Below are 72,089 nucleotides of genomic sequence, written 5' to 3' on the forward strand. Positions count from 1 at the left end.
TTTCACGCAATAATACAGCGGAGACATAATTTTATGGATTTTAAATTTATTTCATTCAACGTTGACATTTTATTGCTAGTAAATTAGTTTTTTACGCGTCCAGAGCTGACAGCTGGACCAGGAAAAGGGCGAGTATAGGATAAATTAAAACTGTATTTGTTAGCAGTAAAGTAAACTGAATAAATACAAATTGTTATCATATTAATAAATAAACGTAGCCAAACAATATTTTACGATGGCAAAACGCTGCTTTATTACAAAAATAACTGGTGTGGATTAACTGAGAAATATAACACTAAGTATACGTATATTTACTGAATCCAAAGCACTGAAATATTGTAAAAACACAAGTTCCGTAAATGTACCATTCCGTGGCACCTAACTTTCAAAGCTAAAAAAAGCTCTGTTAGAATTAACCAGCTGCCTCCTGTGAAATTTTGATGAAGTGTTATTATTGTTGTCATTATGGCTATGAAAATTTACTAGAATATATTTACAGTTTTATTTAAGAAATAAAACTTCTTCGTTGGAATTTCCTTCAAGAGACATATTTATCATCATAATTTAGCAAGGCTCATATCATCTTGCCAATTTAGATTGACTTCAAGAAAAAAATAACATTGAATTTTAAGTTTCCCATCATGTGTTTTACAGTTGACAGCCACGAATTCTAATACACACGAATTAATAATGAAAATTAAATTAAAAGAATCCTCAATTTAGATTTCTGAGAAAACAAAACGAAAATGAGAATTTCTTTCTTTATAACCTGACTCAGATTATCATATGCGTAAATCCACCGAAAGAAAGGTGCACATACTCGTATAAGTGCATCCAAGTAAAAATGTAATTCTAAGTCAATGGTTACCACAAACTTTGAGAACAGATGACTTTATGGGAATATTCATAACAAATTATGGAATGTGAAGGTGTTTCCATCAAATGCGGTTAATCAATGTTTACTAACTTTGTGTCACTAATCCCAAAAGTGTTCAAAGAAACGAGCTTTGTATAACTATACAGGAAAGTCCGCGACGAGATATAATCAATGAGTTAATTTGTATACAAGTTATGTTTATTTACCCTGACTTAATATTAGTCATTTATTGTTTGAAAAGACAATACATATTAGAGACATGAATATTAACAGTAGTTAGAATATAATTGCATTAAGAGATAAAATATCTAATTTATATTGTAATAGTAGCAGATTTTATTTATCACAATACATCATAAACCATTTAGTATTATACTTTAAATAAAATCTACGTAAATTTTTATTGAAGGAGTAAATATATGCATTTGAGTTTTTTGACATTTTAGCAAAACTGTGTTAAAATATTAGTAACACTACCACATAGCGCCGTAGCGTCTCACTTTGAATGCTACTAATTATATAACATACAGTGTCTGCTTGTTTTAAGTGATATGATCTGCAAAGCATACATTTATACCAGCACTAATGCTAAAGCATAAATCTAGAGCATTTTAAGTGTAAAGGTGGTATCCACTGACTAAGCCAGCAATCACTACTTGCAAACCTTATCCTCTTTCACCTGTTACTGTTTTACAAGTGCGGTTTTTTTGGCTGTGTTCGAAGTCCTTTATTATCAGTGTAGGATTAGGCTAAGAATGATATTTCCCACAGATATAAATACATTATGATGAGTGAATCCACTAATTTTGATAACAACTGTAAATCCAATTTAATTAGAATATAATTATACTGTACGTAAAAACTTCACGCTTTACCGCCGTGTTTTATTTCTAAAAATGTTCTCAACAATATGTACATTAAAAACTGTATCGTTTGCAACTTTTGTACTTAAAATTTTATATCAGTTCATATTTCTATGGTTGATTCTATGACTATAATAAACGAATATGACCTTATACACACAATATATAAGCCAATGTAGGTCAGATAATTTAATTATAAATTATAACGATTACCTATTATTTTATGCCTTCTCCATTGACGTTATATATGCAACTCTAATGAAAAGTTATAATATCCATCTTATTATAAGTTATATGAGAAAATATTTCCGTTTAATATTTTAGTATTTATTTTAAACTGTTTGCGGTGTTGTGCATTAAATAATGGTTATAAAACTGTCTTGTCTTTCACACCAAAACCTACTCAGTGATTAATGACCTGAACAGTTTTAAACTGGATATTTACAAATGATCAACAACAATTTTTTTAGTATGTTCAAATACATAACTCATTATAGTTTATTATTTACTCAAAATAGATGTAGCGCCACAATATTAGCTCAATTGCAACCAAGAAATTCGGTTTTTGCAAATTACACATTATCTAGATTATTGTTATGAGGTTGTTTAAATTAATGATCTACAGAATATTGTACCACAATATTGGCTCATATGCCACTCAAGATTTTCCGTGTTTACACATTGAACATTATTCAGATTGTTCTTATAAGGTTTTTTAAACCGGCAAACCATAGAAAAATGTCTTTTGGGTTTCTTTGATTGATTACTCTAATTATGATTTATCACTTATTACAAATAATCTCAAATGTTTAGCTCAATATTTTGTAAATTGTGGTATTTTTATGGCTATACAATGTGTTATTTATGTATACAATTATACATTTAAGTTACAATAAACTATACTATTAATCTAAATATGTACGATAAACGATGGTTTGGTCACTCTAATTGTGATAAATTTATTAATTCTTACAAATAATCTCAAATGTTTAGCTCAATATTTTTTAAACTATGGTATTTTTATGGCTGTACAACGTGTTATTTATGTATAAAATTATACATTTAAGTTACAATAACTAGACTATTATCTAAATATGTACGATAAACGATGGGTTGATTACTCTAATTATAATTTATTTATTCTTATAAATAATCTCAAATGTTTAGCTAAATATTTTGTAAATTATGGTATTTTTATGGATATAAAATGTGTTATTTATGTATACAATTATACATTTAAGTTACAATAACTAGACTATTACCTAAATATGTACGATGAATGATGGATTGATTACTCTAATTATGATTTATTTATTCTTACAAATAATCTCAAATGTTTAGCTAAATATTTTGTAAATTATGGTATTTTTATGGATATACAATGTACTATTTATATTAGATATGTAGCCTTAAAAAGTGTTCGATAAAAAATATATACAATAATAAACATTTTTGACACTATTGATATATGTATTTATTTTATACTATGTACATTTCAAATTCTAAGAATTCATCATCAGGTACATTTAGGTACCTTTATTATCGTATATAGTGTTATTTATGTATACAATAATACATTTAAGTTAAAATAAACTAGACTATTATCGTACGATAAGTGAGTAATTATAGTAGTGAAGCTTCAAATAGTTGATAACTATTTATAAAATTCTGGTTTTTATCAAATATATAATTTTAACAAATTGTTACTGAATTTATATATATATATATAGAAATCTTCATGGAACATAATACACTTTGTTGGCTACAACTCAATTTAAATAACCAAAAAAGTTTTTTTCTATGTTTAGTACCATTTGTTATTTAATAATTGTGACCAAGATAACAATTTCTTATTTTTGTATAAAATTATTTTAAATGCAACGCCACATACAAGCAATTGAGTTTGTTACTCACAAACAATATTATTGCACCGTTCTACTTGATAATACAGTTATTTTAGTGGAATAATGATGTATTATGCATTCCGACGCTACCCGGCAGCAACCATCTTGTAGCGTTGTTAAACCAGGCTTGAGTGGTGGGAAATTATGGACTAATTATGCAGGATGGTTAGTATGTGTTATGTATGTTAGCAAGATGCAACACAATCATCATTATATACAGTATATACTTTAGAGACAATCTGAATTACTAAAAAATACTTTTCAAATAACATAACAAAACCAAAATCACATTGTAAAAGTGAACTATGAACAATGACAACAACAGACAGATGTACAGATCAGTTTGTAGAGATGCAACATAAACTTCTAATTGTAGTAAATAAAGTAAAGTTACGATAACTTATGTAACAATCGGAGTTACAACAATACGAAGCCCTATCTAACACTTAAACTGAGGACCAACGACTTTAAATGTGACTTCTGAACCACTACCAACGGCCGGACTGTTTGTAAGGACAGGATCGCTCAGTGGTCCTCCAAGAAGCAGCCACGCTCGACGTTGCTTGATTCCGTTATCTTGCATTAACCGTGGAACTCGCTACACTGCGCCATTGGCAAAATAAAAATTTAGTGAAAGATATACTATAGGCACCGACGTGACTTCCACCATTAATGACAAATTGGTTTACGCAGCGGTGTGTGAGAAAAATTTAGGAAACTGCATAACATATTGTTTCGGCAAATACATGTACGCTAACATAGAACATAAACTAGATACCGATGTTTGCCGTTTTATAGGACTGGAAAATGTATTACTGTCTGTCTGCCTGTCAACTCGATATCTCTTGAAAATATTTTCCTATAGACTTGAAAGTTTGGATAAAACTGCATAAATGATGGTGTATGTGAATCAATTTAAATGGCCGTGCGTTACCTTACAACTTTACATTGGGTAACCATACTGGCCATGAGAAACCGCAATGAAGATAAATTTGTAAATAAACTGCTTACATTTATATGATATTTGAACTTATGGCATTTGTAATCATATAATCTAAATATCCCAAGATACGCAAAATTATTTTTAGTAACCCGGTGTATAGGTCTTTAATTGTAAACACTTCTTTAAACGTTACTTAAAGAAGAAAAATGCTAATGTATCTTGTGGGTAGATATCTATAGAAAGATATCACCTGTAGAATTTAAATCTGGCAAACTTCACAGAAAATACTGGTTGTATGACGTGCTCGCCTATCCATGGCTATCGTTATTGAAGCCTATCACTCGGTCGGCTTATAAATACTTGTTGGGGTATTCAAAAATATATTTTTTTAATGAAGGTTTGCCTGCGTACCTGTTCGTATCATGGTATGCAGGACATCGCATATATGGAATGAAGTATATAATATAGAAAACTGTTACGCAACACACTCTTGCTCTTACTCCTATCATTAGGTATTTTTAAATCATTCATATTATGATATAAATTACACACAATTAATTAATTATAAATAAAATAAGCACTATGGAATATTTTTATAATCAGAAAAATCTTGGTTTTTTTCTAACAAATGACAACGAGTTCTATATTTAAATTAATTGTTATGACTGTAAGTTTAAATCAACGAATTATAATAATGGAACGCGCTCTGGGCCGGAGAAACCGAGCCGAAATCCTGGGCTGCGTTCCGAGTCTGCAGGCGCTGGAAATGGGCAAGAACTAACTCCGCCCATATGGCAGGCATTATAGTAATGATCTAATATCACTTTAAAACGCCTTGTAGACTTAATACAATTGTTAGATACTACAATTTATTTATTATTACAAATGTTAGTAGCTGCTTTTTACCGTGGATTTTTATTTTCTGTTAAAAAAAACTGATTTTTGTGCAATATCAAAATAACTGAGATTTGTGACTTTTATTTTTCTTACAAAGTCGGAAACAAATATTACAGGCATTAAAATATTACCCAGATGAAAAAAAAACAACTTTTTATTGACAGTATTTTATTTCAAAATAAACTACAAAAAATTTACAAACATGACACACTTAATCTACGTGTTAGAAAATAAAATTATTTTGACCAATATTTTTGCCTTATTTCTAAGTTGGTTTCTTTTTTAATGTCAAAAGTTTTTGTTTTTTCGATGTGATGAGATATTATTTAAAAAAAATAGTTTAGTCACAGTTTTAATTCAAAGTAACTCGTGGCTTCCTGTCAATTTAGAAGTGGTCGCATTTGTTTGAGATAACTAGAGTAAATAATAATATTTTACAATTTTCAATACCGTACATCATCACTTGATCTACTTAATTTACCCTTAGATTTAAAATCAATAAAAAGTTAATGTGTTCTAAGATCAGCATCATTGGCATGGAGTACAGAACTTGGTGAGTTCTTGCCCACTTTAAGCGCCTGCAAATCCATGGATACACCAGTAACGCACAGCTGTGTGCGACCGGAAAACACAACATGCTGCTTATGGGCAGTGCGCGTTCCAGTAGTATAGTTCGTTGGTTTAAATTTATTCATTGTCTAAAATAGTATAAAAAACTACACAAAAATGATGAATTTATATTGATGTAAGTGTTTTTGTGTATCGGTTAGTTATTAATGAGATCACTGATTTACCTTAGCCCTCCTCCATTAAACAACATCATGTTTATGAGTGAAGTGACAGTTCGGAGGCAGCAGGAAGCGGAAAATACTTGCTATATTAATTTGAAATATAGAATTTATGTTGAGATTTCAAGAAAGCTATTTACAAATTATAGTGCAGATTGTCTAATATTTAATTTCCAGAACTTTTCCTTCGATATTTAAAACTATTAATCTTCCCTATACTTTTTATAGTTACTAGTGGATTTAATGAAGTAGACCAATCTAGTTTTTCTAAATTATTTAAAGCATTATTTTATGTTACACTAATGTATCATGTTAATAAGATATCTCTCAATATTTTAGAAGCAATTGTGCATGTATATCCAAAAAATACTTTTGGATCATCAGCCAAAAGGTTATTGTACATACATTTAGTAGTTAAAAGGAACTCGAGTTTTGAGTCACATGATTCTTCCTGTAATCCTTAGGTACAGAAAGTCCATGTATGTACTAAAACTGGTTATTTGGGAGCACTACGGTATTTCAATATGTATTTTCTTAAAATCTTTAGCATTTGTCAGATTTTGGACAAGCCTGACTTGGAGCCTAATTTGAGTACATCTTTCTCAAAAAAGCCTTAAATAAGTTGGACATCTCACATCAACTTTCAATTTATAATAATAATCCATAAAGAATTATCAGCACATTTGATAAAATATTAAAATATTAATTGTATAAGCAATTGAATAATTTATAACAATTATTATACATAAGTCGTATATTACTCTAGTCGATGTTCACTAACGAACGCATTAAATTACAAGGTTCTTCAGAGATATTATTTTCAATTATTTATTTCTATGGAAGTTATTATTTGTTATATGCCATGGTTCACGTGGAAAACAAGGTAAGTAAGATTTACTTAAGGTAAAGCATGCTTTAGGACGACATAAAGAAAAAGTTGCTGACAAATACCGTGAATTGACTTGTCCAATTTCTAATATGTGAGGAAGATTTTGTTATGTATATGCATGCTAACATGAAACTGAGGTCAACAAACGTAGTGAACGTTGTGCTCCATTGTTGACGCAGCCAACAGGGCGAGTAGAGTTCGAGTGAACTACAAACTATTGTTGCAGTTGTGTAATTATGTATAACAAACGCTGGCTGAAGACTGAAACCATGACAAAAACGGCAATGGCGTCAACTATGCCGCAAGGTGTAATAGAGGTATAGTTTGAACTGCTGCCGTTTATTTCAGGTGGGTGGTAAACTCTTGTTCATGCTATGAGTAAACTGACGTCACCACTAGCAGTAAAATGTTAAATCTATTCTAAATTAAATACAGTGTAAAAGAGCACTGATATAATTAACCACAATATAGTATTTTTAAGATTCCCTCATATCCGTTACTTCGAAAGGAAGTTCACGGAAGTACATTAAAAATTATACCATTTCTCATAGAGGTATTGTTTTTTCTGCTGCCGTTTATTTCAGGTGGGTGGTAAACTCTTGTTCTTGCTATAAGTAAACTGACGTCACCACTAGCAGTAAAATGTTAAATCTATCCTAAATTAAATACAGTGTAAAAGAGCACTGATATAATTAACCATAATATAGTATTTTTAAAATAAGATTCCCTCATATCCGTTACTTCGAAAGGAAGTTCACGGAAGTACATTAAAAATTATACCATTATTCATGCTACTGTTTTTATCTATTTATGTATTTTATCTATCGTAACCTACACAGATTGGTTATAAATTATTAACATTGCTTTTATAGGTTTGAAGGAATTGTGTGCTATACAATAATTACATTATTATTATTTTATTAATATATTGCTTACACAGACACATCTTCAGTCAAGAAAGAACTAAAGCTTGTTACATAAAATATATTTACTTGCAGTATGACTGTTAGTTTATATGGTAATGTTTTACTATCATATGTTTTGTTGAGTAAAAAATGCCTTAATATAATAATATAAGTAAAATATTTAACATTACGAATAGTTTATAGTAATATAGCTTAGAATTGATATTTATTTAGGTATTTACATTTGTATTAAAAAAATATACATTTGTATGCTAGTTTCAGTATAAATAAAACATACTTTTCATTATTTTATTTATTTTATTACGAATTTTACCTTTGAATTTTATTTGTATTTAGCAGCAAATGCCATTAAATTTTGAAATTGCGTAACGAAGAAACTTATATCTAAGAAGCAAAAGCAGTTTCAGTCAAATACAGCCTGTTCTATTATGTTGGTTACACCAAGTAAAATTGTGCCAACCTACTTTATGAAGTAACAAAATTATTTAAAATCTGATACAGACAACAAATGTTTTTAAAGGTAGGTTGGATAGTAAGTAGTAACATAACATGTTATACAAACTATCAGTAATGTTACAAACGTAACCAAGCACTCTGTACATTTCCATCGCCACCTAGTTGCAGACGGTATTTGCTCATGCAATGTACACTGTACACTAACAGCAATGTTGTCGGGCCACTAATTATTGTGGTGAATGATTGATACAGCATCTGTCATGTCGGTGATTGCAGTCTGTATTTGGCTTTTTCACCTCTCTACGAACGTATTTTACAATATTTGTGTATACGTGTTTACGTAAACATTATGAAGGGATTGTTTGAGCTACAAATAATTTCGTTACGAATTAACATTAAAAGATCATTACGTTGTTACTAAGAAAGCTGGGATTATTATAACGCTGGAATACTTAAAATTCTTTTAAAATAATGCTGTTACTAAAATTTAATCCAAGCAATTATTAAATTTGTATTACAGATCTGACAGAATATTTATTTAAACCATGTCGTTGTACGTTTGTATATAACTCTATACAATAAGGTCGTAGAGACTTGAAATTTGTAACATCGGTCCCTACAGGCCCAAGAAAGAACTCTATGGACTATTAATATGTAAAGTTAAAGTCCGTTTTGCCTTCCGGTCTGATCGATGACTCTTTCGTTCTATTCTCACGTGTTGTTGAATTCGGTAAAGTTATACAGATTCATACTTAAAATTTTTTATGTTGTTTAAAAAAATTATATTAAATCTATAGTATGTAATATAGCATTGCCTCAATAATAATTTGTCTATTTAAACTTTTTCATGGAAGATGATGAATTTGACTATGAATTGTTTGACTTAAGAATCGACATATCCTTTTGGCAGTTCTGTGCCTATATTATTGCACCCTAAATATGAAAGTGAAGTCATAAAATATTTGGGATCTAATTAGTATAATCCACTATTCATGATATTAGATTATTTCCTAAACATCACAAATAACCCATAAGATATGTACTTTATGTAATTAAATTGCGACTAGTATCTCTCACATGTATAACATGTAAATTGGCATCATTACTCCTTAGATTCTGGATCCACAATACTAATTATTAAGAGGTGCCTTATCTCTTAACGCAACAATATATAGATATGTTCTCTGTGTTAGGGTATCGGCTTTCTTAATCCTATTGCATATCGTATAAATTCGCTTATTCGTGGGAACTAACTTTAGGAATTTTTAATGTGGCTTTAATAAATTCATGGCTACGAGTAAATAAAGTTATATTTGATAGTAAATATTTCTGAGAAAATAGTATTCTTTAATTATTATTAGAAGGATATTATAGATTTAAGCTTAATAAGCACTGATATAGAATGGTACTAGATCCAAGGAGGTATATTAACGATGAGGAAACAATTTTCAATATTATGTATACATATATATAAATTAAGTTCTGATACACCTGGACACACACGCACACACACATTTATGATACACAATATGGATGATTGTTTGTTTGACTGTCTCGTCCCGCAAAAGCATTTCAAAAATGAAATGAGCAATAGAATTGAAATGTTACCTCGGCGTTACCTGTTAATATTGACACGTGGTGTGGCGTGCCTCTACCTGTTTGAAAAAAAGAGAACAAACTATTAAACCAATCTCAGATTCCATTATGAAGATTGGCATCAAAGATAAAAACAGGGTTTTCGCAGACCAAGATTAAATAAGCACTATTAACAGTAAAGTAAACATATTTAAGTCTGAATTGAATAAATAGCACCCCCTGTTATAGTGCTACAATATTAACAGCTTACCCTCATTGGGAAAATTGAACTATAATTGCTTAATCTTGTTACCAAATTACATATCAGAGAAACTAATTAAACTTAGAGCAGAGAACGTTTGACTTTACGTTAAAGAACTTTAAGTTATTTTTTTTAATTTAGTTTTTGATTTTTCTGTTCTGAATACTTGAGAGTTATCGCTGGAACCACAAAGACCTCCATTGTCACACAGTTTTAACCGTACATGTTCCTATTACAATCTAAAGAATTTTTTAATTGAATGCCAGAGAATTTTGCGTAAAAATCCTTAACATTTCATATTTTATTATGAAAATTGTTCCCCTATCTGACTGCAGCGTAGGTATTATTGAGAGATACTTATATGACTGGCTAGTCTACTTCAAAATCATTCTAATGGTATTAAAGTCACATTCATGAACATTACTTAAATGTCAGTAAAAGAGCTATTAGGGTTTAAATATCATTTTCTCTCGAATAAAAATGTAGTCAATGAACTGTGGATATGGGTTAAACAGCTTCAGAATCAATCCTAACAAACAAAGGTACCTTGTAGATACTCTTTGAAGTTTTTTTTTGACGATGGAAGGATTGTGAAGGAATCAATACATTTGCCATCGTTCAGTGAAGTCAGTAACACTACGTTTCTAAATCTGCAATCTGAACTCTTCTTCAGGTACAAAACTAACATAAGACATAATTATCAATTATAAAAATCAATGATGCATTGCAGATACTGATGGTGTATGATTAGAATTACACCATATATATATATATATATATATATATATATATATATATATATATATATATATAAATGTTTGTGTGTGTGTCCAGATGTATCAGAACTTAATTTATCCAGTTCTAAAAATGTACCGCCACATTCCCCGAGGCCATTACCGGAATGAATGTGCTAACAGTTTCACAATGGCATTGTTTCCAAACAACACAAAGGGCCTGCGTCTGTAATCTATGCCAAGCACGAGTGCATACTCTGATCGTAGCCAAGCGTGTCTCTATTATAATGGTACTCTGTACTTAAACACTATAATTACACATACCAAGATTTGTTACAAGGTACAAATTGAGAATAAAACATTCGCTAAGACAAGATTTCTAAATATGAATTCCACTAACAAATAAAAAGTTATAATAATTGTATACGTTTCTAAACATTACTATATTATGTTAAATTTCAACTTTATTCAAACAAAACTAAAATGAGAAAGTATAATAGTTAAATTTAAATTATAGTACAAATAGAAAAACGCACAAAATATCTATTCCTAACATTCAGAGCTCTCAATCATCACTAATTCTAAAACTTTCCTATATCCCCGAAAGTACGTAAATTAAACATTCCTCCTGACATAATTATAAAAAAAGCTTTATCAGAAATATAGAAGATCCATACTGTTGAAATGGGCTTGAAACCCCTAGAATAATAATTTTAATTTTTATGTTATTGATTCTCCTAGTAAGATGAAATGAAACACACATGCCTATGACATTTAAAAATGTAAGTATAAAAAATTAATTGATGATATTATGGCTAAGGAATTTCAGAAATTGCGATTCGCTCGACTGTTACTCATGGGAATTATCTGACCACTCTTAGCTCCAATAGCCCTACTATTATCATCATTCCGTGCAGAGAAACTCGCACGAATTCCTCTTAGTATATTAAACAAGATTGCAATAAGCAACCAAGGAGGAAAAACAAACGCATTATTTCTACTGTGATATGAGTGTCACACTTCCAAAAGTGTCTAAAAATGTCAATCAGTTACAATCTATATCGATATTTCTATCCATTCCAAACATTTTAGAAAGGAATGTGTTAAATGGTGAATGTTTTTAGATGTCGAACTGCTGCAAAATATATTAAAATGTATCCCACATGTGTTATTATACTATATGCAGTGTTCCAGCTATATTTTTTATGGTCTGTTGACTATTAAAATTCATTATGGATTTGAAGAAAATTAATTTTTGGTTCAGATAATGACAGTTGAGGGAGCAAGAATGGGGTTTGAATTTTTTATTACTTAAACATAGTGAGGTTCCTCAAGAAAGCTTGTTAGGCCAGTTTCGTTCCTTATTTAAACCTTTGATTACCCAAGATTGTTCAACTTTTGCACTGTCTACTAAGTAAGATAACTTTCAGCTTTATTTACCTCAATATCCAGTATTTAGTTGATCATTTTTCAGATCAATAATGACCTTGGACGTATGTGTAAATTGTACCGCAATTTTAGAGGAAGACCTTCCGTGAGAGTGCTGTAAGTGTCGACCTGGAGCTGTTTCTAGACAGACGTGTTGAAATAGATTTGTAAACATTAGGTCTGAAAATACCAAATTATAGCCCATACGGTTTGTAGTGCATTCAGTAGTTTACTCTCTTTCCTGCATATGGCAACAGCATAAATCATATGGATAATTGTTTAAGGTGTTGTTTTAGTATTTGATTTAGGTTAGTATAATTACGAAATTCCGTTTCTAATGGACTATTATGTGGCATATTAGTAACTTTGTAGTTTTATGAATATATATCTTAATATTGATGGAAATTACGTTGAATAGCAACGTAATTAGCTTTGTAATCTTTATTTTTATTTTTTGTAATGTTTTGGATATTTATAACTTGTTATATCTTTGGATACTTATTATTTATTATCAAATTTTTTTATACCTATTTTGTTACTTTATGTAGATTTTTCATCTGATTGTATTAATTTTATTTTCCGGTGTATTCTTCCATCTATGCTTGTCTTTTTAAATTGGCTGCTGCCGTTGGAAAATAAAATAAAATAAAATAATAGCAAATATAAGTTTGGATCTTGAAATCAAAAGTAAATTTTTACTTTGTTTTGTACGTATTACACGTGTGCTTTTTAAAAAAAACCCTTCTTATAGGAGTAAGTAGTAACAAATGATGATGTAATCCGTACTGCAATCCGTTGTTCGGTTGGCTAACACGTGTACCCATTCAGGTTGTCACGTTCATTAGTCTGTTGGTATTGCCGTATATGCGATGATGTTAGTCGCGATATGTTCAATGTATGAGAGCTGTACAATGGGTACTTTTACACAATACTGATATTATACACACCATCCTATACTAGTTTCATCGTTTTACCTGATGTATTGCTGAATGGTAATGTATCGATCGTTGTTTCATCACAGTTACTCAATGTTTATTTAAAAACTGATGTTTTAGTAAAATTTTTATATTAATATTATTCATATTATAACAGGTAAGAGTTTCCACATCCACTGATTATTTGAAATTGTTACAACATATATACAAATAGATAATGAGATCTCCTAAATATTGGTTTTAACTAATCGTATTAATGCCTATTAAAACTATATTTACAGGTTAACTGGATGTTAAAGGGGTTATAGTAAAAATACAAAGTTTATTGAAATCATCAATAAAACAAACTTTTGTATTTTTATTGTAATCCCTTTAACATACAGTTCACCTGTAAATAATTTTAATTAACAGTGACTTTCTTGGTTAAATCTCCAATGACTTTTTTTAAGAAATATGTAGCTTCAATTCCCTTTGTACCAATACTAGAATTTACTCTATCTAGCTCTTGTAATTTACATTGAATTATAACTTATAATATCTCCATGTTTTCAGTAGGAAAAAAACAAGCAGTTATACGAAACAAAATTGTGTTATAGGTTAGTATTACTATGTATATAAAAACCAAAGCAACATTATAACACCATTATAAGATAAAACCTTAAATAATGTGTGTTAATCATATTAAACGCTCCCCAATATTACTGAAAAAACACTTAAATCAACTATGTATCTATATCACACGTTTTTCAGTGAGAACTAAAACATAATACATTATTTTGAAAAGCAATACGTATCTAGTATTTTAGCTCATATATATATATATATATATATATATATATATATATAATTTCAATAAACATTGAATCGCAAAAAGCACTTGCTCCGCCGGGAGTCGAACCCGGATCTCTCACTTGCCGGGTGAATGTGCTACCATTACACCACAGAGCGCTTACTTATTTTTACAAAATAATTGAATCGGAAAACTAAGCGCTCTGTGGTGTAATGGTAGCACATTCACCCGGCAAGTGAGAGATCCGGGTTCGACTCCCGGCGGAGCAAGTGCTTTTTGCGATTCAATGTTTATTGAAATTAAATAAGGTTATTGCCATTTAACGTATATATATATATATATATATATATATATATATATATATATATATATATATATATATATATATATAATTAAAATACTAGATACCTATTGCTTTTCAAAATTAACTATAAAGCTGTCAAGCAAAAAGTAAGAAAATATACAAGGAAATATTTTTACATTTTTTTTTAAATATACTTTAAACTTTAAATTTTAGGAAAACTTAAGAAAGTAGTCCTTGGTTTGTACATAAAATAAAACGTTACTAATCGTTCATAATTCCTACTGTTCATTTAAAGCATACTCTAAAACCCAACTAAGTAGTCTAGTAACAGAATAAGCATTCTGAATGTACATATATATTTTCCTCAACGAGGAAACAAGGCATAATCAGTGAAAAATAATACTAGGACCGGAGTAAATTAAAATTATTTTTAACAAGTACACTTTTTACGTATACATGTCCTTATTCATGAACGTGGCAATAAGGCAAGGCAAACTCAGAACTAAAGTCGGAAATATAATTTACTCGAACTAGAAATGCTGATACGGGTACAAAGCTTACGCAATTGAGTGTGAAGCCTCAATTAGCTGAAATACAAATTTAGAGGACAATATATTATAGTTTCTAGACCTATGAAAGGGATTATCGAAATATGAATAAACCTGAAGTGTTTTACAAATAAGAATAGAACTATATTATATTTACCATGGTCCCTATGTATGTCCATGTTAAACTTCAGAACAACGGTTCGGTATTTTGTAAGTTATTGAGTGACACACTCATGAATATACATTTTTATAAAATAGTATATATTGAATCTATATTTTAAAAAAATACTTATTTTAACGTATATTTTCTAATGTTTAGATCAAAACCAAACCAAATAAGTTTCAACTATAGTTGCTTCTATTTGTCGCAGAATACGTAAACAATTCAAGTAACAGAAAATACTGTTATTATACACATTATGCAATATTTAATACATTTTGCAATTCTAAAACTTTGTATATTTAAATTCAACGATAAAACCTATTCTAGAACTTCAGTTTATTTCCCAAATACAAATATAATATAAAATTTCAATACAACAAGACATTCCGTAGCTTTACAAATAGAAAAGTTAATCGATACATGATTTATATTTCATAGTAATTTGTATTATTAACCTTCGTTTTATTGCAATATTATTAGAATAGTATTATATAATAATAGAACTTACTGGTAATCGTATAACATACGCTTCATTGCCTATACACACTACATATAGTTTATTCATCATAATCGTTTAGTCTAAGCCACAAAACAGAATTATTCATTTACTGTCTTAGTTTATAATATAATTGGGATAGTCCTGTAGTATAAGGATGCACATATACTTTGAATGAGTAAGGTGGGGATAAGGCTGTTAGTGTGTAAGGGGAAATCGTATGCACATGAACCGCAATTCTTCAGGGTACAGATATAAAGTAAAGTGAAATCGGCAAATATTAAAAACCCCAGTTAGAAAATTGTGGTTTGCCAATTTATTTCAAAGTTGCTAAAGTACTAACTAAATTTTGTTTATTGTATAGGATGCACAGGGCTGAGTTGTAGTGGAAAAAAAGCTCTGCATGCATAGTTGATTGATCTCCACGACTATAATTGCCATGTGAATCTGATAGAGATTTTGTCGTATTCGAGGTAAAAATCCATTTCACTATTATATTAATTATATTCAGTAATCTCTTTCTTAGTTTTCTCTTCAGCTGCTATTAGGTTTATTATTTAAAATAACATAACTTAATAATAATTTAAAACAATTGTATTTTCCAACGTATGCTTTTAATACAATGTTTTTGTGTTTGCTTATTTATAGATAATAACTTTAAATTTTGTGCACATTAAAACCAAGGCTTACATTCTAACCTATATAAACTTATACTTATTGGGTTGTTAAATATTTATCGTCTAAAATAATATTTTAAGGCCATAAGACTTTACAATCAGATATTAAATATATTCATACGATAAAAATCTCTTTTCTATACTTTGAAGGCATCAAAAAATTATTAGAAATTACTTCATTAATTGGAAATCTTAGAATTATTTGAAATAAAATGTCATACAAAACTGTTTAGGACCATTTCTATATTTAAGGGGAGATGTACGCCCGAAAATTAAAAATTTTGATTTATTTTTTTTTATATTTTTTTTTGTATTGTTTAGTTTGTTCTGATTAAAATGATATATAATACATGCATATACAGATCCTAAATAATATAAAAATAATATTTTTTTCTTGCATAAAGCGTCCACGGACGACAACCCACAGCATCAGCTTTGCGACATATCATGGTGTAGGTATAAGCAAGCCATTCGGGATGCTAAAACATATGAACATAAAAAATTCACTGGACCAGCCCATAATTGATCTGATAAAACCTATATTCAGGGACCTGGCAAAAACTGAGTTGTTAGTCTGCACGGCCGCACTCAAAATATTAACGAAAGCTTCAATTCTGTTCTCTGGTCCAGAGTGCCAAAAAATAACTTTGTAGGACTACAAACTCTAAAGTTAGGTACATATGATGCAGTTATTACTTTTAATGAGGGCAGTCAGGGGAGATTAGCAGTCTTAAAAGGGCTTGGGGTCAAAATTGGCAAAAATTGTGCAAAGTGCCTTAGTGAAATTGATCGAGGTCGGATGATAAAATCAGATATAGCATGTGAAGAGAAGACAAAGCTAGCCAGAAAAAGGACCAGGATGATCAGGAAGAAACTCCTTGATGTTGAGAAGGAAAATGATCAGAATTACGAAGCTGGAATGTTTTGAAATGTAAGTAAATATATGTTTATCATGTTTTCGCGATTTCCCGAAAATCTATTTTTTTTACACAAAAGTCCCATTATCTCAGAAAGTAGAAGGCCAATTCATTTCAAATTTTTACAGGTTATTAAGAATGTCTGTTTACACAACCCCTACTAGATTTAAACTTCTAGCTCAACAATAAAAAATTATTTTAAAATAGTAATCCAAAATTATAAGCAAAAAAATTTACAAATATTTAAAAAATAAAAATAATGCCAAAAAGTAATAATGGAATTCAATGAAATTAGTAGGGTGTCTTTAGAATACTATGTTTATTTTAGGGTAAAAATTTCAATCTTATAACTCTGATACTTTCTGAGATAATGGGTTATATATATGCATATGTTTAACATTACGGGCTTATGGGCGTACATCTCCCCAAAGCGTGTGGACGAGATGTGAATAAACGAACAGAAATCAAGGAAAATACGTTAAATCATGCCTAAGTGTATCAGTTTCAGAATTAGTTTATTATAATAGTTATTTTGAATTTAGATCTCTCCTATTTATTTCAAATTACTACATTGCAAACGGAGTAGTGTATCACACTATATTGCAGCTGGATAGAAGTTTTCATTGAATAAAAGATCAGGCACTCTTGTGTTGAGGAAAGCAACTACACCAAGATATATGACCTGCTTATATATCTGAAGCTGTGTGTCTGGTGTTTATATCACGAAAACAAGATGTACCACTATTTATTGTGCAGTGTGAGTAATACGTACATATAAATTCACCTAGTAATTAATTATTATAACTTTCTAATAAGTAATCTTTCAAGCAATTATTGGTATTCGTACGTAAGAAAATTTACGAAAAGGCGGGAAAATATTGCTCTATTATGAAGTGTGCTATAGGAATTCATCAGTCTTTCTGTAAAAAACCCACAACTCCTAACACTCGTTATACGCAACTCTAGCATGTGAAATTCATTAACGTTAACACATGTTATGGAAGTTTTCAGTTTTTGACTTGTCAAGTTTTTTTACGGCTTCACAGAAAAATCAAAGTAAATTCTGTATTTACGAATGTTAGAGTTAAAACAAAAAAATTAAAGATTCGTTTGTAGCATAAACTAAGAGCTGACTCTGCAAAGCAAGGAAATTACTACCCTTGGAACTCTTTCGCTGTCAGAAGGTTGAACTTGTTGCACTCCATCTATGAAGTTTAGAAAATGTGTTGCACACATGGTGATAAATAGTATATATTATCTGAAATTTTAAGCAAACATATAAGATTCGATAACCTTATTTCTATTATTTTTAGTGATTTTTGAAGTGTATCTGTCAAAATGTCTAGTTGCAGAATATTAAATTATACAGTATTATGAGCATATGAAATTCCATTGACCTTTTTTTACTCATAGGTATTGTAAATAGTAATTCCTGATTTGAAATATTTATTATCTTCATGGCTACTGATAAATATAATATTAGAAAACTGATATTATTAAACTTAAAACCTTCATAAAAAGAATAAAACAAATAATTTATGTTGTATTTTGGACTATAAAGTAAATTCCAAACTTGTATTCTATCGTCTTTTCGAAGTTAGATGCATAGTTAGATAACTATTATAGTGCTGAGTATAGTTTATAGCTGTTACTACGTATTGGCCTCAAATGAATATTCATGACTAGTTAGGCCAGGATACATGTACGTACAGCAAGAAACATGACATATATGACAATGACATATTGATGCTGGAACCAACATGGCTGTGACAAACATACCGCTTGGAATCTAATGTTAATCGTTTTAATATTATGAAGGAGATATCAATGACTGTATCTACCAACTAGTGTGTGACAATATTATAATTTAATTAGATTAATTTGAAACCTTTGTAGAACTTATTACGGTAATTATATATTATTATTTTGTTTCCAAAAACATTCCAAATTTACTATTGAAGAAGTTATTTTTATTACGACTAAAATACTTTCTACTTTTATGAAATAATAATTACACTCTAAATTTAAGAGTAAGAAATCATAAAAAATACGTAAAACGGAATAGTATAGGAAATCCATACAGGTCTGACGACTGTTAATACAGTTTTAGACGAAACCAAATTTTCTTTGCCTAAATGTTTCATGTATTTCTGAAAATTATGTTTCTATTTCTAATGTTCGTAGTAATACCTTTTAAGCATTGAGTAGTGAAAATATTCAGATTATTTTAAATCTATTGACTTGGTGTAAATGTAAACCTGGTAATGTCTCGCACTCCATTGCAGCTGGATAAAAGCGTTTGTTGAATAATACATCAGTTTATCCGAGAATATAGAACCAAGCAAGACTTAAGATATATAACCTCTTTGGAGAAATATTCTTTCTCCTAATACCATTGTTACGCAAGGCCCTTGAAGTTACAATTGACTTCCTATTGCAGTTATTATTCAAGAACTAAGTCAGTATAATCCTTGAATAAGTTTTAATCAATAATACCTTGTAATAATGAGCAGAATCGTCATCATTACACAAACCTATAAATAATGTGGAAGCATAAACTATGAGTAAACCAAATATTTTCGTGAGAAGTTTTGAAATACAAGGTATTATGGGGTTTTATTTAATTTGGACCAGAGTTTTTAATAAAAGCTCTGTTGCATAACATATGTACTATAACATACGACAATTGAGAATAACTGTTTGACACATTTATAAGCTGTTGTATTTTGAGTATTTTGCTGTATAGAATGTGTGGCAAATGTGACCCATTTAATCATAATCTCGACATTTTAGCTTACTTCAATCATATATTTAGAACGAGTGTCAAACTTACTACTATTTTATAGTTAGATGAAAAAAGGTTATTACAACTTCTTGCAAAAATAATGATGCTTAAAAACGTGACTGATGGTAATTGGAAACAATAATAATCAAAGATACTTAATTAATATAGTTGTATTTAAAACAATGGACAGGACACTATTGAACTTCTAATTACATTAGTGAGTGCCCACTCTTATAATAACGTACAAGGATGCTTGAAGACCGCTACACACATACATTCATAAGAAAGTGACAATTAAACCATCTTAACGTATGTTCTTCAACTAGTGAAATATGGTGATTTAAAAAAATGCCACTTTTGATGTATTTGGATCGGAGTTAGTCTCCAAAGGTGGACTTTGCTAACACTAGAAATTTTGATCTAAATCAAATATTTCTTTAATTACTCCCAATCCATAAACCATTAGTGTTAGTACGAAGTATTTTACGTTTGTTGTTTATCCGACACACTAATAAATTACTCCGTTCAGTGTATGTGGAAAAATGTATTGAGTGTAACGGTTCCCTTTCATTAATTAAAAACTATTTATTGGAACTATATATACGGGTCACTTATACTAATGTAAAGGTACACATCACCGCGATCGCGTAGCAGGCTTAGTTAAGGATCTATGTAAAATGTATATATATATATATATATATATATATATATATATATATATATATATATATAGAGAGAGAGAGAGAGAGAGAGAGAGAGAGAGCTCATTTAATTCCCTAGATATCCTGCGGACAGAGGGAAATCAGTAAAGAACTGTATACAACCCACGCAAGCAGTTAGACTAAGTAGAAATAGTGTTAGGCCCTCAGTCTAATTCTATGGCTGGACATGCATTATTCTAGTGTACAACTCTTTCTTGTCTATCTAGAAATGAATTGTCATGCAAAATGCACAGATTAAGTTTTACTCTTGATAGCTTCGTACATGATACGTCTAAATTTTTATTATTTGAATAAGTTTAATAACAATGTTCAAATGAAACTAAGGGTTACAACAAATATTATCACCCACAGTTTATTATATGATATTTACTCTATTATGTAACTTGTAAAAATGTATCATGATTTTACACAGTTCATTTAAAACTTTACTACTTTACCTAGTTTTCATCAAAGTTATCCATACAAAAATTTAAAAATATTATCGAAATCAGAGTCCCTTATATATAGATTTAGCTTTAAAACAATGTGAGTTATAAAGTCAGTTAGTTTTAGAGATATTAGAGATAGATAAGCTGTCAGACGTACATATATGCTATTTTCCAGCCCGACGTGTGTTAGGCTTAATAAAGCACTTACTCAAGTAGCTCTTACTACATTCGTTTCAAGTTATTAGTCTCCAAGCTGTAGAAACACAGATGTTCCACTTTTCACCTCTTACTAGAGCACGTACCTCTAGCTAACACCCAATATAATCTCACTTGTTTATGAAGTTTTATCCGTACGTTAAGATGTAATATTTAATATAAAAATATATAATGGGAAAATAATTATATGAAGAGATTTAAACATGAATTTATATACATATAATGATCTAGATGAAGAATGTAGACAAACCGCCTGGATATTTTGATGTGGAAAAATAATTTAACAAAATGTTTTCAGACATATAAATGGCAATGTTTATACTGGAAATGATTCATTGCTATTTTATTAACAACACTCACAGTATAACATAGTAACTAGTATAACATAGTATAATAATTATTATAACATTAATGACGATAGTGATGTGTCATAAATAAAAACGACATCCACAATAATTATAAAATTACGTAAAGGAAATAATGGGAATATGCTTTGTGAGTATAAATATATTTTAATTTACAATTACTAAATTATTTATCTATCACGTGAACAAATAGTTCATGCTATTAAAATATTTTTAATTTAATATTTGTAAAATGTTATGTATCATCAACTATATTTGCAGCCGTGCAAAATAATCAAAACAATATTACTTAACGCCTTTAAGCCAGTGTTTACGAGGCATTAAGCTGAAAGTCAATTATTTAACGTTATTAAATTACCTGAATTGCCTTAGTAATAACCTGTAGGTAGAAATTCCGCCTCACAAAAACTTGACGCGACTGAGGAACGGCTATTTGCATACAAATTACTTTTGATTAGGTTAAATCTGCCAGTGCTTTCCTGATCCAACAAAAATTTTTCCTTCCAACTTACTTAAATTTAGAAATTACATTATTAGTATACTACAATAATTGTTTTAATCTTTTAAAACTTGTGTATAATGATCAAAGAACTTACGATAGAGACTATTTTACGTAATGTTTAAGAAAGAAATGTTCATGGAATGTATACTAAATTATTATGATACATTTAATCCTATAAAAACTAATTATTCTCTTTGTTTACAATGGCATAGTACATTGTAGACTAAGAGAAAAAAATAAAGGACCAAAGACAATCAATTCTATTTTCATTGAGGCTTCATCAAATGTTTGTATTATTTGTTAAGTTTCCTCAAGTGTAAATTTTAAATATTATAATTCTGTATATTTAAAGTATAATGGGCACCAGCTGATTGAAAGCTCTATACCATATTACAGTATGAATTATAGCCTAATAAATATTCATGTACGAACTTACATGCACTTATTCAATACACGTTATGCTCATGCTCATTATTTGATTACTGTTTAAAAAAGGTTAAAACATTTCATCCATTACTGTTTTATGTTGAGCTGTAAATTTCTTCATGATTTCAATTCAATAATAGATTTTATGTATCAATATATTAAAAGTTGTTTCTTCGTATTTTATATAAACACCCAACACAAATCTTAAATGCAATAAAACCACGTTTAAATAATGTATATAAATAATGTATATAAGATAAAAACACTTCTCTTTTTTCGTAAATTATGCGCTATGAACGTGGATCTATTAATGTCTCAGATGCCATTACATCTGGATAAAAGTGATCCTTGAATAAAACATCACACACCTTTAAAGCGAGAATCGAGCAACTGCGTTCAGATATATCACTTGTATAGGGAGTGTGCTGGTGGTGGTACCACTGGATCCAGCATGTATGACATACATGCCCCCAATGGCTCTAGAGATTCTTTTTTCGAAAGCTTGGAACACCTTCTGAGTGGTCTCTCTTTTAAATCAACAAGGTTTGTAATAATTGGCGATTTTAACATTAATGTTTTGGATCACACCGACCCCCTTACCCAGCGGCTTCGCGATCTTCTAAATTCTTTCAATCTAAATTGGTCCGTGAATTTGCCAACACGAGTGACAGCCACGACGCGTACTGCCATCGACAATGTTATCACCAATATTCCTAACACAACAGTCTCTGTATTAAGTTCTGCGATCTCTGATCACTTTGCGCAGGAAGTCGTGATTCATGGATGCAAACTGGAAAATCAAAATCCAAAATTTAAAATTACTAGGGCAATTACTTCCCAAAACATTTGCCACCTGAATAGATGTTTAAAAACCGAGTCTTGGGAGTCCTTAAGTGGGTGTGGAAATGTCGATGACATGTATCAGTCATTTAGTGACACCTTCAGTCACTATCTGGATGTTGCATGCCCGTTCAGGAAAACAAAAAACAGTAAAAAGCTGCAAAATTCATGGATAACTAAAGGAATTCTTATATCTCGAGAAAGGCTCCAATTCTTCTATAAAATCTTCACCAATACTCAAAATTATGATTTCAAAATGTTTTTTAGAAGGTATCGGAGAATCTATAAGAAGGTCATAAGAGCTGCGAAAGCCTATGACATCAATAGAGCCTTGGGTACCTGTGAAAATTTTTCCAAAACGGCTTGGAAAATAATTAATAACTTTTCTCGAGATGGAGGTTCCAAGAAGTGTTCCAAATCTATTGCAATCCAAATTAATAATGAAATTGTTGAAGATAAATTAAAAGTGGCAAACGAGTTCAACAAATACTTTTCAACCGTTGCTTTTACGAATTCGTTATTTAAGAATCCTCAGTCTCACGGAGAAGAGACTGGGGGACCAGTTGCGTCCATGGCTTTGGCTCCTGTGTGTGAAGACGAGGTAGCACGTGTCATACAGAGACTGAAATCAAAAAAGACCGGTGACGCCAATGGGATGTCAGTATGGCTACTCAAACGATGCTTCAAGCATATTTTGAGTCCTCTAACAAAATTGATCAATTTTTCGTGGGAGACTGGAAGTTTTCCATCTCTTTTAAAGACGGCCAAGATCACCCCAATTTTCAAAAAGGACGATCCTTGTCTTACAAGCAATTATCGTCCAATATCAATTCTTCCAGTTTTCAGTAAAGTTTTTGAAAAACTTTTCTACGAAAGGCTTGAAAGCTTTCTGGAAGAATTCGAAATTCTGAATCCAGAACAATTTGGATTTAGAAAAAACAAATCCACAATTGACGCTGTGAACAACCTTTTGGACAATGTTGTCGATGGTTTGGATAGACGAGAGCATGTGCTTAGTATATTTCTCGATTTGTCCAAAGCCTTTGACTGCGTGCACCACGAGACACTGTTGCACCAGTTGGAGAAATGTGGCATTCGGGGTGTCCCGCACTTATGGATCGGTTCTTACCTTAAGGATCGACATCAGTGCGTGGAGATTTCGAGCGTCATTTCAAACAAAATTAAAATAGCCCACGGTGTTCCTCAGGGTTCTATCCTTGGGCCTCTCCTGTTTTTAATTTATGTCGGCGGATTGAATACAGTTATCCAGCATGGAAAACTGGTTCAATATGCCGATGACACGACTCTTTGTTTTAAAAGTAAATCAATAGAAGAACTAGAAATCACCTCATTCATGGAACTGAACACTTGCATTCAGTATTTCACTGAAATGAATCTGAAAACAAATCAGTCAAAAACAATCGTAGTAAATTTCGGCCTTCGTCAGCATGATCGAGTGGTGCGTCCGGCCGTATTTATAGATGACGACCTTCTCGAAGAAAATAACTCCACAAACTTTTTGGGAATGATTCTAGACAAAGGACTGACCTGGAGCGATCATGTTGACAGGGTCTGTGCTAGAGCTACCTCAGGTATATATGCTCTGCGCAATCTAGCAAAATTTTGTTCCCCAAAAGTTTTAAAAATGGCCTACTATGGCCTAATCCATGCTCATTTTGCGTATGGGATAAGACTTTGGGGAAGTTGTGCAAAAAACAAAATGGAGCGCGTCTTTAGACTCCAGAAAAAAGCTGTTAGAATCATTAAAAATTTAAATTATAGAGAGTCGTGTAGGGAATCTTTCGGGGAGTTGAGATTGCTGACTCTGCCTTGCCTCTATATTTTTGAAGTGATCGTGTACTGCAGATCAAGGTGCACTTTGATTCGTGGCGGGGACGTTCATCAATATGAAACTAGAGGCAGGGACAACTTTCGCACGCATCAACACAGATTGACATTAGCGCAAAATCTACCGCAAGAAGTTGGTGTCAGATTAATCAACAGGCTCCCTGAAGAAATCAAAATTTCCAATAATCAAAATCAATTTAAAACGCGTCTCAAGCTCCTTTTGGAGTCCAAGGCTTTCTACTCTGTTGATGAATTCATGTCAAGCCGCTGGGATATTTGAGATTGCTGGATCTGAGGTCAATGCGATTGTGACCTGAATGATTGCAAGAATTGTGAGTGTGAGGTTGTGTGAATGTGTGGATGATCTCGTGTAAATGGACTTATAAAAACTGTTGACGATTGCGATACGATTTAAAAATTGTTAAAAGAATGCAATAAAGAGATTATTATTATTATTATTATTATTATTATTACATAATAAATTATGTATGTAACATAATAATTTTCTTTCGTAAATAAAAAGGCAGCACCAAAACATAGAACTAGCCCAACTATGATGAAGAAGTTCACAAATTGCGCACTGTCATATTACATACAATATTTTAATCAATATTTATGTATATTCATGTTGTAAAAAGTAATACATTACATGATAGGGCTATCCAAACCACTTCTATCCCACCTGGATTAATTTTAAATTTCAATTCTTAAGGATTTCATTATGGAAAGATAAAGTGACAGATATTCCGATGGCAAAAAAAATTACGTTTCTCGGCGAATAAAAGACATTTTTATAGGCTCCCACAAGTTTAAACCAAGTTTAATGGTTGAGTATGCGTCACCGTAGAATCTATTCTAATCTCTGTAGAAATTAAGTTCCCTGTAAAAATTTAAGTTTACATAAAAAAACTTTCTTGAGATGTCTTGCCAGATGATTCGTTAAAAGGGGAGATGTCACTGAAAATGTATTTTTTTTTTTTAATTTTGTATTTTTTATATTTTTCTCTGAGTTTTCCTGAGTAAAAATATATATAATACATGCATAGTAAAATATTATTTATTATTGAAAAATAAATTATAAAGATTGTATGCACACCAAGTTTGCGCGCTCCATGACAGAGAACTGTTCATGTTGGCATGCCTGATCTGCAGAATTAGGTTGAAGTTTATTTCGATCTCAATTTAATATTTAAATTGGCCTAACATAGGCATTTTGTGCGGGTCCACTGACTCTTAGTACAACGTTCACAGTGCGACGGAACATTTTACGAATCCATTACAGACATTAATTAACTGTAAGTAGTATATGTTGGAGATAACGTGACTAACCAACAAGGCGAGCTGATTGTAAGCGGACATTGATAACGGGTGAACAGCATTCGCAAACCAGTGCGCACCGGCACTGATTCACCTGCGCTACCAACTGTGCCGCGACAACTGTCCCACTAATCACCGCCCCGCCCCGCCACGGCACTCGGCTTGCAGACACTCCGTTACGACTGGCACAGCGCAGCGCCTTCAATTTTAACTACACTACTGCAACACAGTGCTGTACTGCCAACTCCGGAAATCGGAGATACGGCGCATCAAAATGACAATATAGCTCTGTTGTATAGCAGAAACCTACTTATTTATTTACTAGTTTTGTTTAAATAAACTGTTGTTATCTTTTGTTGTTATTGTTGTTGTATGGCTCGTAATTGTTGACTCGTTTTTATATTTAGTTATTAGTTTGGTAGTCGTAGTATTTTATCCTTCATTAACTTATTATTATTATTTAGTTATTAGTTTCGTAGTCGTAGTATTTTATCCTTCATTAACTTATTATTGTTACTTATTATTTAATAGTTTGACTAAAATGCCTCCAGTAACGAGATCAAGCGAACTGCTGAATGTTATTGACGGTCTATTTTTTATTGACCAAGATGTTATTGATCTTGCATCTATCTTATATAACGAACTGAAATCTGTTATGGCTACGTTTGGTGAAGGTGCAATTAAACAATTAGTTCCTCATATTAGCTCCCTGATGAGCAAATTAAATGACTTATCAAAGGAGAATAGTGAACTAAAACATGAGGTTGAATCCATAACTAGCAATCTAGCGTCTATGGAACATCGTTGCATGGACTTAAATAATAGTTATAAGGATAAGTCTGTGGCGTGTGGTGAGCTAGAGGAACAACATGACGCTGACATAAACAAACTTAATGTTCAGCTAGTCAAGTGTAGAGAAGACAACGCTCTATTACAAGAGGCAGTGAACCGGCGGGTTAACATAGACAATGACATGCTGCTTGTAGAGAGCCGCGAAAAAATTGCCGTACTGACAGCGGAGCGCCAGTGTCTGGTAACAAGTATTGAGGTACTGGAGGCCGACGTGAGGGCTCTTCGGGCGGAGTTGAGACAGGCGGAGTCACGGGCGAGACAGCGGCGGACCTCAGCAGACGACAGCCTGCTGGCCGAGATGACCTTGGCTGAGGCTAGCTGCCCTCCTCCTCATGCTACATTGACGGCGGCTCATCAGAGCACCACATCAGCCCGCAACAGCATCGACCAACCTACCAGCCTCTCTAGTCTTCCGGTGCCTCATGCTGTCACTCCCACACCCTCAGCAGACCGTCGGGACTGCAGTTTTAAGAATGTTTTGTTGATAGGTGACTCACATTTGAGACACGCTAGTAGTAAGTGCGTTTTCAAAGGGGCCTATCTTGAGTGCTGTCCTGTGGGGAAAATAGTAGATATTAAGAATAGATTGTTAAATTATGTAGGTTTAAGTTTATCTGTAATTTATATTCATGTTGGTGCCAACAACTTGAGGAAAGGGTATCGGGGGGGTCCTGGGTACAACGGAGGGCATGGTAAGCGGGAGGCCCTCCACAGCATGGCGGATCTGCTGTTCACTGTAAAAACCAATTTTCAAAATTCTAAAATTTTCTTGGACAGTGTACTAATTCGACGTGACATTGGCTATAAAGCTCTACATGACTTCAACCTTCAGTTGGAGCTCATGTGCAATAACTTCGACGTTGAATTCGTCGAAGCTAACACTTGTGTTAGCAGGCGGGACCTCACCCGGGATGGTGTGCACTTCTCCAGGAGAGGTGTTACTCGCTTGGGATCTCTATTTGTGAACGCTATTACTGCGGGTTTGCGGTATCTGGATGCAGCACCAGCCGATGACCTGGGTGAGGACATGTCTAGTCTCGATTTGAGTCCCGGGCCTGGGAATACCATCAGCGGGGACCATGACCCCTCTGGGAGCTGCGATGTTTCTCTGGTCCCAGGAAACTAACTGGGATGGGGGGCACGGGGCGTCTCAAAGTCGCGCACCTCAACATTAGATCCCTCAATACAGGGTTTGAGGAAATGTGCTCATTTGTGCGTGACTTTGACTTTGATGCAATTGGGATATCTGAGACATGGCTTCACCCCGGCACCCCATCAGACAATTATCAGATGACTGGGTACACACTTCTGCGATGTGATCGGCGTGCTGACTTACACGGCATTGCAGACGCGGTGACAGGTGGTGGCGTTGCCTTGTATATTAAGGAGGGAATCTCCTTCGAGCAGCACACACTTACTGAGGATGTGGGCCCTGGTATCGAGTCTCTTTGTGTTGTCCTGAGGATAAGGGGAGTAAGGCTTGGTTTATGTGTGGTATACAGGCCACCACATGTAAGGTACACCTCACTGTCAGCTTTGTTTCACTCTATCTTTGTTAACTTGGCTATCGGATCGAACTCCATTATGTTCTTGGGCGACAACAACATTTATTGTCAAATAGTTGTAATGAAGCCAAGTACTTACGCGGACTCTTAAAAGAATACAATGCAATACAATTAGTAAATGAACCAACAAGAGTGACAGCAACCTCTTCCACCTTGTTAGACCACATAATAGTGGACAGGTCGGTCGAGGTCGAGAGGACCGGCGTCATCGATGCAGCAGGCATTAGGGACCATAGAGGGGTGAAGATAACGGACCACAAGTTGATATATTGTTGCGTAAAAGTTAAGAAAGAGAAAAAAGGGCCAAAAATGATAACCTACAGAGATTTTTCAAAATTCAACCCAGAAAGTGCTGTCAAAGCAGTCGCGGAGATTGACTGGGAGAGAGCAATGCACATTGACGGGGTTGACAATATTGAGCACTTCATCACTACCCATGTTAAAAGTGTATTTGATTCACATGCTCCAATTGTATGCAAGAGAGTGACAAAAAAGAAAGCCCCGTGGAGGAACGATGTCATAAACAAGCAGACTAAACTAAAAAACAAACTCCGTAAGATATATTGGAAAACCAGGGACAGTAAAGATTGGGAGATGTATAAAAGAACACGCAATGAATTGAATGGGATGGTGTGGAGAGCAAAGAGAGATTTTTTCACTGAGAAATTATCCACTAACAAGGATCCCAAAGATTTTTGGACTTGTTTGAAACAGTGTAATATAGTTATGAAAAACAGAAATGAAAACATTCCACACCAACTGAAGCTTGATGACATCAATCAGTATTTTGTCAATATGGGGAATGGAAATGAAGCCAGAGTTGAAGAAATCGATGTCTTCAGAACTAGTAAGAGAATTGAATCGATGAATGATTTTAGCTTTTCTGCTGTCACTGAAGATGATGTAAAAAAAGCACTAAATGAAATAAAATCTAGAGCTGTTGGTAGTGATGAAATATCCATCCAAATGATTAAGGCCGTGAGTCCGTATGCTTTGGGTGCAATTACTCATCTTATTAACAAATCATTGATGAGCGGTGTGTTCCCGCAGAGATGGAAAATGAGTGTTGTTCATCCATTGCCAAAAGTAACGTCCCCTAAAAGTGTCCAACAACTGAGACCCATCTCGATTTTACCAGCAATATCGAAGATTATGGAAAAAATAGTAACACGTCAAATAGCACAGTATATGAACGAAGTAAACATATTGCCAAAAACACAATCTGGATTTAGAAAAAAATCATAGCACATGCACTGCCCTGGTAAGTCTGTTCAGTGACTTAATTGATGCGAAAGATAAAGGGATGTGTAGTTCACTAGTGATACTGGACTACTCACAAGCATTTGATTCCCTTAACCATGAACTTTTGTACGCTAAGATGCATTTTTATGGCTTTGGCAAAAATTCAATCGAGTGGGTAAAATCATACCTAGGAGACAGAAGTCAGGTTACAAAGATGGGAAGTGAGACGTCAACTTCACTTGTCAAAAGGCGAGGTGTTCCTCAAGGAAGTTGTCTTGGACCTATATTGTTCAACTTATATACGTCTGACTTCCCAAGTTGTGTTCAAAGCTGTGCAGCTCACCTGTACGCAGATGATTGTCAGTTGCGCTTGTCATACGAGCCTGGCTCCATTGATGAGGCTATTGAGAAAATAAATTCCGACCTAGTGAACATCAACACTTGGTCGGTTAACAATGGCCTTAAACTCAATATAGGTAAGTGCATTGTCCTTCATCTTGCCCCACACAATCTGGTGCAGGCCCTTGGTCAGAGAGGAGTGAGAGTAAGGCTCAGTGGGGAGAGCCTGTCTGTCTCTGAGTCAGTCAAGACTCTCGGAGTTGTGCTTGACAGTAAGCTCACCTTTTCTGATCATGTCACTCATGCTATCCAGCGTGCCCTTGGTAGGCTGAGGGGTCTGTACAGATTTAGAAGTCTGCTGCCAGAATCCGCTAAGCTCCGGCTTATGAGTTCTCTTGTTCTGTCTGTATTTTATTACTGCTATCCTGCATACGGCAACAGTATCTCTAGGGGAGACATAGATCGGATTCAAAGACTGCAAAACTCTGCAGTTCGATTCATTTTCAATTTGAGGCGCTTTGATCATGTGTCACCCTTCCGAGATGCTGTCAGTTTGTCCCCCATGGAAAATGTATGCAGGATCCTGACATGTGGCATGATCCACAAGGTGCTTGCGCTGGGTGAGCCGCGGTACCTGGTCGAGAAGCTCCAATTTCGGGAGGAGGTCTCTCAACGCAGTGTCCGCCATGGTGATTTGCTTCACTTTCCCAGAGTCAAGCATGAGTTTGGGAGGAGGAGCTTTTCTTACTTTGGCCCAAAGTTGTACAATGACCTCCCCCAGAGCCTTAAACAGACTTCTGTTACTGTTTTTAAAAGTAAACTAAGAAAAATGATTGTACAGTAATTTATTTGTCTTGTTTGGGTGTTATATTTAGTCTATAGGTTTTAGTTTTTAATTTTATTTCCCAGTATTGTAAATAGTGTAAGATATGACAAGAGTTGTTCTGTAAAGCAGTTGTTATACTGAGAAACGCTTGCAATAAAGGCATTTTTATTTATTTATTTATTTATTAACTGCTTGCATGCCTCTTATGTATGTTATATAGTACTGTTTTACTAATAAAGCAGTCAGCTGTAGTTGTCGTGACTGTACTGTATTCTTCTAATTGACTGGATTGTACTTTCCCTGCTGTTTTGTTTACATTCTGCTTGTGTTTTGATGATTAATTTCAATTCAAGTGTTTAGTTTTGATTGTTGAGTGTTTCTAAGTGATACATTACAATGCCACGAGCTAAATCATCTTGGAAAAGGAAATTTAGAGGCAATCAATATGTTACAGATACTAATTTTAGTGGCAGACAGTGTAGTGATATAACCTGTGAACAAAATACTGATTCTAATGAAGCTTCACCTAGGCTGACTACTGATTTGCCAACTACTACAATACCTATTTCAAGTTCTAAAAAGAAATTGGCTTATATCCTCCAGAATTTATTGACAATTCTCAAACTGAGAACCTTCAGGTAGGCCAAAATATAATTATAAACCTAGACATTGTTTCTGAGCTTATAAGGGGATTTGTAAAATGTAAATATTGTGGTGCGGAGAATTCTGTTGTTCTGGAAGAAAATAAAATACTTAGAAAATGTTTAGCCACTAACCTTGATCTGAAATGCATACAGTGCATGGAAAACAAGACAGCTATGTCTTCTAAACTTACCAAACATAGACTTAATACCAGGTATGTTTATGGATTACGGGCTATCGGAAAAGGTGAAGCAGCTGGTAGGACTCTTTGCGCTATTATGAATCTGCCACTTCCAAACAATCGCTTCAAAATCCACAATAAGCACATAGCCAATGCTATTACTGTTGTTAGTGAGAATTCAATGCGTGAAGCTGCATTAGATGCAGTAAAAGAAAATGAAGGGCTAACGGATATTGCAGCATGCTTTGACGGCACCTGGCAGAGTAGGGGGCATACTTCGCTAAATGGTGTAGTGACTACAACATCATTTGATAGTGGAAAAGTAATAGATGTTGAGTGTTTGACCAAATATTGCCAAAAGTGTACTTTAAATAAAACTGTGTGTAAAGAAGAGGACTGCATAAAAAATTATAGTGGCTCAAGTGGCGGCATGGAAGGTAAAGGTGTGCTTAAAACTTTTTCACGGTCAGAACAAACTCGAGGTGTTCGATATTTAAAATACTTGGGAGACGGAGACTCGAACAGTTATAATTTAGTTTGTGAAAAAAACCTTATGGAGACTTAGTTACTGTTGACAAATTAGAATGTATCGGACACGTGCAGAAGCGGCTAGGCTCAAGGTTGAGGCGACTTAAAACTAAAATGCAAGGTGTAAAATTAGCAGATGGTAAAGTATTAGGTGGGAAGGGTAAGGGGAGATTAACTGACGCAGAAATTGATAGATTACAAAAGACTGGCAATTAGGAGAAATGCTGGAGATGTTGAAAAAATGCAAAGAGAAGTGTGGGCGATATATTTTCACAAGAACTCAACAAACGACAAACCAGAACATGGCCTTTGCCCAACGGGAAAAGAAAGTTGGTGCAAATACAATAGATTGGCAGCAACAAATGCAAATGAAAGTTATGACCACAAAAATGCTCTTGCACCAGAAGTTTTAAAAACTATAAAACCTATATTTAGAGATTTGTCCCATAAAGATTTACTATCTAAATGTAAGCATGGGAAAACGCAAAATCCAAACGAAAGTTTAAACAACATCATATGGTGTAGGATTCCAAAGTCAATATTTGTTGGTATAAACACATTAAGAATAGAAGTCTTAGATGCAGTAATTACATTTAATGATGGAGCAATGGCTCGTGCAAAAGTTTTTAAAGAAATGGGAATTACTCCAGGTGTCAACGCGATTGACGGATTCGCAAAAGCGGACACTGATCGACTAAAAAAAGCTGGAATTGCTGTTCTTCAAATGACAAAAGAAGCTAGGCAAAAAAGAAGATCCCAGAAGAGAAAATGTGAAGATAAGGAATCAGCAGACACTCAATCTTATGAACCTGGTGCATTTTAAAAGTAAGATTAAAAAATTTTTAGTTTTTCTTGATTTCTCGAAAGTTGTATTTTTTAACTTTAGGAACACTTTTCTCAGAACCTATAATAGATAGATCTCTGAAATTTTTTGTGCTTATATGTTGACTTAGTGCCTAGGCTGGGTAGCAAAATAACAATTTTTCCCTCATAAATTTTGCATTTATAAATTTATATTTAGAAAAAAACGTAGACTAAAAAAATACAACATTTAAAAAAATTTTTTAAACTGATTATTTTTATAATAGAGTAATAATTTTGCTACGGAGCATGCAAAACAACATGATTGTTGTGTGGTAAAAATTTCAAGCTTCTAGGACAATCTGAAGCTGAGAAAAGTGTTCCTTAAGTTTACATGTGTTTCTTATGGAGCGACGTTTCGGTGACATCTCCCCTTTTAATATTTGTTCATTAAATTGGGTTTGTTCATTAAATTGGGTTTAAAGTCACCATAAAATGATGTTGAATGTGGGGTCACCCAATATTAGTTTCCATTTTTTAATATTTTTAATTATTAAACAGCGTTCAGACATATCACTTGTAAAGGGAGTGTGCTGGTGTTAGTACCACTGGATCCAGCAGATCTTTCTCCTAAGGCTTGATATGAATGGAAATTACTCATCCTAGTTTATTAATAAATATTGTATTAACATCATCATTTTCTTTCGTAAATAAAGAGGTGGCAAGCGCAATAACATATAACTAGCGCAAATCTGATAAAAAAGTTCATCAATTGCCCATCGTACCAACTTTTAAATTAAATAAATGTTTATGCATCTTACTGGTGTAACAATTTACTTATTACATGATAAGATACTAAACATATTAGAAATACTAAACAAATATTTAATAACACACAGTAAAATTTACATGTAGTGACATAAACCTTAATCGAACTTATTTTTCCACATGTAGAAACTTGATTTTAAATTTATAGTTAAGTTCGTTTTCCTGGAATTTCGTAAATGGCAGACGGATATACAGATATTAATAAGAATCTGCCAATTAATGATAACTTCCTTTAACGTTACATGTCAATATTAAAAGATTAATTTCAATATACTGTTTATTAAAAAATAGTTCCATCCAAGAATTAGAACGTGTTATCTGTATAGAACATTGAAGCTCTTACTTATTTTCAAATTATGTAAATATGCACTAATGTAAGTATTTCTGGCTATCAGTATCACATTAACTTACTGATCCGAAGTTTAGATATCTTATTATTTTTTGGGGATGTACTTAGCCTTAAATTATTATTAATTAGCTGAAATGCTCAAAGGTTAGTTAATAGCACAGGCTAACTTTAAATTAAATGTCAACACCATGCCTATCAGCTTATCAGCACCTATTAACGTGAACAATATAACCATAAATTTGTAACTTTGTCATTTAATCCCATGAGTAGATCGTTTTTATAATTAGTTCTTGTATTAATGGCATTATATTAAAGGTTTGTGAGCTAAAAGTTTGTAACTAAAATAATGACCTAGTAACGGTTATCACGATCTATGGCTATAATTATATGGACGTATATAAGTGTTATAAACTTCAATGCGGCTTTTAACTAAAACCTTCACTATCAAATATCAGATTCTAGAGATACTAAAGACACGTTCAGATTCATTACAGACGCTACCTAAGGCATCCCTTTGTTACTATAACTTGTATCTTCCATGAGTTGATTTTTTCCCACATAACCTATGTAGGCTAATACGCTCGTCTGCGTAAGTCTTCTTTAACAGTATTTAAATGTGCTATTAATCTTCTTAATATTTTTGAGTGTTTTTTAATATTCGCGAATCTTAATATTGATGGCTACTTGAACAGCGATCTCACACGACTTCTCTGAATTTAGTTTGGATGATGAAAAGAGGGTCCAACATTAAGTCCTTTATTTGCGGATTTCAATTAGAATTTTATGAAAATAAAGGTACGATATTAATAATCATCAATGATTTTTTTCCTAAACTAATTATGACGGCTGTGCTTTATTGAGAGTATTATAATATTAACCCTTCAAGACTAACGTATATAACCAAAGATTATTCTAGCGTTTCAGATAAAAATGCTGTTCAGAGTATCAGTTCCTTGGAAATAGAATGGCTGGAAAAATGTAATTCACATCAGATGAATTGAATAGGTTAAAAAAGTTGGACTAAGAATTAAGTATACGAAGATTTGTCTTGTATAAAAATATCTTGCAGATTTAGTGATAAGTGAGTGAAAATATTTTACCATAGATGATTACCGTAATGTTGATTGTAATCGTGGTTGGCAGTAATTATGAACCTATGACGAGTAATCGTGATGGATTGGAAGTGTTACCCAATTTGAAGTGTTCAAAGAAGCATAAATAGTTCAAATTACTAGCTGGTAAGCTAGATTATGTATATATCTTACATTGCATTTTAATAACATCCATGTTATAAAAAAACATATAACACATTTTTAATAATCTATTAACGTAATTTAATGTAGATAGAATTTTATTAATTAAGGACAAATATAACTTTTGAGAGAATAAAGCTTTTGTTTTTGAATTTTAATCTTTATACGTCTTAGAAGAGTTAAACAAAAATTAATATATATGTAGTAAGCGTTACAAATACATTTAAATCCCAGCGGGTTATCATAACATCATAAAAAGTTTTATTTTTCTACTGACAGCATCAGATACGTGTGCGTTACATTTATTCTGTCTAGGATATCGAGAAGTTGAAAAACGATACATAGGCTAGTTTTTCTATTGGTTGCACACCCATGAACACACCTATAGATATTCGATTTGACCAAAATGCTTTAGCTTTAATATTTATGTCATGAAGATTAGGTGTGCCAAGTTAAAACTTCTAAAATATCAGGAGAATTATTGATGACAGAGCTTGGAGGATTTGCCTTTTACATATTACCATAGGTGATAACCGTAATATTGATTGTAATCATCCAATTTGACATATCCATATATAGCATGAATTGTTAAAACTACTAGTTAGTTCATGACCATTAAAACATTCTATTTATCGGCTCTATTATATTTATATATACCCTACATTGTATTTTAATAAGATTAATCTTATAAAGAAACTTAAAATATATTTTAATAAACTATTAACCTAAATGAATGTACATAGAATAATATTACCTAAGTAAACATATAAATATTAAAACAAAATTAATATAGAAAATATATCTACCATTTTCCCCCAACTACTTTTCAGCTACATCGATGGTTGTAAAGTACTAAATTATCACATGAAATAACATAATTAAAAGATTTTTTTGGTTTATTGTTTACTTATTTACTGATCTTGAACTAAAAAATCACATAAAAAAGCGGATGAAACGGTAATGATTCAAGAATGCACGATATGTTATCTTTAAAGATACAATGTGTTAATTGACTTTTATTACCATAACACCAAAAAGAGGAAGTACTACTTTTCCATAATGTACGTTTCAAGTGATACACTAATGATACGCTAAATCCAAGCATGTTACGTAATACTCAGGAAAATATGCCCTACTATAAAAATTATTCCGTCCTCATAGTAAAAAACCCCACAATGGTAATAACACCGATATTACATAAATTCTTATTTGAACACCATCAAAACTATGATCAGTTTAGCACTTTTGTAAAAATGGATAGTTAACTATTTAACGTAATTAAATATATAATTATACATATTATAGCCTATATATATATATATATATATTGATAATACATCAAGTAAATCAACCGGTGCTTACCAATTTAATAAGGAATGCATATCTTAATGGTTCTAGAGGTAATCTCCATTGTGCTGTATGTAGTGTTTCTGGTACACTATGTCTACTAAAGGATATAACAATTACTGGTTGTGTTTAATTATTTGAGCTTATATTAGAAATGAATTTATGTACTCGGTTACTATCTGTTGTTATAAACGACTAATATAGAAAGTTTGCTAAGACCTGCCAGATTGAGAGTTGCTTGAATTTTTATTTATTCTATGCACTGAATGTAAATATAACTAAGAGTGTAGCTTTAAAATATAACAAAATAATTTATAGTATATCTAGTATTAAATTTAAGTTATTAGGGGCAATATCATAGTTATCAAGATAATGTTATTTACCTGGAAATTTTAATATCCAAATTTCCACTTACACAGTTGAATAATTTCAATCACACTTTATGCAACATTTAACAAAGACATAACCGACACACAGTACGCCAGCATATGTTCAAATACGTGTATGCGAAGAAAAGTTATTAAGTAAGAATGAATAAATTTGATATACATAATTTCTATAAAATAAATAAATAAGAATAGCTGTAAAAATTGTAAGAACCACATTTATATCATATTAATTCACACACGTCTGTATGTAGGCTACACGACATGACTGTTGGTTCTTGCCCAATGCACGGAAGTTAATCGTTTTTGAAAACTTGTTTGAATTGTACGTAATATTTGTCTACCTCTTCCGATAACCCAATATCTTTAATGGTTATTACACAAATGGATAGGAATGGGTAATAACTGATAAGACTAATGAGTTACTTAGTTGACAGAGTCTTTTGACTATTCGCCACGGTCAATACCATCGACCTATTCACCCAATTTATTTACTTTTCTTCAACTTTTCAGTTTATCTAAAAACTTAATCAACAGAATGTTCTAAATATTTAATAGTGTTGTGGGAATGATGTATTGTATTAACTTATAGTAATAATCAGACAATATTTTTAATCACTCCTAATTAATAATTTCACTGTTTTATGTATATTATATACCAATGTTCACCACAATTAAATTAAAAATACTACGTTAAGGACCTGAAATATATGTAAATGTAATTATGTATCTCAACTTTAGTTAAGTATAGTTATATACGTTCCCGCTGACAAGTATTGTACTTAGCGGGGCCTCAGAAATATATAATGTCTTGAATAAATGCAATTCATTAAAAAAATAAAATAAATAAATTCAATTCAATATATATATGACAATAAAAACGTAGCCTAGAAGGTAGTGCGTGAAAATATCACTTACGACATGAGTTTACGTTTAATATTAGAGCTTAGCAGTTAGTAGCAAAGTATTTAGAGAAAATATAACAATCTTTTTTTAAGTGATTACTTCGTTTAAAATGGCTACTTCTTTTGCCGGCCTACGTATGTGTTTTGCACGGCGGATAAAACTTGCGTTTTACCGGCTCCGGGTGGGATTATCGCTCCCATTTTCATATGAGTGATTCTCTACATTCCTTGCAGTGGCTGATTACATGTAACAGGCTCTCTCAATTAATAATTAAAAATTTTAGAGAACAAGATGGGATTTTTCGCTACTTGAGAGACCAGTTGGCGTACCTGTGAGGGATTTTCGAAATACAAACAGGTCTATATTCATACCAGGGACCCTAAGGATGTCCATATAAAATAATATTAAAGTCGGTTGTGTAGTTTATGCGTAAACGAAAAAGCAATGTATCTATCAAAATTATGAAGTTATTAGGATGAGGACCCTAAAACTACAAAAAATCCAGTTCCTTATCCTCATAATGGTTATACGAATATCACATTTTTCCAAAACTATCTGATCACAGTGACTTAAGCAGGACTTTGTTACGTAAAACAACATAAAATGCCCTATTTCTATGTACATTTCATACTTTGTATGATTTACAAAAGATAATATACATAATTCACTACTATGCATATGATTTACTACTATCTACTTGCATAAGAGCGGTGAGCTCTCACAGATCAGTAAAATACACACACGATATATTAATTAACTGTTGATGAAGTTTCGAGACCGCAAGCAACATTATTGATTATGCAACGCTTTGACATTTATTGTTGCACTGTGAATGTAAATCTAGTACAAGATTAACTGAAAGTTAATTATTAATAGTGTCTGTGTGGTTTGTTGTATGATTAACAGATTGCGCTTATTAGTATATGCACTTTGACTGAGTTACTAATAGGTAAACCAATATTATTTTTTCATAAATTTTTTCTTTACTCTGTGTTTGTAAGAAATATTGAAACGTTGAATTACTACCAACGCTTTATATTTATACAATTTTATATATTTTTTTTTCATAAAGTAGATCATTTTAGCTTTAACGTTCTATCCTAAAATTCAGTTCTATAATATATATATTATGTCTGTATGTGTGTGTGTGTCTGCGTGCGGTGAGTGCGTGTATTCGTGCGTGTGGTAAATTTGATCCACTAGGCGATTATATCTATAATCAACAGGAAATAATTACTTACATAAACAAGAGCTGCACGTGGACACGTCTATAACGTGACGTCAGTATAATACATGTTATTAAGGAAATTGCAGTTCACATTTCGTCTTTACTATAAGTATTTTGCAAAATTGAGTTGCGAAAACATATAAAATCAAGGGGCTTCGTTTGTTATGTGTTTCATTGGCTAAGCGATAGCGACGACTGCTGTACCAGAACTACAAAAAATTTAGTTCTCAATGTCTGTCAGTGTATCAGCACGATATATCGAGAAAGAATTTCCCTTTAGACTTAACTATAATGGGGTCCATATTAGTTCTCAACATGTACTTCCCACGTGGTACTAACCGAGCAAGAACTGGTTGCCAGGTTCTGTAGTCTCGCAATCAATTACATACGACTAAAATATTCGATCTTTTAATCTTTCTTTTAAAACTAAAGGCTTTGAGTGACACCTTTCAGAGTAACAATAGCATCAACAGTACAGGAACCAATGAAAGAAGAAAATGAAATGATTGATATAGAAGAAACAGAGATCAGAGGAAACAAGCCAATAATATTGGTTTTGAAGGGGAAATGGTTTGAAGAATGTTCAAGAGATTAGGAGAAAATAATGAACGTGAAATCTTTAATGTAAGGTTCAACAGAATTTGTGTGGAAAAAATTATTGAGAAGTACACGATGTGGAGGAGAGTCATGTTATGTCTATTTTTAATAATAAGAGTATAGTCGTCAGATTTAATTATGCTTGTTGACAAAAGGAATGTAAAATTTAAGGAATGGCAGTAACTCGGGAATGCTTATAAGATTAAAGTATCTAATCTTGAAGAAAGAGGCCATACTGGCAGGAATGTGACTGGGGCTTCGATAGTGACAAATTAAATGGAATTAGAAAGATATAGAGTTAGTTTATAAAATTATTGGATTGCAATGAAAATCTAGTAGATTTGAAGCATAAGCAGTTGGTAGTGTTTGTTACATTTATACAAACAGTTATCATACACACACGTTTAGTATAACAATGGAAATTAATCAAGTCGATATAATAATTGCAAACATTCTTGCAGTCATTAAATACACTACATACAGAATAGATTATCTGTGTTTAATAATGAACTATTCATTTATTATTTCACATACTCTTTCATTTGGTTGATCCGGAGGAGTTTTTTATAACACCTTACAAAGTAAGGCGTAAGGTTAATGTTTATGCTTTGGTAAATTTAAGATGTTAATCTACGTGTTTAATTTTATTTATAAATTTACATAAGAAAGCTGCAGGTCAATTCAGCAAAGCCACTGCTTTGCAAAAGATCGTTTTCCGTCCTGCTTAAGGGATATTGATGGTTTTGAGGAAGGTATTGGTATCTGAGATGGTTGAGGAGATTTGGAATTAGTTTTGGGTAAGTTACAGTGAGACAGATAAGTGTGCAGCTTTGAGAATTATAGCGAGTCCCTATATAATCACGAAAGATCGAGGTATTGATTGCCACACATATCCTTCATTATCTAGGTTATGTAGCTTTTTCCAGGTCTAAAATAAACACAACATTATTTTGTAACACTTCTATAAATCGTAATACAATAAAGTAAAACGGGTTTGAGCACTGTATTATACACTTTATACGTTCGATTATGAATTATATCTCAATTGTTTAGTATAACAAGGAAATATATTTTATTGATAACTGAAAAATAATTATACTAAAATAAATGGATTATTAATAATTTGTTTATTTTATTTTCATGACTAAAACCATATATATATATATATATATATATATATATATATATATATATATATATATATACTGTAAAATTATATAAAGTTTTACAGAACCCACTTTTCTGTTATCATTAATAATGCTTAATATTTTGTGACAATGAATAGCTGATATTGTAAACGTGTTACATACTAAGTAGCTTGAATACACGTACTATGTATAAAAAAAATAATAAAGTAGAGAATAATTGGTCTAAAATGAGCCACATTTCAAAAATTATGGAAGGCAGACTACTCCTTGAATATGATTCAAACCTGGGTAATGAAATGAAAGATTTATAGTCTTAATTAATTTTTAAAATAAAATACAGTTTAGGCCTACAGTTTAACAGGCTCATATCTGAATTAAAAAAGATTGTCATTGTTCTAGTCTTGTTAAATAATGGAATTTAATTATACAAATTATTCACTGGTAGATATATTGTTCTTCATTGTGATGTTCTTCAAGATTCCTTTAGCACGTCTACGCTATTAGAGCCAACTTACTTTTAATGGTTTGAGTCAATATGGCCTACTATAATATGGTTGATGGATAAGAGAATATGTCTAAACATGGCTATTGAAGGTACCATAACTGAATTAATGGCGTGATACTTTGCAACGATGATGCACGTGGAGATAACATTACGTGGGAATAAAAAGTTTGGAAAACATTATAGTTTTATGGTCTGAGATATTTAATGACTAAGAAAGTGCACAAACTGAAGATTAGGTTGCCCCAGAGAGTTCTAAGAAGTGTAGAATGAAATAGCGCGTGTTAGTCTGAAGTTGGTGAGAATGGAAAGTTTCGTTGGGGAAAGATGGTTACGTTAATTTAAGGTTATGTCATAAAATATATAACTGTTATTAGAGCTCTAATACTTATTTATAGTAATAAACACTAAAATTTTATTTCAACGTAACGGTTAATAAACAGTAATAGACGAACTTTTTCTCTTGTTTGCCTTGTTTCTTGTATTGTAACATGTATTATTTTACGTAGCAACTATTTTAAATTTAAATATTATTCTGAATTGAGATAATCGGTATCATAATTTAATAGTCCTCGTACTTATTAAATGATTGAGAAGTTATCTGTTCCAATTACTACTCGTCATTAAGAGGAATAATACTAAAGGGAGGATTTAAAAGCACAAAACATTGAGTTTTACGTATTTTCAACTTAAGTATCTGAAAGTAAGGTACATATTTATACTTTCTTCGAACAAGTTATATAGATTATTCTATAAGTCAGGATAACCGTACCTAACTTTTTACAAGTTAGTAGCTATTTTCGGTCAATAAAACATACATGGCGAAGTATTTATTCTTCGTCAAAATTACACGACAAACTGTGTTACAACAATAAACATTTCTTTGTGAAAGAACCTAATTTATTTATAATTAAACAAAATGTATGCGTATAAACATAGTCACTTATTTGTATTTGTTCCATTGTATACTTCTGTAACTTGTAAAAAGAAAAATATTTTGCATTATATAATTTCCGTCAAATAATACATTTATACGTGGAAATAGATTTTAAGAGCTCCACCCAAAATATTCATATTAACTGCAAATATTTTAAAGGATAATTAATAACGATAGCAACTAACTGCAGTAAATTGCACTTATAAAACATTTTTACTCTACAATTATATTTTTATGTAGTAAATGTTTACAATATATTTTAATTTAATCCTTATAAATATTATTAAGTATTTGTCCCTTGAATGCTATTTTTTCCTTGAATGTGGGCTATTTTCAATCTTACTAAATCAATATTTTCTTACAAAACTTTTTTTCTTATTTTAAATAGTTTTTTTAAGTATAGGTACCTGTGGTAAAGATTAGATTAGGAATATAATCAGCTATTTGCGGTATGAGCAGTGATGATCTCAACTGTGTTGCAAAGATTATATTTTGACGAAATTTAGACATACTATTATTCATTGTATAATTTAGCTGATTATTTAAGTTCTAATATCTTATAAAAAGCCATATATAAAACAAAAAAAAAGATAATTTGTTAATCATTTTGTCAATTAAAGCAATTCTTTTAACGGATTTTTTCAATCATACGATAAATTGGCATATGTGTATATTGTAAATCTGTTGACTCAGTGTAAATTGTAAATCTGCTAATGTCTCGCACTCCATTGCAGCTGGATAAAAGCGTTTGTTGAATAAAATATCGGTGATCCGAGAATATAGAACCAAGCAACTACTTAAGATATATGACCTCATTTGAAAGAATATTCTTTCTCCTTATACCATTTTTACGGAAGGCCCGTGAACTAAGAGAAGTATTAATTTACTTTCTTAGTTCATAATCTAATTGGGTTAGTCCTATAATAGAAGAGGGTTCGTCCTCATATATTACGAAAGAGTGAGATGAGAATAGGGCTGTTAGGATGTAAGGGGTAATCGTGTGCCCAAGAAACACAAGCCCTCAGAGCAGAGTGAGCCGGTTCAATACCTATATCTCCCCGGCTCATGTGTGTTTTATATAGTGTGTGTGTGGTAGCCAATAGTCATCCGTGATTCCTCTTTAGTCTGTGCGGGAGGGTTTTAGCTCCAGAGGCCTGATCACCTCTGCTCTTTCTTCCTGATCAAGGTTCCTGTTTTCTTCTTTGTACCCATGCTACTCTTGGAGGGATTTCTTGCCTCCAACTGGATTTTCTTGGTTTTCCCTTCTGCTGACTTCAGGGTTTCCGGTTATTTTTCTTCAACCATTGGGGGGAGAGGCATTTCGTTCGGTTCTTCTTTTTGAAGAAATTTACAGAGGGGTGTTCCTCCTTTTGGGGGGGGAGTCTGAGCCGGTTCAATACCTATATCTCCCCGGCTCATGTGTGTTTTATATAGTGTGTGTGTGGTTTATTGGCTGCAGAGGCGACTGACCTTTTGAAGGCGTTTGGCCTTTCCGGCAGAGTGGCGTAGAGACTCTGAGCCGTGGTGTACTGGTTAGAAGTAGCTCCAGATTTAATATTTTTGTTTAATTAAGTGTTTTGGAATTTTGCTGAGCTGTTTCCTTCTGACATGTGCGGCTAAGTTTACGGCCCCTCACTGATGAGTAAGTTTTGCTTTCTTTTAAATTTTTAGTGATTATTATTATTTTTCAAACTGTGAAGGTTAAGAGCACATGGTTTTCCAAATTGTAGTTTTGCTTTTATTAAATTTTAGTACTTCTGGCTGTTAACTAATTTTTAAATTGGCTTTCAAATTAATTCTCTTACACTTTTATTAGTTTTCACCCTTTCTATTTGGCTTAAATTAATTTTCTGTCTCTCAGTGAGGACCAGTCCTAGGCTATATGTTACAGTTCTTTTTTTTATTCTGCAGCCAATATTGTTTGTAATGTGTCACTTGTTATGTAGTTTTTGTAAACAAACCCAGAGAGACTGCTGAAGGTTCATTTTACTAAATTTTTAAGCCTTTCTGAGAGATGTAACGTTCTTCGGGTCTTTTAGCCCATAACTCCCCCTTATAGCCTACTTGGTTAATTTAAGGCCTTCTGCCATCAAATTTTAAATTTAGATTCCTGTTAATAGGCTGCTACTTTTGGCCATCAGTTTTTTTTTCTAATAATTAAATTTTTTTTTCACCAAGAGTAAAACGCTTAAATTTTGTTCTGTGACAGAGGGGATTTTCATACTAACTTTCTTTGGGGTAGTTGTTTTGAGTTGGGAATTTTATTTTAAGTGCAGATTGCCCTTCCCCTGCTTTTCACCAATTTTGAGCCTATTCTGTCAATAAATGCCTGTTTTAAAAATGTTTGAACCAAATTGTTACGTATGGTAGGCTACTGCGTATACCTCAAATAAATTCCTTTATAACTTATTGTTTTAGTCTTTTAAATGGAATATCTTGTTTATTTATTGTTTTCTAATGTTACCAGCTTCTATATTAAGGTTTATTTTAATTTTTATCAGTAATTGATTGGTCTGTGATATTTTGAAATTTTGGTAATTTAACTTAACTTAAAATTCTTGATAGATAACTTTTGGCAACTTTACTTTTATTAAAATTCTAGATTGTTTGGCAACTATTTATTAATTATTATTAACTTTAAAAGGGTACTAGGCTGAAACCTGGTTTCAGGGTCCAAGGGATGAATTGTTTCCTCCTGTCATCTCTCCATCATGCGTGGTCGCAGAGAACCTTCGCTTTTGCGCTCTACTAAAGGACGGCCACCATGATGGACATTTCTACCAGTCAACTTCTGTGATACCCTGTGATATTGTTATTGTTGCCATTTATATAGTTTATATATTTTGTTATTTAATTTTAAGTTAGTTTTAGATATTATTTAGTTATTTCTTGGATTTCATTAGGAGCCCGCCCTTAGCCGAAGGATACCGGGTGAAATTGGCATTTCTTGTTTCAAATTATGGCGTTTCTAATTTTTGTATGCAGGTGCACCTGACAAGGATTGTTTGAGGTATCTACTACTGCAGGCACTTTTTATTTTTTTTATTTATAGTATTTATACATATATATTTCTATTGACTGGATAGGCCTATGTTTGTCTTAGTGAATGAACCTGAGTATACTGACCACGGTGTTCTTATTTTACCTAGTTAGTTTTGATCCGGCATCCCGTTCGCCGCCATGGGCGCGCGCTTCCCTGATGTTTGCTGTGGGTGTGCGAGCGGCGATGTAACGGTTTCAATGGTAGCAGAGCGTGGTTAGCTGCTCTCTCAGCTGTCTCTCAGTTCTGGTTTTGTTTGTTGGTGTAGGTTAGTGTTAGGTAGGGGGAGGTTAGAGTACACAACTTTTTTTCATTAGGAGCTCGTCCTAGCACAGGATACCGGGTGGAATTGGTTTAGTGTCTTGCTTCCTGCAGACTTACCCTTTGCAGGGAGCAAGGGACTCTAAATTGCTTAACCGCTAAATTTATCTAACTGTACTCTACTTCTCCCCTATCAATGTGTTGTTTTGTTATATTTATTGCTTCTGTGTTTGTAGGTTGTGGTTAGTGTATATTTGCAGGGTATCCTTCTATTGGGTAGCAGGTGTTGAGTTCTTCACTTGGACCTCGTCAGTGTAAGCCTTTTGTGAGTTGAGTCCACTTAGGTTACTAAGTAATTGTTGCGTACGCTTTGTTGTTTATTGTTGTATTTATTTGTCTTAATTGTTTGGTATGGCGTTTTCCCTGGTGCCTGAACATCTACGCAAGCCCGAGTTGGTTTTTGAGGTCCTGGCGAGAGGACAGAAGCCCGAGGGAGATGTGAGGGCATTAAGAGCTCAATTACGGGCTTGTGTAGCGTTGGACCGCAGCTGGAATGCAGAGTTCCAAATTAACACAGAATTTGAGTTTTGTAAAACCCGAATGGAGGAATTGGAAGACGATATTAATTTTGAGTCACTTCCAATGTCCGGGTCAGCAAAGGCTAGATTGGCATCTCAGCTTTTACATTGGCGTGACAGAATAGTTTTACTTATGTCAGCTCCTAGTTTAGACTCTGATATTAAAAGTTGGGCTTTTTCGGCCAGTAATAAATTAAAACAAGCCTTAGATGGTTTGAGTGAGGTGCGCTCGGTGAAAGAGAAGGGGGTACTATTTACCGCTGTCACTCCAACGGAGGTTCCCACTACCATTACTTTTGCTAACCATCCACCGGCTCTTTCTTTCGAGACTCCCAGAGTTACTATGTCTCCGATGGGTAGTGGCCCTCCTGAAGCGGCTGGTGAGGCATCATCTATAGTTGTGCCTTCCTTTTCTAGCTTTGGCAAACTGCCTCATCCTTTGGGGAGTGTTTTACAACACTTCCCCAGAGTTGATGGACTTGACACTAATTTACTTATCCATTTCCTTCTGGAAGTTTTTAAGCTGAGAGAATTTCCTGGTATGACAGATGCCATGCTTATGCAGATTTTAGCGCAGTTTTCCTTAAGGCCGCTTTTTGATCGCCTTCTAGACTGCCTTAAGCGAGGTGCCACATTTGACCAGTTCCACGCCGAGATCTTGGAGTTCTTTGTACCTGCTCGGGTTAGGGAGCGCTTGCGGGCGGAACGCGTTTACCGTCCTCAGGCACCAGACGAGACGTTGAGCCATTTTGTCGGGGAGATACGGGATGTAGCCCGGGTGTTGCGCTTGAGCTTGAGCGAAACGGATTTGGTGAGCCTTATTTTGGAGGGCATTAAACCTGAAGAACGCTCCCGTTTGATTTTTTGTAGCCGTCCCGCATCTTTTGCGGATTTGGACCGCCTCTCCATCATCTCCAGAGGGGTTCAGGATGCGGATGATCAAAGGGAGGCCATGTCGAGGCATCTTCCTCACTTGCCTCCGGGGCCGGTCCATGCTCCGGTGCAGTCTGAGCCAGCAGCTGCTCCTTCCCGTAGGCAGCCTCCTACCTGTTATGGCTGCAAGCAAGTGGGACATATTAGACCGTTTTGTCCACTTAATAAAAAAAACTAGTAAGCTTGCGGACGAGTAAGCCCGACTCGTGCCGTAAAGGTAATTTTGAGGGCAAATATGTACCTAATTTTGATGGTAAAAGGGTAGCTGGTTTAATACAGAACAGAAAGAAAACAGAAAGAAATAGACGTGGGGGCAGTTATCATCGTTGGCCGAGAGGGGAGGTTGCTGCTCTGGATGCGCAGGGAGTAAGGGCTGCCCGCTCAACCTGCCCACAACTGGATGTGCTTGTGGGGAATGTGGTGCAGAAGGCCCTGGTTGATTCTGGGTCAGCACGCAGCCTGATTTCTTTGTCGTTTTTTGAAGATCTAAAATCCTCTGGGCTAATACGGCAGGTTGAGCCTAGTTCACTTATCTGCTGGACTGCTTCACGCACACCTTTACCTATTATCTGTAGTGCCCAGATTCACATCAAAATTAATTATTTCTCTTGGGATTGGAGCTTTTTGGTGGCTAAGGACCTGACTTTTCCTTTCATCTTGGGAGCAGATTTTATTGGAAAAACTGGCATGATTTTGGATTTGGCCTCCAGTCATGTTTTCTTTGCTTTCGCCAGGCGGGTGATCGTTCCCTTTTCAGATGTCGAGTCTCGTGGGACTGCTGCCTTAGAGATGGAAGATAAGAGCTTGACTCCTCCTGACCAACTAGGACATCTTACGCCGAAAGAGGCTGAGGACATAAGGCAGATTTGTTCCAGTTTTCCTGAAGTCCTAACTGACAAACTGGGTACGACCAATCTCTTGGAATACGAGATTCGTCTTACAGACACCCGTCCTGTACGTTCCCATCCATATAAGCTTGCTCCGCCCAAGATGGAAATTCTGAGAAATATGATTGATGATTTACTTAAGAGTGGGGTGATCGAGCCGTCTTGCTCAAATTTTTCCAGTCCAGCGTTTCTAGTGCCGAAACCTAATGGGAAGTCCAGATTGGTCCTGGATTATCGAAAGCTCAATGCTCAGATAGAAATTGACTCCGTGCCTCTCCCCGATTTGCATTCTGCTTTCGACTGGTTTGGTAAGGCCAAGTATTTCTCCATTTTTGATCTTAATCAGGCATACCATCAGATTCCTCTAAAACACGAGTCTCGACCTCTCACTGCCTTTTGTGTGCCTTGGAATTTGTACCAGTTCACCCGAGTGCCAATGGGCCTGGCTGTGGGGGCCCAAACACTCACCAGACTCCTGGATTCTATCTTTCATGATGTCAAATTTAAGTTCGTGTTCAACTATCTGGATGACCTGCTTGTGTACAGTGAGAGTTATGAGGAGCACTTGACTCTTCTAGAGGAAGTTCTAACTAGGCTGCGAGAGTCTGGCCTTACCGTCAATCCTGAAAAGGTGAGTTTTGCTCAGCCTGAAATATCGTTTCTGGGTCATCTTGTCTCTTCTCGAGGTGTTTGTATTGATCCAGAGAGAACCCAGGCAATCAGGGAGTTTCCTCCTCCTAAGGATGCCAAGGGGATTGCCCGTTTTGTGGGAATGATAAATTTTTATCGTCGTTTCATCCCCAATGTTGCTGAAGTGGCGGCCCCTCTCAACTCTCTTAGGAAAAAGGGTGCCAAGTTTGAGTGGGGTGAAGCGCAACAGACTGCTTTTGAGCAGCTGAAAGAGGCAGTGATGCAGCCTCCAGTCTTGGCTATGCCTGATTTCAGTCGTAAGTTCGTCTTGCAAACTGATGCTTCCTCCTTAGCCGTTGCTGCTGTTTTATCACAAGAAGTAGATGGTATCCGGCAGCCCATAGCTTATGCTTCACGCACGTTAACCCCTTGTGAGAAGAAGAGTTGTTCTGTTTATGAGCTGGAATGTTTGGCTGTCGTGTTTGGAATTAATAAGTTCAGGCGTTACCTAGAACATAAAGAATTTTTGTTGGAAACCGACAACCAGGCACTTTCTTGGCTCCTTGCCCACCCCCGTCAGCTCGGGAAGATTGGTCGCTGGGTAGTCCAAATTTCTGCCCTTAAGTTCACAGTGCAGCACGTGCGAGGCACCCAAAATATCATAGCGGACACTCTGTCACGCATGTATCACTTACCCAACGACCACCAGAATTTATCAGAGCCGCCATGTTGTGGCGTGCTTCTAGACTTTCCTCTGGCATTTTCGGACATTGTTCCACACCAACTTAAGGATCCCGAGCTGACTGCTATCATCAATGAGCTTAAAAACGGAGGTGCCCACCCTCCTTATTTTCTGTACCGAGGTGCTCTATGCTGCCGTGACAAGCAGCGGAGAAAACCTAAGTTAGTGCTGCCAAGCTTTCTTGTACCGATGGTCTTTCAGTATTTTCATTCTTCTCCTGTGGGCGGACATCTAGGAATTCATAAGACCATCGCGAAGATTAGGGATCAGTTCATCTGGAAAGGTATGGACCGGGATATTGCAGCTCGAGTACGTTCTTGTGAACTGTGCTCGCTAAGCAAACCCGCTCAAAATACCAAGTTGGGTCTTTTGTCATCTGAGGTGGCGGAAAAACCTTTGGAGAAGGTTTTCATTGACTATGTTGGGCCTCTCCCGCGTAGCAAGTCTGGAAATAAGTTCCTACTTGTTTGTGTGGATGCCTTCTCCAAGTTTGTTTGGTTGTTCCCATTGCGGAGTGCTACCGCGCAGCTCACGGTGCAAGCACTTCGTAACCATTTTTTTCAACACTTTGGAATCCCCGCCACCTTAGTTTCCGATAATGGTTCACAGTTTGTCTCCAATATCTTTAAAAGAATGTGCTTTGGGCACGGAATCCGCCATGTGACTACTTCCCCTTTCTATCCTCAGCCTTCTCACGCCGAACGGTTTAATCGCAATCTTCGATCTGCTCTCATTGCCTTTCATGCGGAAAATCAGACCACCTGGGATCAACAACTACCTTGGATCCAATTTGCCTTTAATACGGCCCAGCATGAAAGTCACAAGGCGGTACCTTTCGAGTTATTATTTGGCTTTCCGCCAAACAACCCTTTGGCGAACCTTTGGAAAATTAGCGATCTTCTGCCACCTCCTGGTACTCCCGATGTGAAAGCCACTTGGGAGGCAGCCAGGCGGAATCTCATTCGGGCTAGGGAGTTAGTAAGGAGGAAGTACAACCGAGGTCGTATTGCCAATCCCTTCCAGGTGGGGGATCTAGTTTACTGCAAGGCTCACCCAGTCAGTTCGGCTGTGGATAAAAGAGCTGCTAAACTTTGCTACAGGTGGACTGGTCCCCACCGCATCTTGAAGTTTCTGACTCCGGTGACTGCCCGACTGGGAGATCCTCAGTCCGAGAAGATTTTCAGGAAGGCGCACATATCCCATCTGAAGCCTTGCCGGAGTCATCCGTGATTCCTCTTTAGTCTGTGCGGGAGGGTTTTAGCTCCAGAGGCCTGATCACCTCTGCTCTTTCTTCCTGATCAAGGTTCCTGTTTTCTTCTTTGTACCCATGCTACTCTTGGAGGGATTTCTTGCCTCCAACTGGATTTTCTTGGTTTTCCCTTCTGCTGACTTCAGGGTTTCCGGTTATTTTTCTTCAACCATTGGGGGGAGAGGCATTTCGTTCGGTTCTTCTTTTTGAAGAAATTTACAGAGGGGTGTTCCTCCTTTTGGGGGGGGAGTCTGAGCCGGTTCAATACCTATATCTCCCCGGCTCATGTGTGTTTTATATAGTGTGTGTGTGGTTTATTGGCTGCAGAGGCGACTGACCTTTTGAAGGCGTTTGGCCTTTCCGGCAGAGTGGCGTAGAGACTCTGAGCCGTGGTGTACTGGTTAGAAGTAGCTCCAGATTTAATATTTTTGTTTAATTAAGTGTTTTGGAATTTTGCTGAGCTGTTTCCTTCTGACATGTGCGGCTAAGTTTACGGCCCCTCACTGATGAGTAAGTTTTGCTTTCTTTTAAATTTTTAGTGATTATTTTTATTTTTCAAACTGTGAAGGTTAAGAGCACATGGTTTTCCAAATTGTAGTTTTGCTTTTATTAAATTTTAGTACTTCTGGCTGTTAACTAATTTTTAAATTGGCTTTCAAATTAATTCTCTTACACTTTTATTAGTTTTCACCCTTTCTATTTGGCTTAAATTAATTTTCTGTCTCTCAGTGAGGACCAGTCCTAGGCTATATGTTACAGTTCTTTTTTTTATTCTGCAGCCAATATTGTTTGTAATGTGTCACTTGTTATGTAGTTTTTGTAAACAAACCCAGAGAGACTGCTGAAGGTTCATTTTACTAAATTTTTAAGCCTTTCTGAGAGATGTAACGTTCTTCAGGTCTTTTAGCCCATAACTCCCCCTTATAGCCTACTTGGTTAATTTAAGGCCTTCTGCCATCAAATTTTAAATTTAGATTCCTGTTAATAGGCTGCTACTTTTGGCCATCAGTTTTTTTTTCTAATAATTAAATTTTTTTTTCACCAAGAGTAAAACGCTTAAATTTTGTTCTGTGACAGAGGGGATTTTCATACTAACTTTCTTTGGGGTAGTTGTTTTGAGTTGGGAATTTTATTTTAAGTGCAGATTGCCCTTCCCCTGCTTTTCACCAATTTTGAGCCTATTCTGTCAATAAATGCCTGTTTTAAAAATGTTTGAACCAAATTGTTACGTATGGTAGGCTACTGCGTATACCTCAAATAAATTCCTTTATAACTTATTGTTTTAGTCTTTTAAATGGAATATCTTGTTTATTTATTGTTTTCTAATGTTACCAGCTTCTATATTAAGGTTTATTTTAATTTTTATCAGTAATTGATTGGTCTGTGATATTTTGAAATTTTGGTAATTTAACTTAACTTAAAATTCTTGATAGATAACTTTTGGCAACTTTACTTTTATTAAAATTCTAGATTGTTTGGCAACTATTTATTAATTATTATTAACTTTAAAAGGGTACTAGGCTGAAACCTGGTTTCAGGGTCCAAGGGATGAATTGTTTCCTCCTGTCATCTCTCCATCATGCGTGGTCGCAGAGAACCTTCGCTTTTGCGCTCTACTAAAGGACGGCCACCATGATGGACATTTCTACCAGTCAACTTCTGTGATACCCTGTGATATTGTTATTGTTGCCATTTATATAGTTTATATTTTGTTATTTAATTTTAAGTTAGTTTTAGATATTATTTAGTTATTTCTTGGATTTCATTAGGAGCCCGCCCTTAGCCGAAGGATACCGGGTGAAATTGGCATTTCTTGTTTCAAATTATGGCGTTTCTAATTTTTGTATGCAGGTGCACCTGACAAGGATTGTTTGAGGTATCTACTACTGCAGGCACTTTTTATTTTTTTTATTTATAGTATTTATACATATATATTTCTATTGACTGGATAGGCCTATGTTTGTCTTAGTGAATGAACCTGAGTATACTGACCACGGTGTTCTTATTTTACCTAGTTAGTTTTGATCCGGCATCCCGTTCGCCGCCATGGGCGCGCGCTTCCCTGATGTTTGCTGTGGGTGTGCGAGCGGCGATGTAACGGTTTCAAGAGGTAGAGAGTGAATTGTGAAAATTTTACTAAAAGCAATATTAAAATTGTAGTTTTCCAAATTATTTCAATGTGCCTAAATTGTAACCTAAATCTGGTTTATTGTAAAGGATACACAAGGCTGAGATGTAGTGGAAAAAAACTCTGCATACATGGTTGATTGATCTTCATGTTTATAATTTCCCTGTGCATCTCGTACATTTCTTCTTATGCCAGATAAGAATACACGTCAACATTGTATTAACTATATTCAGTAACCTCTTTCTCAGTTTACTCATTAGCTGCTATTAGTATTATTAGTTAAAATTAATATAGCGTCTAAAAATGTATTTCTAACGCATTCATTTCTTTCATTGTTTTGTGTGCTTTTTATTTACAGATAATAACTTTTAGGACCTTTTCTATCATAACTACTTTATGTCTAACAATAGCTATTTTACAAACATTTAAAAGGCGTGTAGACAAGTTATAAAATAAACAAACGCAAATCGAATTAGCTGCTTTTAAAATGATTATATAAATTAATATAACGTCCAAAAATGTATTTCCCCACGTATACTTTTCTTTAATTCATTTGCATGTGTTTTTTTTTTATTTTTTATTTATAAATAATATAGTTTAATTGTGTACACCTTAAACCGATGGCTTACACTCTAACCAATATAAACTTATACTTATGGGATTGTTAAATATTTCTTATTTAAAACAGTATTACAACAATATTACTTGATAGTAGGATGTTCAACATATCGATATGATAAAAATTTGTATTTTTACGTGAAAGTAACCAACAGATTATTTAACATTACTTCGTTAATTGGAAATCTTGGTTTTCTTTGAAAGAACCTGTCATACAAAGTGGTTTAGTACCTTTTCTATTATATTTACGTTATATCTACCACCATAAGTCTAAAAAAGCCCTTTTTTATAAATATATAAAAGCGAGTGGACAAATTGTGAAAAAAAACAAACACAAATCAAGAAAGTTTTGTTAAATTATGCCTAAGCGTATCAATTTCTTTTCAGCAAATAATAATTTTCAATTTAAATCTTATATTTATTACAAATGACTGTATTGTAAACCTAGTAATGTATCACACTAAGTTGCAGCTGGATAGCAGTGTTTATTGAATAAAATATCAGGCATTCTTGTGTTGAGGATAGTAACAACATAAATGTATACCACCTGCTTATATATATGGAGCTGCGTGTGTCTGGTATTCATTCCACGGAAACTAGATGTACCAGTATCTAATTACCCTCATGATTATAATATGTTCATAATATGGTACCCTCATAATTATGAGGGTGGATAATACGTACGTTTAAAGTTCAGTAATTAATAATTCCAGTTTGCTAATATTAATGTTTCAAGCTATTAAGAAAAATTACATTACATTATTATTGTTTCATTTGTACGTAAGAAAATTTAGAAAAAGACATAGGAAAAATTCCATTTTTATGAAATGTACAACAGCCTTTCATCCCTCTGTCTTTTACAAACCCAAAATATAATATAAGCCTAACACTCGTTAATCACCACTCTGAAGTGTGAAAGTCATTAACATTAACAAATGTTACGTAAGTATTCAGTTTTTGACTTGTTAAGTTTTTTGTACAACCTTACAACTAAATCAAAGTTAATTCTGTTTTTAAGAATGTTATTTAAAACCATAAACGTAAAGAATAATTTTTAGCATAAACAAAGAGTTGACCCTGAACATTCAGGAAATTACTATCCTTGGAACTGTTTCAAAAGGCTGGACTTGTTGCACCATACTCGTGGAGCTCATAAAATGTTCCACAAAAAATTTGAAAAATAGTTTATTATTTATGAGATTAATTTGAAACGATTGTTGAACTAACTATAACTATTAAATACTTTATTGTTTCTTTTTAAGAACAAACCACTTGTATTGCGACTAAAATATTTCCTACTTTTGCAAAAGAATAAGAAAAAATATAATTGGAAGAGTAAGAAAACTTAAAAATTAAGTAAATATTAATATTTGTAGGACATATATTTATAAAATTCTGATGGTTTTTGATTTGATATTTAGATGAAACCAATTTTCTTTGTCTAAACGTTCCATTATTTCTGAAAATTGTGTTTTTATTTCCAATGTTCGTTGTAATGCCTTTTTAATCATAGAATAATTAAAATAGTCACTTTATTTTAAATCTGTTTACTTGGTGCAAATGTAAACCTGCTAATGTCTCGCACTCCATTACAGCTGAATAAAAGCGTTTGTTAAATAATACATCAGTGCCCCGAGAATATAGAACCAAGAAACTACTTAAGATATATAACCTCAATTGGAGAGAAATCCTTTATTATTATATAATTGTTACGGAAGGCCCGTAAACTTACAATACTTCCTATTGCAGTTATTATTCAGAAACTAAAACTTATTATAATCCTTGAAGAATTTGTAATCAATAATAATTTTCAATCCTGAACCGAATAGTAATCATAACACAAACCTTTAAATAATAAATTAGGTATAAAACAAATATTGTTTATAAAAATATGAGTTAAGTAGTTACACGTATTTATTTAATTTGTACCACATATTTAATAACACTTTTGTAGTGAAACAGCTGGAATACAACACACGGCAATTAAGAATAGTTGTGCGACAAACTGTATGCTCATGAGTTATTGTATTTTAAGTATTGTGTATTTTAGAATGTGTGCCAAATGTCAGCCACTTAATAAATAATCTCGTACATTTTATCTTACCTCAGTCATATGTTTAGAACTAATGATAACCTTATTATGAGACAGTTATATGAATAAAGTTTATTTACAATTTATTGCGGAAATATTTATACTTAAAAGTGTGACTTGTTGGTAATTTGTAACAATCATAAAGATAATTAATTAATATAGTTATATTTGAATTAATAAACAGAAGAATGCTGAGGTTCTCTTTAAATTTATGAATGCAAACACTCACGAATAATAACACGCAAGGACGCACTTCTAACACGTAATGACCGTTACGTACATACAATCATGACAAACAACGCATTTACTTTTCTTGAAGTTCACATTTACTCTAAGTTATTTTATTAGTTTTTGCATTAGAGTGTGCCCTGCATAGTATTCATTTATAGCATGTATTAAATTTAATCAGAAAGAGAAAATTAAAAAGTTTTAACACATATACTTAACTAGTCGAATATGGTGATCTCTGAACCTAAATAAATAATCTGAACATAAAAATGTTAAATTTAAGTTGCATTAATGTATTTGAAAACACTGAAAATATTGGTCAAAGTCAAATATTACGGTAATTTCTCCCAATCCATACACCACTACTGTAAATACGTGAATATTTTAATTTTGCTTTTATCTATCAGAAACAGTCATAAATGACCACGTCCAGTGTATATCATCAAATATATAGAATATATTGGTTCCCTATTTTCAAGTAAAAATGATATAGCCTATTTGAACTATTTTACCAGGTGACTTATACTGAAGAAACTGTACCAAACACCACTTGTCATGCAACAGGCTTCGATAAGGTTGCAAGCAACATTTTAAATCCATTTACTTCCCTAGATGTCCTGCGGAAAGATAAACGGAGATGCAATCATACAGTAAAAATATCTTTACATGCCACGGCAGGCTAAATAGGAACGGTGTTATCTTACTGAGTGTTAGACGTCAAAGACGGTCAATCTAATTGTACGGTTAGACATGTACCATCCTATTGTGTGAACAGTTCTTTCTTGTCTATGTAGATCTCTACTTTCATGCAAAATGCACCGACGAAATTTTACTGTAGATGACTTGCCACATGATACGTTATTACTTTTGTTTATTAGGATAGGTCTATTAACAGTCTTAAAGTAACATTTCCGGTACGCGCTACCTAGAGGGCATTACAGCTTAAGGGTAGCACTGGTAAAATATTATCACCGACTCGATCTATTATATGTGTTTTTGCTCTATTATTAAAAGTGTCACCTATTGAAATTTCAAATGGTGTGATACAGGTTTTACAACTGTATTTATTTAGTAGTTTCCATCGTGGTTATCCAAACAACCAATGTCAAATTATTAGTTACCCTCGCCAAATTCCTGTGGTATGACATGCACCATTATCCAAAAAGTGTTACATATGAAAGTAGCTTTTAAAAAAAATTTATATCTCTAAATTTGGAAAGTCAGTTTGGCTTAGAGATATCTTCTAGAAAGACAGTCAGATAGACAGACATACAGAAATGCCATATTTCCAGTCTGACGTGTGTTAGGATTACTAAAGCACTTAATCAAGTGGCACTTACTAGATTGGTTTCAAGTTATTAGTCTCCAAACTGTAGAAACACATCTGTTCCACTTTTCACCTCTTACTAGAGCACGTACCTCAAGCTACCACCCAATATAAACCAGCTTGTCCTTGCTATCATGTTTGGCTTATTTGGAGGTTTTATCTCTACGTTAATATTTAATATCAAATATAAATATACCAATATTTAATTTTAAAAAGATTTGTAGAGATTTAAACGTATATATATATATATATATATATATATATATATATATATATATATATATATATATATATATATACGTTTAAATCTTCAGGTTTATTTTATTCTGTGTTATTATTGTGTACTTGAAAAAGTTGTTAATACAACGAAATATTGTACAAGATAATTGTAGTTTTCTTTTGAACTGCTTAAGAGACTATATATATATATATATATATATATATATATATATATATATATATATATATACGTATATATACATATATATGTATATACATATAATTAATATGTGTATTGTGATGTTTTTAATATAGTAAAATCGCCTCGATCGTTTGATATGTGATCATATTTAACACAATGATTACAGACATATAAATGAGGAAGTTAGTACGGGAAATTATTAATTGTTACTGCATTATAAATTCTTAGTATAACATTCATAACAATAGTGATATGTCATAATTAAATATGACATCCACGTAGATTATAAAACTACGTAAAGGGAATTATGGGAATATACTATGTGAGTATAAATATACTTTAATTTACAATCATTAAAATATTTATCCATTAGGTTAGAAAACAGTTCATGCTATAAAAATAGTTTTAATTTAGTGTTTGTAAATCTTATATATATAAAAATCTTGAGTCACGATGTATGTTGCCAATAAACTCCAAAACGACTGAACCAATTTCAATCAAATTTCACATGTATCCGTAATTTAGTCTAACTTAGAAGATAGGATAGTTATTATCTGAATTATTCGCTTATGTCGTGAATATAAACGAATAAAATGAAGAAAAGTTTTCAAAGCGCCTGCACATTATAACCTGCAATTACGAGATAGATACGTATATTAAACAGTGAAACACTATTTGAAGGCGCTAAGTTATGATGTATAATTGTCTAAACTAAATTTTTGGTTGAACTTAAAGGTTGAGTGGTAGACCACTTTGTAATAAAATACATTATGCATGTACAATACATTTTTGACATATTTTCTTGATCGTGACATCAAGGTAAAATCTACATCGGGGTTGGAAATATAATTTACTTCAACCAGAAATGCTCATACGCGGGCAAAACTTACGAAAAGCGTGCGAAGCCGCGGGAAACAGCTAGTCTATATATATGAATGCGAATGTTTCTTTGTATGTTCCGTTATAACTCTGGAACCAATGCACGAAACATCGTGAAATTTTGTACAGTGATTCTACACGTTCCTGGAAGTAACATAGGCATACATACTAGAATAAATTTGGTCCAATTTAAATAGTTTATTTAATTAGTTTTTTAATTATAAATCGTTGTTGATGTTAGAGTGTTTTATATTGGATCCGACAGACTGCGCTACGACACATAATACAAAGCGAACCGATACTTAACAGCTGTTAATACTTTCAGCTGAAGTTCATTAAAGAGGCAGAAACATTTGTTTACATTAAAAATTTAGAAAATTTTATTGTAAAGTGCTTGATCAGTAGTGTAATGAAGGTTGCATAGAAGACGTCATTGCCTAATTTTAAATTCAGATTGCACCAATGATCAATAATCTATATATATAAAAATGAATGTTTGTATGTTTGTCCTTTATGGAATCGTGAACTATTGGACCGATCATGATGAAACTTTGTACGTATATGTATTTTTCCACGGAGAAGGTTTATAAGCTATGCCCATCTCTTTCCCGATTCAGGATTCCGCCCCACTGGTTACAGAAATACCCATAAGAAATGCATTGCAGCAAACATATGTTAACGTCTTTTCAAATTTTTAATCAGCTGTTCTTTGTAAACATATATTACACTTATAGTTTTAAAGCATAGAGTAAGCTTAAGAGAAACGACAAATTTTGTTTAAACTGTTTTTGCAATCACTGTTAAACATAGACTTTACTATCCAGATAATACAATTCAAATTTGACGTAAAAATTCACCTTTAACTGCAATATTTATTTAATATAAACCATGCTCATGCTTGATCAGAAGAGTAATGCAGATATCATAATTACTATCTTACGTTGGCTACAAATATAAAGAATGTTATAAAATCAACCTTAGTTGTTTTTTTTGACAGAAGTATGGTTCTCAAAACTCCGTGTGTACATATTCTCTCGATCGAGACAACAAAGCAAGCTCAATCGTGGCATCAGAGATATAACTAATTTAATCTAAAATTTATTATAGTAAAAATAAATTTACTAAGTAATATAAGGACTTCGGTTCTTAAGATTTGCGTGCGAAGCCGTGGGTAACAGCTAGATAGAGGCAGGAATACGGTACATACCTTCATAATACGCCCAAGAGGCTCACGATGGAACGACTATCAATTATCTCAGCAATGTTTAGAATGTGATAGAAAAAGAATAAGTGAATATAGTGTACTGTTTTCAACGGGAAATTGCGTGCGAAGCCGCGGGCAACTTTTGCAAAAAATTATTGAAATGCGCAGCAAAGCGCGCCGGGCCCGCTAGTAATATATATAAATGAATGTTTGTGTGATTGTCCTTTATAGACTCAGAAACAATTGGACCGATCACTATGAATATTTTTATTTATTTGTACTTTTCTATGTGGAAGGTTTATATGCAATGCCCATTGATGTAACTTACCACCAGGCTATACTGCAAGATATAAAAGTTATCAAAGCGCCTGCACATTATAAACTGCAATTACGACACAGTTACGTATATTTAATAGCCAAACACTATTTGAAGGCAAAGAAATATACGGGCAAAGCGTAAGAGACGCGTGCGAAGCCGCGGGAAACAGCTAGTTTGTATATATCATTAACTACATTTGCAGTCGTGCAAAATTACAAAATAATTGTAGTTAACGCCTTTACGCCAGTGTTTACGAAGCATTACGCTGAAAGTCAATTATTCAACGTTATTAAATTACCTGAATTGCCTCAGTAATAACCTGTAGGTGGAAATTCCGCCTTACAAAAACTTGATGCGACTCAGGAGCGGCTATTAGCATACAAATTACTTTTGATTAGGTTAACTCTGCTAGTGCTTTTCTGATCCAAAGACAATTTTTCCTACCAACTTACTAAATTTAGTAATTAGTTTATTAGTATACTACAATAATTGTTTTAGTTAAGTAGTGTATAATGTTCAAAGAATTTACAGAAATAGACTATTTTACGTAATGTTTAAGAAAGAAATGTTCATGGAATTTATACTAGACTATTATGATATATTCAATCCTATAAAACCTAATTATATTTTCTTTGTTTAAAATACCGTTGTATATTTTTCGCTGATTCCATAAAAATAACGGACAAAGGACAATCAGTTATCTTTTTATTTCTGATATTTAGCTGTAATATAATTTTTCAGGGCGTTAATCAAATGTTTTTATTATTTGGTAAGTTTCCTAAACTGACAAGTTTAAATATTATAGTTGTTAATATTTTATGCATAATGTGCATCAGCTGAATAACAGCTTATAACCATATTACCGTGTTTTTATTACAGTATGAACAGCCTAACAAATAATTCTGTACGAACTTGTATGCACTTATTAAATGCAAGTTATGACCATGTTCATTATTTGCTTGTTTTTTTTTAACTATTTAAACTTTTTTCGTCTATTGCAGTACTTTTGAACGGCAAAGCTGTAAGTTTCGTCATGATTTGAATTCAATAATGGAATTATTGATTTATGCATTTATTTCATAAACGTAGTTTCTTCATATTTTCTATAAACACAAAAAAACAAGTCAAAAATGCAAAAATCCACTCTTGCATGATGTACATAAGATAAAAATTTTTCTCTGTTTTGGATATTACGCGCTATGAATGTGAATCTGATAATGTCTCAGATGCCATTACATCTGGATAAAAGTGCTCTTTGAATAAAACATCACACACCTTGAAAGCGCAGAGTAGAGCAATTGCATCTAGATATATCACATGTATGGAGAGTGTGCTGGTGGTGGTACTACTGGATCCAGCAGATATGACATAATAAATGATGAATGTAAAATAATAGTTTTCTTTCGTAAATAAAAAAGGCAACACCAAAACATAGAACTAGCCCAACTATGATGAAGCAGTTCATCAATTGCACACTGTCCTATAGCATACAATTTAAATCAATATTTATGCATATTCATGTTGTAAAAAGTTATATATTACATGATAGGGTTATGCCAAACTACTTCTATCAGACCTGGATTAATTTGAAATTTTCAATTCTTAAGGTCATTTCATTATAGAAAGATAAAGCGACAGATATTCCGATGGCAAAAAGATTTTACGTTTCTCGGCAAATAAAAGACATTTTATAGGCTTCCACAATTCTAAAATAAGTTTCACGGTTGAATATGCGTCGCCATAGAATTTAATCTAATCTCTGTAGAAATAAAGTCCCCTGCAAAAATTTTAGTTTAAATATAAAAGCTTTCTTGAGATGTCTTGCCAGATTATTCGTTTTAATGTTTTTTCATTAAATTAGGTTTAAATTTAAAGTCACCATAAAATGATGTTGAATGTGGGGTCACCCCAGATTAGTCTCCATTTTTTAATATGTTTCATTATTAAAGTAGTATACTGAGTTTCTTGATAAATGTATTTATTCTGCTTTTAGCAATACTAAATACTACTTATAAGATCAATAACAATATATTTCATGACATTCAGCAACATTCTCATATATTTATGTGAACTTCAATTGAAGTTGTTGCTCCTCATTTATAAATGTAAATTGATACATATTTTCAAGTGTATAGTTACATTCGTTTTTCCAGGTATCATTTAAATAACTTCCACTAACGCTCAGCCAATTAATGATATCTTCATTTAAAGGTACTTGGTAATATTTTAAGAGTAATTTCAAGGTTTTTTTTTGTATTAAAGAAATAGTTTGATTCACGAATTAGAATCTGTTTAGAATATCGAAACACGTTATTTTCATTTAAAAAATTTAGTTATACACTAATGTCAGTTTTCAGGTTATTATTATCACGTACATCAACTTACTGATTGAAATTTGAGTTACCTTATTGTTTTTAGAGGACGTCCAATATCCAGGCAATTGTTTGTTAATTAGATGAAATTCTAAAAGGTTAGTTAAGAGCACATTCTAACTTTAAATTGAATATCACCACCATGTAATGTTAGCATCAGCACCTATTAACGCGAACAAAGTGACTACATATTTGTAACTTCATCATTTATAACATAAGTATATTGTTTTTATAATCAGCTTTGGTATTAATGACATTATATTATAGATTCGTTAACCAACTATCTAAAGGCGTGTAAATATAAAACCTAATATAATGACCCAGAAACAGTTATTATAATTTATACTCTTAGCCGTAGATCTATTATGAACTTCAAGAGGCGTTTAACACAGATTAAACCTTCCCTTTCAGAATTTAGATTCTAGAGATACTACAGACACATTCAGATTCATTCCAGATACTACCTACTGAATACCTTCGCTACCATATGTTGTACCTTCCAGGAGGTGACCTTCCCATACAGTATCAATGCAATACGTTATCAATAGTTTTTTCATCAAGGTAAAAAACGTGCTCTGAATATTTTACAGTGCTTCTGAAATATTCAGAGGAGAATTAAATTAGTACTCACAACTTGATCAAAGCAATCTCAAATGACTTCTCTGAATTTAGGTTGGATGATGAAAAAGGGTCCAACGTAAAGCCCTTCTTATGCGTATTTTAATTGGTCTTTTATGAAAATATAGGTAGGAGGTAAGCGTCTATGATTTTCCCTTAACTTAATTGTAACAGTTATGACTTAATAAGAGCATTATATTACTAACCTTACATAACTAACATATATAATCAAAGACTCTTCTGGCGTTAGCAGTTACATAAATGCTGTACAGAGTATCAGTTCCATGTGAAAGGAAGGCTGGAAAAATTCCATTTACATCAGGTGACTTGACTACAATTAAAGTGAAAGAGTGATCTTGAAATAAATGTCCTGCAGCCTTCCGAAAATGTTTTTGACTACTTTTTGTTTTTTAGCTGCCACAAGAGATGACGGGAGCCCTTGCCAAGACTTTGCTTTCACAAAGTTTATGATTACAATATTTTTTAGTGAAATAATTTAAAAATAAATGATAGTTTTATTAATATTTTAATTATTGAAGAATTGAAATTACACTATAATTTATTGTTTGTTTTATATTTTAAAATATGCAATAAACTAAAATGTTGTAGGACATTATAATTAATACGTTTAGCAACAGTTACCCAGTGCTTTGGACTGGATTTCGTATTGAATAACAATTTAAGTCATAGGCATGTCCCTTATAATACTTTTTATAAATACTCCTGATAATAACTGAAGTTCACTGGAAGATATTCTGGGCTCCTGATCCACTTCAGAATAATTGGAGTGTAATTTTCAGAGCAATTTTTTGTGTTTATTTCTGAGTATTTCGGTAAAAAAATTTTAATTTCCTAGGGCATTAAATAATTAGCTGAAACAAATTCTTTAACACTTCAAATATTTTAGAACATTGTGGAGAAATACTTAATCGCTTGTATTAATATTAATGAAGACTAATGATGCAATGCAATAAAGCCATATAATAATTTTGAATAAGAAATACACATGTTTATAGTAGTATTATATTAGTGGTATTGTTAAGAACTTCATAAGTTAAACGAAATTGACACCGGTTGCTCTTTGATGTTTAGCATGTAAAGAAGCATTTATTATTCGATTCTTTCATATTCTTTACGCTTTAGTAGAGTTACATTGTTGCCAGGATAATAAATTATATATAAATAATAGGTCTGAGAAGCCTAAAGTCAAAAATTGTGTTCTTATAACACTTGTAATCTTCTTCCAAATGAGGTTATACTAGGTGACCTAGTAGCGTTTGTATTGTAGCACCAAAATATGTAGAGAAAGTATACAATACTTATTTTAAGTGTCTTCGTTTGAAATGACTACTTATTTTGGCGGGTTATGTATGTATGTTTTGCACGGAGAAAACTTTCGTTCACGTCGTCAAAGGGTGGACTTTCGGAGCCATTTCACGTCAGTGAGTTTCGTCGTTCCTTTCAATTGCTGATTAAATTTAACAGGCTGTCATAATTTTTATTTCAAAATTTCAAAGACAACATAGATTGTTCGCTACTTGAGAGACAAGTAGGCGTATCCCTGAGGGAGTTACGAGATAAAAATCGGCCTATATTTTTATCAGTGACAGTGAGATTGTCCATGTAAAGTGTTAACACAGTCGGTATTGTAGTAAACCAGGATAAACAAACATAGTCTCTATCGTATTTATGAAAATATTAGAATAAGGACCCTAACCATACATAAACGCCGGTTTCATATCCTCATAATGGTTATTAAATCACATTTTTACAAAACTTTTAGGTCACAGTAACGTACGCAGGACTTATTTATGTAAAACATACATAAAATGCCCTATTTCTATTTACATTTCATATTGAATATGCTTTACAAAAACTATACATAATTCACTACTATGCATATGAATTACTACTATCTACTTGCATAAGAGCGGTGAGCACTACCAGATCAGTAAAATACACACTCGATATATTAATTAACTGCTGATGAAGTTTCGAGACTGCAAGCTACATTATAGATTATGCAACGCTTTGTCATTTATTGTTGCACTGTGAATGTACTGTAAATCTAGTACAAGATTAACTGACAGTTAATTATTAATAGTGCGGTTTGTTTATGATTAACAGATTGCGCTTATTAGTATATGCACTTTGACTGAGTTGGTAATCGGTAAACCAGTGTTATTTTTTATCAAAGTCAGTTCTTTATTCTGTATTTGTTATATATATTCAAAATCACTTAAAACTTCGTTTAATTTATAGTTTTGATATTACGTTTTTGTGCTTTCTGGGGAAATATAAAACTATTATAACAATATATTTTACCATCCCCCTAGACTATGCCGATAAAAAACCCGACATTGACATTCTTGTTAGTATCTTGGTGTAGCCTGTGTTAGGTTGATGAGTGATTGTTATCCTCGTACTTGTTATTTGTGTTCGGGCCTAGCATCTTGTGCAGTGAAACGGCTGTACAAGACTCTTTTAAGGAGCTTTTAAGGCATGTTCGAACCCTTTGATTTTCCTTCGCTGACGAAGAGTACAGATTCCAATCCTAAAAAAATTTGTGTTATTACTTTTATAACCAATAATGATGGCAAATGTCCGACATCTTTTTATCCTTTCAAATATTCAATACACTGAAATTTATTGTTGACATTATTTTTATTGTACTTTCAGTAAATTTTTATAATTGTATAAATTTAAACATAAATCAGTATCATTTCGCATTTAACTACTCGCTACGACCGCCTATTCTATGATTACTCCTAAGAAATTAGACAAATAAAGTCTTTCTACCAAGAAAGACACTTGAAGCCTTAAACTTTCTTCAAAGCGTACATCTAAATACCAAAGCCCTAGAAATATAGCTTCAAACAGTCATAAGGCTTTAAATCCTCTTTATTTATGAGAGAGAATATGATAAATAAATCGGTATGCCTTAAAATCAAATACAACTTTCACCTTTTGCCAACAGAAACTGTTTTCCCTACATGTCGTCATCATTTGGATTCATCATTCTCTGTCATGTAGGGTATATGATATAGGGGATTAAATCCTCTAAATATAAGGAGATTAAGCTTTTTGAAAGTCAGTCTCAATTAACACATAATAGCTATTGTATATTATCTGTCCCGACACTCCCGACGCCAGAGTGTAAAATGGAGCCGCGTCTTCTTGTGATTGCTGACTTTATGAAGAGCCAGTAATGTTATTTAATCCTAAATACTTAGTACATACTGGAAAAATTACACCAAAAGAAAGTTTAAAACTAAAATTAAAACGTACTGTAAACATTGCAGAAGCTCCTTTATTACTGGAATCATTTAATTAATTTAAAACAAATACTCCGATAATACAACTTTTATTCGTGGAGGCCTTTTATTTTAAAATAAAATGTCGGGAGACCTACAACGGAAATAAAGCCTAAATTTAAACTTTACATTCCATTTTGAGAATCCATTACTCCTCTAGACGCACAAATATTTTTTTACCCAAAATGCGGTAATAGGTTAAGGTTATGGGTTAACATACATCCTGTCGGAGAAAATCAGACTGCATGAAGATTATGAATACTGCAGCCGATAATTTAAAGTGTGAGACTGTGTTAATCCGTAGAGTTGCTTAAATAAATAGAGCGCTGTACTAGTACTTAAAAATAAGAAATTTATTATTTCTGGCAAAGAATACGCAAAGTTCTAGTGGTAAATACCTTTACATCATCGCAACACGTAACACCATTGAAGACTTTAATTGGAAGTCAAAAGAAATTAAAAATTATTGACTATTTGGAAAATTTGAATTTCAATTTACATACAAGTATACGCAGAAATACATAATTAAAAATTATTTTAAATAATTTTTGTAAAATCACAACTTTATGTAATATACGCGGTCATTACCTAAATATTCCTCAGCCTACCTGGTAAGACGATATTACCACTTAGTTTTGCTTTATAATAAAAATTTTATTCACTTCCTTAAACTTAGGATTCAATTTAAGACAGGATTCAACTATTTATAAAAGTGGTCTTATAATCCTTTCAACACTTTATACAATCTGTGATGTTTACTTACTTATAATGTGTTGAAATAATACGTGGTCACGCGATAGTGAATAGTCCTTGACAATCTGACTCAAAGGCGTATTCCCAAGGACATAATTGAACTCATTAGTAGAAGCTGACTTAGTGCTGCAGAGAGCTACGGCTACATAACTATCTACAGCTTAAAGCGAGTATTACAAGGAGCCACGGTTGTCCATTAGCGCTCAGTTACAGTGTCACACTCTTAACTAAGATACTTAGATTCATCGGTAACAGAATTTGTACTAGGCAACACATGTTTAATGTATAATTCTTTTTAAATTTCGTGAATTTTGTTAAGATTATTTACATGGTTAGAATATGCCCAACCTTCACGCATGAAACTTCGCTGAGGTTGCTCATTTTGTTTGGCTACTTTAAAAAGTTAACATTTTATATAATTGTATGTATTTTTTGCAATTTTATCGTTACCCTCATAGTTACCTTTAAGATCAGAGTAAAAGTGTTCTCTAAGGCTTAGCCAAATCGAATGTATGACTTAAACAATCAATCAACTTAGTGGTGCTTATATACAAATTAAGCTTCATGCAAAATTTCAATTTAAAATGTTGATTCGTTTTTTAAATATCGTGTGGAGAGACAATAAAAATCAATTTTTCAGCCCCTTGAATGATAGTCCTACTAGTGTTTCCTCAATATATACTGTTACATGCTGCTATTAATTTCATAAAGTTATATTTTTATGAATGATGAAGTACAAACTCATTATATAAAAGCGCGTATTCTACTCGTATTACAATGACGGAATCAGGATAACTTGAAGCCAAAATAAAACAATTAAACAGAGTCGAGAGTGCTTGTTAATTAAAGGAATTGATTTAGCAGACTGGCGTGTATGGTTTCATTTTACTTTTCAACAAATAAATTAACTTCAAAATTTCCGAATTTTGAACTACCCAGTTGATTTATTAGGGTGAGAAAAAATGGTATCACAATAAGTTTTACTGGAGGAAAAGGTTTTCAATCTTTCGTAAAGAATGCTGATAACAATTGATGATCAAACTAAGAAACACTTTTACCAGAATTAGTGGATAAAATTCTTTTAAAAAGAAGCAAAATGTCTACTCGACTTATTCTTTTTGATAAGTATACATAAACTTTTGACACTATTGGTTCTTGCACTTATTCATCTTATGCCTCGTTAAAGTGATATATTTATAATGGGAGTCATGAACTCAGACTTGGTGCCTACTTCTAATCTATCTTCTATTCAGACTTTTACTTCCACTTGAAGCTACTAACCATTCTGCTACAACCAACACTATGCTGGTAATCATGGCTGTTTCCACCCCGATCCATGCGGCACAACCTCCTCCACCTGGGACTACAAAGTATAATCTAATTTTTTCGCTTATTAACTCCAAACCCTAAAACTTTTGTCAAATTCATCAACCATTTTAAATACACGGACATAGGTCCTGCTGATCGAGTAATTAATGCAGCTGCTTTGCACTGCCAAAAGTTTACTGCCACCAAGAATTATATTCCTTGCGATATGGTTATTATTTTAATTCTTTTTTATTAACTTATTTGATTAACTTTCGCCGATTCTTGCAACAAACATATAAGTACATGAATCCTCTGTTCTTTGAATAATATGTATAAGTGGGTTGACGAGATGAAAGAAGGAAAATAGTAAGGTCAAAATGGAAAGAGATAGTGATAATCGTAAATAAGCCATGCATATTTATTTCAAGGAAGAATTAGGTTAAATAGATTTAAAGAGTAAAAGGAACATGGAATTTTGTAAGTACTGTGATAGTTAAATGCCGTTTTGGGGTGTGTTGAAGAGGAATGAACCGATAAAGTTTGGAATACAGGATAATTTTCGAGAACTAATGAGGGTGATTGGGCTATAATATCACATGTATGACGATAAAGAAAGATGTAGAGGATTCAAGACAGAAATAGTTACGGTAACTTAGTGACAAGATTTTGGAATTTCCATGAATGAAAATTAGATGGGCAGTTATAAGATCCAGAAGCTTCGATGTCCAGATGGACTGAAGGGCGAGAAGAGTAAGAATAAGATTTAAGTAATTGAGGTAATTGTTCTAATTGTGTCCAATCATCTTATTATTCTGCTCCTTAAATAGAGTTGTGAAGAGATTGTTATAAAAAAGAGCGGACAACACGTTAGTACAAGTAAAGAGAGTTAGTGATAGGCAGCAATAGGACCATGGTATTGTTAAAGCATTAAAGACAATGTGGTATGAAGTGCACATATTCGAGAAGAGCTACATGACGAATATAATTTGCCAATGTTTCAAATAAACCCGGCAGTATCCTGTAACAAAATAGCTGAAAACTCGGCATTTAAAGGGGTAATAAACTTCAACACGTTAAAATATATAAGATATCTGCTGCTTATTATCAGCAAGTCACAGCTCTCCTAAAACTTCCTTTGTAAGGGATGTTGAAGTTTTGGAGGAGGAGATGACACACACTGGTCATAATGGATATTTTGATGTTTGAGAAAATCTTTAATTAGTACGCCTAGACATTTTGTAATTTTTTGCTGATGCTAAATATAAATCATAATTATATAAGGACTGACACCCAGATGCTTTATTACCTCAGTTTTAAAACTTTCAGGCCTGATGAAGTGTTACACTATATGGTAAGCACAAAATTGTTTTACCTCAGCACTGAGCTAAGTGATTTGATGTTTGTCACATTCGTAATATGGGTATTATGATATCTCAAATATATATCTGTCTATATATTTTACAATGGTATAATATAACTGGATATTTGGTAATATTTTTTCGTGATTATTCAGAAATAATTACTATTGAAATAAAAACAATAGTTAAAACTGGTTTCTTTTGTCTCCATACTATTATATATAAATCTTATGGTGTATGACTGGGTATTTGTGTGCATATTAAAAATATTAAGTACCTCAAAGTAAATTAAATATTGATATTTACTTTAACATAAATTATAATTTAGAAACGCGGGATACAACATTTTACTCTTTGGCATCTACTGTTAATCAATAGAATGGTGCATAGAAAAAAAATTAAATGGTATCTCAAAGTTTATTAGTTTAACATAGCTGCTAGTTAGAGATAGCAGATAAAGAATAAAAACAAGGAAAATAAGATTTGAATCTTGTAGGTAGAGAAATTAATTATTTACAATTTAGTTGAATGATATTACACACTCGACAACGTTTAGATTTTTTAAATATAATATGGATTTCCTTTATATTACCACGTAGAAACGGATGAAAAATAATTGTTTTGTTATATCACAGAACATAAATGACACAGGATAAAAGTGATTGCTTGAATTGATAGCGTAACTGATACCGTAAAGAGAGCTTGTGGAGGCGACACGGCTATCCTGATTGGTGCTCACCATCATTCAAACACCGCAATACCAACAAACAACAGTTTTTATTTCACGCCAGGTTACATCAGATGACAGGATTTCATGAATGTTCGTTTCATTTTGTCCACGTTGACACTTTTATCGTTTGTAAATTTGTATTTATTTTCGCTCCCAAAAATATTCAGTAAGGTCATCAGGAATAGTTCTGGAACAAGACCCAAATAAGTTAAAATTGTGTTTTTGGTTCTATCAAACATATATTAGTATTCTAGATTAACATGAATAAAATCATATTTATCAACCTAAGGGAGGTTTTACAACCTAAAGGAAATTTTGCTTCTTCAGAGAAAAACATAGTTTTGATTAATTTGAAGATATGCTACTCTTAATATAAATATATTATCTAAATCCATGGCATTGAAATATTAAAAGTCATAATGTCAATAAACATGTAATTTTTAGATCCATAATATCTATTTTTCAATAGTCATTGTGCTCCAAATGTGTTAGGAAGGGACGTTGCTGCATTTCACCTTTGACAGTGTACACAATACAGGCAGACATTCGTCCCAGATAGTGCCATTTCATAGTATCAGATTGTTACAATAAATAAGTGAAAAATCCGAAGATTAAAATTAATTTATTGGTGTTCAACTAGCTGTATATTGGTACGTTTCTTTATTAGAGGAGACCTCGGTCAGATCGGCCATAAACGCATAGCTTATAACAATGAGATTGTAGATGATGTAATTATAAATTTTAATTTATATATATATATATATATATTGGTTTTATTTATATTTTAATTTAAATTTTTATTAAAATCTTAAATTATTTCAA

The sequence above is a fragment of the Homalodisca vitripennis genome, chromosome 2 (genome assembly GCF_021130785.1).
Source record: "Homalodisca vitripennis isolate AUS2020 chromosome 2, UT_GWSS_2.1, whole genome shotgun sequence".
Taxonomy (NCBI): Eukaryota; Metazoa; Arthropoda; class Insecta; order Hemiptera; family Cicadellidae; genus Homalodisca; species Homalodisca vitripennis.